Source organism: Dama dama, chromosome 18 (assembly GCF_033118175.1).
Source record: "Dama dama isolate Ldn47 chromosome 18, ASM3311817v1, whole genome shotgun sequence".
Taxonomy (NCBI): domain Eukaryota; kingdom Metazoa; phylum Chordata; class Mammalia; order Artiodactyla; family Cervidae; genus Dama; species Dama dama.
The window spans coordinates 10,652,550-10,724,638 of record NC_083698.1 but is presented as its reverse complement, the minus strand read 5'-3'; the positions used below and the strand labels follow the sequence as shown (position 1 = coordinate 10,724,638).

The window sequence follows — 72,089 nt, the reverse complement described above, 5'->3', positions numbered from 1 at the left end:
TCGCAGCACTGTTTATAATAGCCAGGACATGGAAGCAACCTAGATGCCCATCAGCAGATGAATGGATAAGGAAGCTGTGGTACATATACACCATGGAATATTACTCAGCCAGTAAAAAGAATTCATTTGAACCAGTTCTAATGAGGTGGATGAAACTGGAGCCCATTATACAGAGTGAAGTAAGCCAGAAAGATAAAGAACATTACAGCATACTAACACATATATATGGAATTTAGAAAGATGGTAACGACAACCCTTTATGCAAAACAGATCCACGTCCAGTTCTAACTGTTGATCTAGATACAGATTTCACAGGAGGCAGGTCAGGTGGTCTGGTATTCCCATCTCTTGAAGAATTTTCCACAGTTTATTGTGATCTACACAGTCAAAGGTTTTGGCCTAGTCAATAAAGCAGAAGTAGATGTTTTTCTGGAACTCTCTTGCTTTTTCAATGATCCAACAGATGTGGGCAATTTGATCTCTGGCTCCTCTGCCTTTTCTAAATTCAGCTTGAACGTCTGGAAGTTTGCAGTTCATGTACTGTTGAAGCCTTGCTTGAAGAATTTTGAGCATTAATTTGCTAGTGTGTGAGATGAGTGCAATTGTGTGGTAGTTTGAACATTTTTTGGCATTGTCTTTCTTTGGGATTGGAAAGAAAACTGACCTTTTCCAGTCCTGTGGCCACTGCTGAGTTTTCCAGATTTGCTGGCAAATTGAATGCAGCACTTTCTGTGTACTCTTCCCATCTCTTTTTAATATCTTCTGCTTCTGTTAGGTCCATACCATTTCTGTCTTTTACTGTGCCCATATTTGCATGAAAAATTCCCTTGGTATCTCTAATTTTCTTGACGAGATCTCTAGTCTTTCCCATTCTATTGTTTTCTTCTATTTCTTTGCACTGATCACTGAGGAAGGCTTTCATATATATCCTTGCTATTCTTTGGAACTCTACATTCAAATGCGTATATCTTTCCTTTTCTTCTTTGCTTTTCACTTCTCTTCTTTTCAAAGCTATTTCTAAGGCCTCCTCAGACAACCATTTTGCTTCTTTGCATTTCTTTTTCTTTGGGATGGTCTTGCTCCCTGTCTTCTGTACAATGTCACAAACCTCCATCCATAGTTCTTCAAGCACACTATCAGATTGAATCCCTTGAATCTGTCACTTCCACTGTATAATCATAAGGGATTTGATTTAGGTCATACCTGAATGGCCTAATGGGTTTCCCTACTTTCTTCAATTTAAGTCTGAATTTGGCAGTAAGGAGTTCATTATCTGAGCCACAGTCAGCTCCCGGTCTTGTTTTTGCTGACTGTATAGAGTTTCTCCATCTTTGGCTGCCAAGAATATAATCTATCTGGTTTCAGTATTGACCATCTGGTGATGTCCATGTGTAGAGTCTTCTCTTGTGTTGTTGGAAGAGGGTGTTTACTATGACCAGTGCATTCTCTTGGGAAAATTCTGTTAGCCTTTGCCCTGCTTTATTTTGTACTCCAGGCCAAATTTGCCTGTTACTCCAGGTATCTCTTAACTTCCTACTTTTGCATTCCAGTCCCCTATGATGAAAAGGACATCTTTTTTGGGTGTTAGTTCTAGAAGATCTTGTAGGTCTTCATAGAACTGTTCAACTTCAGCTTCTTAAGCATTACTGGTTGGGGCATAGACTTGGATTACTGTGATATTGAATGGTTTTCATTGGAAACAAACAGGGATCATTCTGTCGTTTTTGAGATTGCATCCAAGTACTGCATTTCCGACTCTTCCGTTGACTGTGATGGCTACTCCATTTCTTCTAAGGGATTCTTGCCCACAGTAGTAGATATAATGGTCATCTGAGTTAAATTCACCCATTCCAGTCCATTTTGGTTCACTGATTCCTAGAATGTCAATGTTTACTCTTGCCATCTCCTGTTTGACCATTTCCAATTTGCCTTGATTCATGGACCTAACTTTCCAGGTTCCTATGCAGTATTGCTCTTTACAGCACTGGACTTTACTTCCATCACCAGTCACATCCATAACTGGGTGTTGTTTTAGCTTTGGCTCTGTCTCTTCATTCTTTCTGGAGTTATTTCTCCACTGATCTCCAGTAGCATGTTGGGCAACTACCAACCCGGGGAGTTCATCTTTCAGTGTCCTATCTTTTTTGCCTTTTCATGCTGCTCATGGGGTTCTCAAGGCAAGAATACTGAAGTGGTTTGCAGTTTCTTTCTTCAGTGGACCACGTTTTGTCAGATACTCCCATTTTTTCCCTGGAATGCTCATTTTCAAGCCCTGAGCTGCCATTTTAAGAGTGTCACTAACCTGAAGCTGCCATTTTTGAGAGATTCTGTGGAAAGACTACCAAAATGGAAAGAAATGCTGGAGGAGCTGCAGCGTTCCTGCCCCAGCTGGCAAGTCTCCACCTCCAACCCCAAGTCCTGTCTTCCAGATGAGGCCTCAGACATATCAGGCCAGGTGTCTACAACCTAGGACCTGTTGGCTACGTCCAGCTGACACCTAATTTTTTTAAAGTAAAGTTTTATTGGAATGCAGCCATCCTCTTTCTTTTACGTATTATCTGTGGCTGTTTCAGTGCTCTAATGGCTGAGTTGAGTTGCTGTGACAGGGACTATTGGATTTGCAAAGCCTAGAATATTTACTGTTAATATTTGCCCCTTTACAGAAAACACTTGCGAATCTCTATTGTAGAGTATACACAAACTTACCTGACTGTGCTGTATCCAAACTTGCAACCCACAAAGTCTATGAGCATAATAAATGCTTGCTTTATACCAGTAAGATTTGGAGTACTTTATCATGCAGTTTCAGATAACTGGCACAGAGTTAGGGCAATATCACTAAGACATTTCTTGGACTATTTTGGTTTTAAATTGTATATAAACTCACTTCATATCACTGATTTTGAAAAAAGAAAAAAAAAAAAAGTTCCCTTCAGCTAGCACCTAATTTCTTGGCTCCCTTCCCTGCAAACTCCTCTGAAGGGTGCATCTGCCATTCTGCTCAGTCCATTCCAACCAGGTCATTGGTTTTTACCCTGATCATTCTTCCAGAACGCTATTATCAAGATCATAAAATAATCTTACTAAAATCAAGGTGTTCAGTTTTCTCAGCCTCTGAAGAGTTTTTTGTTTCTGTTCTTGTTTTCGTTTTTTAATCTTGGTTGACCACTCTCCCATTTCTTCTTTAAGTTTCCAGGATCTCCTCACCAGCATTGAGAATTTTACCTGACATGACTTGGCATGTCTCACCATCTCCTTTTTACTCTTTCTCTTCCAGTAAGTTTCTAGTTGTTTCAGTCCTCCAGGGCTTGCTCCTATATCCTTGTTTTCTCCTTACCTACTTTTATTATCTACTATTTCTATTGGTGACGTCATCCAGCTCTGTGGCCCCAACCTTGAATATCCAAGTGTCTACTGAAATTTCCATTGGGGTATCTTAAGAAGTATGAAATTTCACATGGCCCCAATATAACTACTGAGTCTTGCCCTCTTAAAGTCTTCCTTATTGTATAAAATGGCTTCACTACCTACTCAACTTCTCAGGAAAATTTTCCTCATCCTTGAGATTTCTCTCTCACAGAGATTGCCTGCTCAATCCATCAGTAAGTCTCATGGCACTAATTTAAAAATATGGCCTAACACTCATCATGTCATCTTTAAGTACCACCATTCTCTACCCTCAGATATTATTTAAATTTGTGTTATTTCTTTATGTATGCAATATTTATCTTCATCACACAATATATGTTCCTTGGGAGTCTAGAAGAATGCTTGGAACACAAAATATCTTTAATAAATACTTTTTGACGAGCTAGCTAAATTAGAAAAGGAATTCAGCTAAAAAATTTCCTGAAAAGATAAAAAATGAATGAAGGCCCGAAGATGCTATTAATTCTACAAGTGGCAAATAAGGAGTTTTTGAGGCCTTGGTTATGACATTCTACTTCTTGAATTAAGTGCAAATATTAGTTTATGAAATTATTATTTAAGCTTACAAACATATCTTATAGCCTTTTGTATGTATAATGTTTCATAAAATGAAAGGATGTGTTACAGAAGTTGGAAAACGAAGGCCATGCACCAAATGTAATCTGCAGCCTGCTTTTGTACAGCCTTTCAGCCCAGAAGAGTTTTTATATTTTAAAAGGTTATTAAAAAAGAAGAGGTGACAGAGACAGCATGTAGCCTACAAAGCCTAAAGTATTTACTATCTGGTCCTTTACAGAACATGTTTGCTGCTTTCATGAAAACACAGAGATCGGTAGATGTTTTACTGTATTAGAAACTTTCAAAAATCCCCATATTTTAAGGTGAGGATTTGATGAAGAAGGTGATGAATAAGCAAGTGGCCTGAAGTTCTAAAGACCTGATAAAGACAATTCATAAAAAACTCATAAATAATACAAGTGCGTCTAATTGACACAACTAAGGTCAATTAAATTTAATGCCAAAGGATATTAAGGAGGGATTAATTGCTGAATATTAAAGATTTGAAAGAAGAAACATTTATGATTCAGTGTTCATTTAATATAAAATGTATGGCATATATTTTAGAATAATTTTCCATTTCCTAAGCAGTTTACAGATTTTTAACTTTTTCTTCAGCTTGTATATAAAATTTTGTATCTTAAGCTTAAATTCCTATTCCATCTCTCCAAATTGAAGACTAATTAAAATATTAAGCATTAAAAATATTAAATTGATTACATGAGAGAAAAACTGTTAGGTAAAGTACTTATGGAAAGTGGATTAAAATATATGGGTCTGTATTGAATATTTACTAGCTATCAGATAGCCTTCAATAAATTAACAGGATTGCCAAAGTTTTTATTACTGCTGCTATTAAAAGTGAATGCCAAAATAGCCACTGCATTGGATGAAAATAAATGAACTTTTCAAGCGAACATTATTCCTTTTAATGAGTTTTATCTTGCCGTCTTGGATATTTACATCAAATATTAACTTTCAGATAATTCAATGAACATAGCATGCTAACTTAAGAATTTGGGTAAGCTGGGGGGAGGGGGGTAGAGCTGTATTTTTAAGATGCTTTTAGCTGTTATTCTAAGCCTATGTCATTTTTTTCTTTCACGTTAAATGAACAAATGTAAACGAATAAATTTATTTGTGTTTTTTGTAGTAGCTAAGTTACACTTTTCAGCATCCATTCCTTTTACATGTGTAACAACAAGCAGGCTATTTCAGTCTCAGGGGCAGGAGGGTGGGTGGAGAGGTTGCCCTCGACCCCCACAAATTGTATGCAGCACAGGTGGAACTGTCAATCAAAGTTCCCTGCTCTCTCCCGACAATACGTAAGTTCTTGACCTGAGCCAGACGAGGGGGAGGGACCCCTATCTCTTGAGACGAAGGGCTCACAGATGGAGAAGCGGTTGGCACCCAGGAGAGAGTCAGCCTGCTGAGCAGGATGTCTGAGCTCTTCGTTTCTTGTTCCCTCTTCACCTGTTTCATTCACTTTCTTTAATTCAGTGCCCCACACCCTGCCAATCAATTTCATTTTTTGCCCCTCCCAGCACACATCTGGTTTTGTCTCAAGTGAACCAGGGTCTTTCTTTTGTTTGCTATGCCCCATCTTCACTTAGGTTCGTGTGACACAGAACTAAAGCCTGAGAAGGATAAAGTTATGAACTGCATTTAGAAGACAAAAGCTGTTAAATCTTGACACAAACTATTTCATTGCATTTATATATATATATATATATATATATATATATATAAAATATATATATATATGCCAGGTTTGTTTAATCTAAACTGCAAATGCTTGTGTACCATGAATAGTCTGTTAGCAGCAAGAGATGTTATCCAAATGGTTTCATGTGTATTGATGCTAAGCCAGTGTATTGATGTTAACCCAGCATGAGCTATGTGGTTGGGAAAGGTGCTTTCCAGTCTTCTGATGTTTATTTGAACCATGTGAATTCTTTTAGATAATACTGATTCAGGTAAACAGTGAAACAAGAGTGAACACTAAGCAAACACATCTACTTTATCATAACCAGTGAAACTATGTAGTTTGTTAACAGCCCCTTCTTGTAATACTCAGTATAGGCAAATAAAAATTTTTTCTCTAATTTTCCACTGAAATTTGTCTTTATAACCTATAAAGTTGAGTTGCAGAGGGGGCTAAAAGGTTTGGGAAAAGGATCATCTGTAAGAAATAATCATAGATTCTATTTAGAATGCTTATTATTAACATCATCTAGTCAACCCTCACAGCAACCCAAAGTGCAGGCACGATCTCTGTTACCTGGTGAAAAAACTGAGGCTCAAAGAGGAAAAATTGACTTGCCCGAGGTCACCCCTTATTTATGAAGGAACAGAACTGAAATCTGAACCGAGGAATATCTGTCAGCAAAGCCCAAGCTTTGACCCACTACACTATTTAATTTCTATAACAGATTCTATACTCTGTTCATCAGTCCATGAAAAAATATCTACAGGGTGCAAGAAAAAATTGGATACAATTTGTCACACAAAATGGCTTTTTAAAACCCACTCAGATAAGAGACTTGGGTAGGTTGTACTTGAAAAAAATAAAATGGTGGGATGATATATGTGTATATATCTCACAAATTTCAATCTCTGCTTTCTCACCCTGATTAGAACCCTAGAAATCATAAGTTCAATGCAGAATACGTATGGTTACTAAAGAGACGAGTTCAGAGTTTCCTCTAACAGTAAAATTTACAAGAAAAAAAAAAAAAAACCTGAAGCATTCAAATGTGAGAGAATAGTGCCATAATTTTATCCAGTGCTCTCACAAACCCTGATGTGAAAAATGGGCATTAAAAATAGAAATTTCCAGAAGTCAACTTGTACAATTGGACTTGGTGGAGCATACAGTGGGAATAGAAGACAAGGTTCTAAAGCAAGAATATAAATTCATGCTACATAAGAAAGGCATTTCCTCTAAAAATTGGCTTGAAAGAAAATCCAAACCCAGCATCTGTTAGGTTGCCTTCTATAGGTGTGGTTTTCAGAGTGGACTCAATGTCACCTGGGAACTTGTTAGAAATGAAAATTCTCTGGCAGCATTAGACTTTACTGGATTAGGAACTCTAGGAGAGAAGCCTAGCAACCTTTGTTATAATAAGCTCTCCAGGTGATTCTGATGCATGCTCAAGTTTGTAATCCACTGAACTCGAGGTATTGATACAAACCAGTCCTACATCCTGAATTTCAAGCAGAAGCACGTAGGTCCTTACTGTCTGATGAGACTCAGTGGAGCTTTCTGTGAAGAGAGAAGGAACTCTAAATAGCGAAGCATTTACTTTATGTTTAATCTCCCCATGATGTCATCAAGGGATCTCAAAAACCGTCTGCCTGACATATATAGCAAATATTAATCTTACTCTATAATTGGGCATGTAAGAAACTTTGTATATTTTTTGTGCATCCCACATCTCACCAAGTTGGCAGAGAATCCAACTGGAGGCAATCTTAGGACCTCCTTTCCCCATGGTTTTAGAAGCATCTTTGATTGAACCATGGGTGAGTGTTAACTGTAGAAAACTTGGAAATATCAGGAAGGCATCTTAGGTTGTCGGTCCACACTGGTTACCACTGAAAAATCCACCGTAGAAGCCAGGAGGCCCATTTAGTTCTGGCTGCTCTGCTGTTTTGTGGCAGACCATCACTAAGAACCTTTGTTCAAGGGTCCAGCTCCTCCGGAAACATGCAGACACAACACTGGCGGTCTTGACAGTACCCCTAGGAGACCTCCAGAGGATGAAAGCAAGTTCCTACCACCTTGGCAAACACAGCCTCCATTCCATTTCCATTCTGAAAAAAACTCACTTTTCTGTGTAGATACCCTCAAAAATACTCTCAACTGGACTTCCCTGGGGGTATGGTGGATAAAAATCCACCTGCCATTGCAGGGGACGCAGGTTCAATCCCTGGTCTGGGAAGATCCATATACCATGGAGCAACTAAGCCTGTGTGCCACAACTAGTGAGCCGGTGCTCTGGAGCTTGTGCTTTGCAAAAAGAGAAACCACCGTGATGAGAAGCCTGTGCATAGCAATTAGAGAGTAGCCTCCACTCACCGCAACTAGAGAAAGTCTGTGTGTAGAAAGAAGACCCAACACAACCAAAAATAGATATAAGTAAATTATTTAAAAAAAAGACAAATCCACTCTCCACCAAGGCACCTAGCATATTGTATCATGTTTTCAAAGAAAATTGGAATTTGTGTTTTCTTTAGATACAGCCCCTGCTTCCCCATACCCAAAAGCCTCACCATTTACTGGTTCCATGAAGGAAATTCCTGTATGCTACTCAGTCATACACTAGCCTGACTAGAGCTCATCCTCTGTAATCTCTGCCTGTGATGACTGCCCAGCCATTGGATTAAGCTATTTATCCTCTCTAGGGTATCTGAACATTGCTGATGGGTTGGTCTTAGTAACCAAAGCCATCCTTATCCTGTAGTTGTACTTACTGAGCCCTGGCACTATGGCAGACAGTGCACTAGGAGCTTTCTATACTTTCCCTTGTTTTGTCTGCTGTTGGTGTCCTCAGTCATGTCCGACTCTTTGTGATCCTTTGGACTGTTGCCTGCCAGGCTCCTCTGTCCACGGGACTCTCCAGGCAAGAATACTGGAGTGGGTTGCCATTTCCTTCTCCAGGGGATCTTCCCAACCGAGGGATCAAACCCATGTTTCTTGCATCTCCTGCATTAGCAGGCGGATTCTTTACCACTAATGCCACCAAATAGTCCTATGAGGTATTTCTGGTTGAAGTACTTGAACCAGCTTGTCCCAGACCACAGATGACAGAACTCTTGGGTGAGCAAAGGGATCAGGATTCAGATCCAGCTCTGTCTCGTCTCCCCAGTACCTGACAGAGACTTGGCTCTTTTTCTGCACTACACTGCCTCCTGCTCTGCCCTTCTGAGGACAACCAAACAAGGAACTTACATTTGGATCAACTGTCCAAAAGTGCATCGATGGAGCCAAAGCACCTGCTAGGTGCCCCTTCAGTTCTGTTCAGTCACTCAGTCATGTCTGAGTCTTTGCAACCCCATGGACTGCAGCATGCCAGGCTTCACAGTCCATCCCCAACTTCCGTAGCTTACTCAAACTTATGTTCATTGAGTCTATGCTGCCATCCAACCATCTCAACCTTTGTCATCCCCTTCTCCTGCCTTCAATCTTCCCCAGCATCAGGGTCTTTTCCAAGGAGTCAGTTCTTCACATCGGGTGGCCAAAGTATTGGAGTTTCAGTTTCGGCATCAGTCCTGCCAATGAATGAAAGAAAGTGAGAAGTGAGGTCGATCAGTCGTGACCAACTCTTAGTGACCCCATGGATTGTAGACTTCCAGGCTCCTTTGTCCATGGGATTTTCCAGGCACGGGAACTCAAATGGGCTGCCATTTCCTTCTCCAGGGGATCTTCACAACGTAGGTACTGAACCCAGGTCTCCTGCACTGCAGGCAGATGCTTTATCATCTGAGCCACCAGGGAAGCCCTATGAATATTCAGGACTGATCTCCTTTAGGATGGACTGGTTGAATCTCCTTGCAGTCCTAGGGACTCTCAAGAGTTTTCTCCAACACCACAGTTCAAAAGGATCAATTCTTCAGTGCTCAGCTTTCTTTATAGTCTCACATCCATACATGACCACTGGAAAAACCATAGCTTTAACTAGATGGACCTTTGTCAGCAAAGTAATGTCTGCTTTTTAATATGCTGTCTAGGTTGGTCATAGTTTTTCTTCGAAGGAGCAAGCATCTTTTAATTTTATGGCAGCAATCACCATCTGCAGTGATTTTGGAGCCCAGAAAAATAAAGTCAGCCATTGTTTCCACTGTTTCCCCATCTATTTGCCATGAAGCGATGGGACCAGATGTCATGATCTTAGTTTTCTGAATGTTGAGTTTTAAGCCAACTTTTTCACTCTGCTAAAGCGCACTTTCATCAAGAGGCTCTTTAGCTCTTCTTCACTTTCTACCATAAAGGTGGTGTCATCTGCATATCTGAGGTTATTGATATTTCTCCCGGAAATCTTGGTTCCAGCTTGTGCTTCCTCCAACCCAGCACTTCTCATGATGTACTCTGCATATAAGTTAAATAAGCAGGGTGACAACATACAGCCTTGACGTACTCCTTTTCCTATTTGGAACCAGTCTGTTGTTCCATGTCCAGTTCTAACTGTTGCTTCCTGACCTGCATACAGATTTCTCAAGAGGCAGGTCAGGTGGTCTTGTATTCCCATCTCTTTCAGAATTTTCCACAGTTTATTGTGATACACATAGTCAAAGGCTTTGGCATAGTCAATAAAGCAGAAATAGATGTTTTTTCTGGAACTCTCTTGCTTTTTTGATGATATAGCGGATGCCTCTTGGAAGTCATCAAAATGACTGATTAGTAATATATTGGATTAAAGCTCTCCTTGGTGGTCCTGCCCAGTATCATGAATCAGAATCACATACTGGAGAAATAAGAATATTCTCTCCTGGAACAAATGTTAGAAGTTCAATGTATTTTGCATTTGATCAGTACATCCTAACTCACTGCCTGATGCAAGGGTCCAGACCAAAGAGGCTGTGAATTTTGGAATAACTGTTGGAGAGGGCTTAAAAAGGAAAAACAAGGTTAAGCTAATAAATTTACATTAATAACAATCTTTACTTGGCATTTATAAGTATCAAGCTCTATGCTAAACATTCCAAATAGTATCTCAAAAACTCTATGAAGTTGTTTTCTGTTCCCCAAATACATCATCTGTAAAATAAGATGATATTAGCATCTCCTCCACTGCAGCATCATTGTGAGGACTAAATTAAAGAATACGTGTCAAATGCTCAGGAATGGACCTAGTGCATAATAGACAGTCAATAAGTGTTAGTGATTATTTTCTCCCTTTTACATATGAGAAAACTATGGCTTAGCCATGCTTAACAAAGTTGCCCAAAATAGCCTGGTTAAGTGTGAGAGTGGGTTTGAACCTCTCTGTTTGGACAGCCATGCTGTAAATACCACCACACTCCAGTTTCCCTATGATTTCCTGTGCACCTTTCAAATGTCAGGAAACAAGGCTTCTAGATCCTTCCCACCTCACCCCTAAAAAAGTGCACTTGGTCCTCCTAGACTTGATTACCTCTGCCCACTCCAAAATAGGGTGGTGGTGGTGATCATTTGTGGCTAAGTTGCATCCGACTTTGCGACCCCACGGACTGTAGCCTGCCAGGCTCCAAAATATAAAAAGACCATTAACTGAGAGAGAGAGAGTGCGTGAAGTTTATTATCAAGAGCGTTAACAGGAATCAAGATAAACTTTCAGTGAAAACCCCTGACGCTTTCATTAAGCACTGACCTAACTGCTGAAAAGCCCTCTGATGGATGTCTCTCCGCTGTGGCTCCCGCAGAGGCCACCCAACTGCCTGCGACAGTAATGTAATCAGGTAACCTTTGTCTGTGACAAGCCCGGGGCTGGTGAATGTTAAAACACAACAAAAGGAGATGACTTTTTGATTGACACGTCTGTTGCGTGGATTGGCCTCACTGATAAAATCAGTCAAAACAAATCCGTTTATGCACCAACACATGCTTAGAAAGACTGTGTTTGGAAATTTCCTGCCAGATGTGATCTTTCCTGCATTTGCTTTCAAAGTCCTCGGTGTCATCTGTCTTACGATAAAGGAGGATGTTCAGAAAGAGAGTTCACTATACTTCTCAATTTTTAATTACCTAAGATCACACTGAGAATCTGTTAAACAGCAGCTTCCGGGGCTGTAGGAGCAGAAATTCTGATTCAGTGAGTTTAGAATCAAGTCAAAGATTATATATGAGCTAAGTCACTTCAGACGTGTCCAGCTCTTCGCGACCCCGTGGACTTTGAGACCCAGAGAACCCGCCGGGCTCCTCTGTCCATGGGATTCTCCAGGCAGTGGGTTGTCATGCCCTCCTCCGGGGTATCTTCACAACCCAGGGATCGAACCCAAGTCTCGTATGCCTTCTGCATTGGTAGGCAGGTTCTTTGCCACTAGTGCCACCTGGGAAGCCCCGTGTATATGCACATATAAAATTTTTAAATATATTTTATTTTTTAAAATCCATGCCAGAGGAGTCCCTGGGCTTTTGACAAAGTAGGATATGAAAAAAAAAAAAGGTTGACAATGTTTTTAATAAAACATTAATAAAAGTGAAGGGCAAGTGAAGTGAAAGTTACACAGTCGTGTCCAACTCTGCAACTCCATGGACTATACAGTCCATGGAATTCTCCAGGCCAGAGTACTGGAGTGGGTAGCTGTTCCCTTCTTCAGGGGATCTTCCCAACTCAGGGATCGAATCCAGGTCTTCCACATTGCAGGTGGATTCTTTACCAGCTGAGTAAATTCATTAATAAAGATGTATACAGAGAATATGAATTCCACATGACTTTTTAAAGTGAATGACTTGATATATACAATCTTAGATAGAATGTATATTCCTAGGGGCAAGTACTGATCTTTTCACTTGATATTCCCAGTGCCTGGTATGAGATGAGTGTTAGGTATTGCTGGATGAAGGAAGAATTAAATAAACAGTAATCTGAGGATCTTGTCTCATTTTGGTATCCTTGGTTTTGCTTTGCATTCAGTGAATAACCCTTAATAGAGATTCCATATTTGTAAAAATGGCATAAAACAAAGGTATCATTGAATAGGTTACTCTTAAATAGCCCCCGAACTACAAACTCCCAGCTTGGGGACACCTTTCCACATGAGCCACTCACTGGGGAGGAAGATGGTCCATTTCCACAGCTTAGAGACGGCTTCCCAAGCCAGCACCATTCAGTCCCACTTCACTCAGGTTGCACCTCAGGATCACCTTCCTATTTAACATCGCTCTTAGCTTCACTGAATTGACGAGACAGGGGCTTGTTCTTAGGGTCAGCCTCTTCCCAGCCTGTGTGACGACATCATAAGGAAATAAGCATCGTGAAGGAATTGACTCCTGAGAAGCAAACCTGAGTCCAAATCTGTGACAAAACACTCTGGTCTCCTATTCTTCCTCCTTTCAACTTATACCTAAAAGACTTCCCGTAATTTAGGGGTAAGAACAGAGAGAGGAAAGAAAACATCTAGGTAGGCATGGTTTTCCTTTTGTGGTTATTTAGTCACTCAGCATGTCCAGCTCTTTGTGACCCCTTGGACTGTAGCCCACCAGGCTCCTCTGTGCATGGGATTCTCCAGGCAAGAATACTGGAGTGAGTAGTCCTTCTCCAGGGGATCTTCCTGACCTAGGGATTGAACCCGCATCTCCTACATTGGCAGGCAGATTCTTTACCACTGAGCTCCAGGGGAAGCCCATAGTTTTCCCTATCCCTCTCTAATTTGTGACAACTCTGGAGGAAAATAATAGTGTCTTTTTTAATATGAGTAAATTACATCTCAGAGCCTTTATACAACTTTCCCCAAATGACACCATCAATGAGAAGCTGAGGTGAGTTTGAATCCAAATCTGATAGGAGAGCGCATGCTCTCCATTCCCAAACACTTCCTCCCCAGTGGCGCAGAGAATAACCACAGACACCTGGGGGAAGTTAGGGATACACACAAAGAGATTTCCTTTCTTAGTTCCATGTTTTAAGTTCAAGTATATTTTCCATTTTCACAGTATAGATGTTTGAGAGTGAAGGTAAAAGAAGTGATTATTTCTTCAACATTTCAAGTAAGATAACACTCTAGGAAGATGAACCACACTTTTAATACCTCCAACAGATCGGGGTGGATGTTACCCAAGGGTGAGGCCTGCCTCTAGGGCTGCTGATTTTTCCCTATTATCCCAACCTACAAGTCATCTCCAGTGGGAATGGAAACTTTAGGCCAGTAAGTATCAGGAAGAGTAACTCCACCTCAGTACATCAACATAAAGTCCTCACCTTGACATACTCAGCCTCGAATTCAACAGGTTCATCAGTTCATCCAGTTATCTTTGGATGTGGCTTGTCTACTATTGCACTCAAATGTTATACATTAAGTTACTCCATTCAAAGTTCAATGCAATAAATTATTCTTAGAGAGTAGAACTAATAAAAAAGTTGGTTTTATTAGATATGAACTGTATATATGACAATGCTTCCACCTTTTTATCAGCTCTGGACTTCCTGAAGTCAAAGGTAGAAAGTAGAAGAGGAAAAGATCTAGTTTATAAAATGTTTGGTAAGACATTATATCACAACCGGGGAAGCACATGTTTCCTTTTGCTTATGAATTGTCAGGTCTTAATTTCTAAGGTCAAAAGAACCCTATTTTTAAATAAGGGCATAGTTCTGCATATTGTTTTTCAGCAGCAAACATAGGTATGTAGACTTTTTTTTTTGAATTAGTGTTTTCATTTCCTTTGGATCAATACCCAAAAGAGGAATTTCAGAATCATATACTAATTTTCTTTTTAATTTTTTGGGGAACCTCCACATTGCTTTCCATAGTGGCTTTATCAATTTACATTCCCACCAACAGTACGATAGCGTTGTCTTTTCTGTATATTCTTACCAGCACTTGTTATTTCTTATGTTTTTGATGATGGACATTCTAACAGGTATGAGGAGATATCTTCCTGAGGTTTTGATTTGCATTTGCCTGATAATTAGTGAGGTTGACTAGATATCCATCAGCAGACGAATGGTACATATACACAATGGAATATTACTCAGCTATTAAAAAGAATGCATTTGAATCATTTCTAATGAGGTGGGTGAAACTGGAGCCTATTACACAGACCTAAGTAAGTCAGAAAGAAAAACACCAATACAGTATATTAACGCATATATATGAAATTTAGAAAGATGGTAATGATGACCCTATATGTGAGACAGCAAAAGAGACACAAGTATAAAAAACAGATTTTTGGACTCTGTGGGAGAAGGCAAGGGTGGGATGATTTGAGAGAATAGCATTGAAACATGTATATTAGCATCTGTGAAATAGATCACCAGTCCAGGTTTGATGCATGAGAGAGCGCACTCAAAGCCGGTGCACTGGGATGACCCTGAGGGATGGGGTGGGGAGGGAGGTGGGAGGGGGATTCAGGATGGGGGACACATGTGCACCCGTGGCTGATTCATGTCAGTGTATGGCAAAAACCACCACAATATTGTAAAGTAATTAGCCCCTAATTAAAATATATTTTTAAAAAAGAAAAAAAAATTAGTGAGGTTGAGCACCTTTTCATGTACCTGTTGGCCATATGTGTATCTTCTTTGAAACAAAATATTCAAATCCTCTGCTCACTTTTTTTTTTTTTTTTTTTTTTTTTTCCTCTGCTCACTTTTAATGGGATTGCTTTGGTTTTTGGTATTGAGTTATGTGAGTTGAAGGGCATATATTTTTACAGAATATGCTTTGAATGTACTTGACCTTTTGTCTAATACTCACTGTTTGGGCTCCATTTCCCTACACCACAGTCTAGAAATTGTCTCTAGGGGAAGAGTCTTTATGTATGTGGGACTCACCTGGTGAGGTGAATCAAGGAAGCTCTGCTTTGGCTTTTGTCCTATCACTACAAACAGAGATTTTATAAGATTTCTACAAGCTTTGTACTTTTATAGAATGGGAGCAAAAGTCAGATACCAATTACTCATCATGGTTGAAATCATAAATTTGCTTGGATGGTCTTAGAGCAGCACACACAAAAAACCTGAGCTATTTTTAAACTACATTTATTGCTAGACTTTTGATAGAGGAAAACCTCAGGGGTAACTATAAGCATTTCAAAGATATTTTCTTTTCCAGAGGATTTATCAATTTAATTAAAATCTTATTTGAGAACAGTCAACTGACTTCAATCATCACAGTGAATAATTATAAAATAAAAACTAACAGACCAAAACAAGCCTAGGTGATCATTATTTTCATAAGCTTCCATCTAATTGAGTTCTTAAAAATTGAGTCATTGTCCTATATAAACAATGTTGACCTTAGCAGTTATTTTACCAAAAATTAACTTAGATTTAATAGACCATTTTTAGGATATATAGTTTCTTTGAGTCAGTAATGTCCTATGGGCCAACTGGAAATTAAGAAGTTCCACAAAACATTTCTGATCACTAACCCCCACCCCAAATTAGGGCTTCCTAGGTGGCTCTAGTGGTAAAGAACTCACCTGCCAAGAGAGGAGACTTAAGAGATTCCCATTAAATCCCTGGATTAGGACAATCCCCTGGAAAAGGACATGGCAACCCACTCCAGTATTCTTGCCTGGAGAATCCCATGGACAGAGGAGCCTGGAGGGCTACAGTCCACAGGGTCACAAAGAGTCAGGCATGACTAAAATGACTTAGCATGCACCCTCCAATAAGATTAAATTTCTGGAAGAGAATCCTACTGCCCAATTCCTATGCCTTCCTCTCCACCCATAAACAGAGGAATTAGCCTCTTCACCTTGGTCATGTAAAGAGGAATCAATCCTGTGTGTGTATGTGGGTGTGTGTGTGCATGTGTGTGCATGCGTGCGTGTGTGTGCGTGCGTGTGTTAGTCACTCTGCCATGTCTAACTGTTTGCAATCCCATGGACTGTAGCCCACCAGGGTTCTCTGCCCATGGGATTCTCCAGGCAAGAATACTGGAGTGGGTAGCCACTGCCTTCTCCAGTGGATCTTCCCAGCCTAGGGATCGAACCCAGGTCTCCCATGTTGCAGCAGATTCTCTACCATCTGAGCCACCAGGGAAGCCCCAATATCTTGCTTATGTCCCAAAACAATCTTAGGCATCTTGAAATACAGGCACAAATGCAAGAGAATTATTTACATGTGAACTAGAGAGCAACCACTTTTTAGTAACATAGCCAGTAGAATATATTTGTAAGGAAATATTTGGTGAAATGCTTATTTTACCAAATGACCCTGGCATGTTCTGTTGAAACAGTTGATGAGAAAATTGCTCAGAAATATGATAACAGGTAGCACTTCCATCATGGTGATACTTACTTGGACTTAGGTATTTCAAGAGCCATAAGCTTCAGCTCCCCTATATTCTTTAACCTTACATCCTCCCCAGTAGTATGTGCTTGTGATATGAAAGAATCTTTTACTTTCCTGTTCCTTTCAGGAGGTTTTTCTGTGTGTCTGTATCTATGTAGAAGTGAAGTCGCTCAGTCGTGTCCTACTCTTTGCGACCCCATGGACTGTAGCCTACCAGGCTCCTCCGTCCACAGAATTTTCCAGGCAAGAGTACTGGAGTGGGTTGCCATTTCCTTCTCCAGGGGAATCTTCCTGACCCAGGGATCAAACCCAGGTCTCCCACATTGCAGGCAGAGGCTTTACCTCTGAGCCACCAGGGAAGCCCTCTTCTGCATTGCAGGTGGATTCTTTACCAGCTGAGCCACAAGAGAAGCCCAAGAAAACTGGAGTGGGTAGTCTATCCCTTCTCCAGTGGATCTTCCCAACCCAGGAATCGAACCAGGGTCTCCTGCATTGCAGACAGATTCTTTACCAACTGAGCTATTAGGGAAGCCCTATCTATGTAGATGTAGACATCAAATCTGGATAGTCAGGAGGTCATTTGGAGTGAGGCAGAAGATCATAGCTCCTGGAAGCAAAAACTCACATGTTACACTAACATAATCAGTGCATAACCAATGTCTGTGATCAGAGTTTTATGGTCTCAATGATAAGTGATACAGAAAACCAATTTTCCATTTAAAACTGAATCCCAAATGGTCATGTTGCGTGTCATACCAAAGTAGATTTTAGGCTACTTTAAACTGATATTCAAATCAACACTTCTTTATCATTTTTTTGCAGTATTTCTCGTGGGACTTCCCCCAAAGCACATAACTATCTAAAAGGCAGGCCCAGCCAGGGTTGAGAGTTAAGTTGCAAGGAGAGAGGAAATTCTGGACACAACCCTCACTAACAGAAGTGATTCATTTTTCTTTGTTGACCAGCAACAGTTCTGGTTCTTACTGTCTGCTGCATGGAGAACAATCATCACAGGACACTTGGGTTGGATTTGTTGAAGAGTAAAAGCTAATGGGGTAGGTGAACCACTACTCCATCATGTACTGAGTAGTGAATGACCTTGAGCCACTCACTCAAATACAGGGGCTTGTTTCTTCATGTGCAAATGAGGTCTCTTCTTGGTGGTCCCTTCCAGCTGTAACTTTTCACATTCAGAACTTGAATGTGTATATTCAATATATATATTCTGAGAGGAATTCATTTTTTAGGTATGATGTTAAGGACTAAGTATAATGACCAAGTTTTTTTAAGCATAAATCTCTAAAATTATTTCATACTTGGTCAAATCAGTTCTATCTCCACACTCAACACACAAATATGCACACACACACACAATAAACATCTATATCAGTAATAGTCACCACTAGATTAATATATTAATATTGAGGGGCCCCAAAATATAAGCAGCTTAATTAAAATATGTCTAAGGAAATCAATACACAATAATACAATTAGCATTCTTCAAGTTATATGCTTATCTTTTAAGGGAAAGCTAAAAATTATCAGGGTTTTACATGATTTATAAAGAAATAACCAATTAAAAATTAAAACTGGATGTATACATGTGTTCTTTTTATTAAAATGCAATGAGGTATAGAATTAGGAGTTGGTACTTTTCAGTTTATTTCAATAGAAAACTTTAAACATTTTTTAAACGCTGGAACTCAGCATCTTAATTACATCGATCAATAATAAGGTTTCTGTTCAGAGGCCATTGAAAAGTTAACTGTGTCACAGAATCACATTATATAAAGAACTTGTCACGCTCATATTTGGATAGATGTTAAAGGTTATAGATAAGGCCATAGAGCGGTGAAATTACTTGCAACTGGCAATTATGTTTCATATGCAAAATTATGCTGAGAAATTTAGGATCTCTCTGTTGGAAACATGAACATAAAAAAATTTCAGAGATTTCAATAAAAAATCATATTGCACCATATCGCAAAGTCACTACCATACTTAGCTTAACTAAAATGATGTTTTGGTGTTAACTCAAACAAGAAAATAAATAAATAAATAAAGGTTTAACACACTTTGGGCTGGGTCCTTGGCAAAGTAAAGCGCCTCTCTGTGGGATAGCTTCTCTTTTTTAAAGGAGGCTTAGAGAGGGAGAAGAGACCCATAAGTAATGTTTCAGGCATGTTTCTGGCCTCAGAAGGGCCTTTTACCAAAAGTAAAAAACCCTGTTATTATTAGCAGAGAGCAGAGATGGTGGAAAATTATGCCCACATACATTTGAGTCAATCTAGGAGGGCTATCCAACTCGGACTTTACCGTAAATATGCACTATTTAAGACTGAAGATCTAGGATGCTTTCTCAAACATACCCATCTCTCAGGCTCCTTTGTGCAGTGGGGTCCAGACCAGTTTGGGGACTTGAGGTCAGCTCTGCAGCCATCAAGAGGGGCGCTATTGCCCCAGTCTGTGCAGGAGTTTTAGGCTCTTCATCCTCTCTGGATCTAAGTGTAGACCAGTAGCTGCTTTGGATTGTTGTGTGAATGGCAACAGACTGCCTGAGGTTAATTATGCAATACACCATGACTGAGCATGCATCAGGAGTGACTAATCCCATCTCAAACTTGTGCTGGGAAGTAAGAGGTGAGACTGATGGACTCAGTGTCTTGAAAGTGAGTTAATGTCCTCCAAGAGCTGAGGTCTAAAATGCTACCTCATGGCTGGTGACACGTACAGGGAGAGGCCCTTTGGTGGCCACTTCACTTCATAAACACATTTGCTGGAAGTATAGCATGCATGCAAGGCCTTCTTGTAACTAGAATGAGTGTACAAATGATGTCACACTGCAACAACTTTGGTTATGCTTTTCCTGAACAGTAAGGAACAGCAGGCATCTATTATTAGGCACAATATATGGATGAGGGGATGAGAAACTAACTGCCTCAAACAAGCATCACAAGCCACTTAAAAGGAAACTCACTGAAGAGACGATGAAGTCCCAGAGAGCAGAGGTTCACATAGGTAGCAAGGTGGTGCCTCCAGTTAGAAGTTAAAGGACAATGCAAAGCCAGAGACTTGAAAGTTTATTTTCACAATAATGGAAACTTCTGAGTGCAATTTGAGGAAATTGACATAGTGTTTAAAGGGGTTACTCTTATAGCAAAGAACAAGATTGGGAGAGAGAAATTACTACCTATACAGGTAGTATAAAAACTGGCAGGTAAATACTCTTTGAGCAGTTACTATATTCCAAAACCTCCACTGTGGACTTGGCATGTATTGCCTCCATGTTAGCTAAAAGGGGCTTCCCTGGTGGCTCAGCCATAAATCTGTCTGCCAATGCAGGAGATGCGGGTTCAATCCTTGGGTCGGGAAGATCCCCTGGAAAAGGAAGGAAATCCCCCACTCCAGTGTTCTTGCCTTGATGGACAGAGGAGCCTGGCGGGCTACACAGTTCATTGGGTTGCAAGAGCCAGACATGACTTCATGACTAAACTACCATTATCAAGGTAAAAGGGAAGTGATACTGACTCCATCATATGAATAAAAAAAAGAAAAAAGATTGGTGAAAGGCTTCTCAAGGTCACCTTGACTAAGCAGCAAAGCCTTGGTTTCGATCCACGTCCACAGCTGTCCAGTGGTCACACTCTAGTCTCCATGGGGTATTCTCACAAAGAGGAAGTAAAGTTGTTGAACTTGAGTATAGCAACCACTTTAAATCAAGACACCATCATCATCATTTGTCTGGACTACCGAAGGAACCTTCTAACATTACTTCTGCTTTTACCTCCAACATTATCTATTTCTGTGCTGTGCTGTGCGTAGTTGCTCAGTCATGTCTGACTTTGCGACCCCATGGACTGTAGCCTGCCAGGCTCCTCTGTCCATGGAATTCTCCAGGCAAGGATAACTGGAGTGGGTAGCCATTCCCTTCTCCAGGGGATCTTCCTGACCCAGGAATTAAACCCAGGTCTCCTGCATTGCAGGCAGATTCTTTACCATCTGAGTTACCACGGAAGCTCAAGAATATTGGAGTGGATAGCTGTTCCCTTCTCCACAGGAACTTCCCAACCCAGGAACGGAACCAGGGTCTCCTGCATTGCAGGCGGGTTCTTTAACAGCTGAGCTACCTGGAAGCCCCTATGTGACAAATTGTCCCAATTTTTAGCTGCTCAGAATGACAAACACTATCTCACACAGTTTCTGAGAGTCAGGAATCTGGGCGCCCCTAAGCTGGCTTGTTCTTGCTTTGAGTCATCAGGATGTTGGCAGGGATCATCTAGAATCACCTGAAGGCTTGAGCGTGGCTGGAGGATTTGCTCCCAGCCTTGGTTCCCTCACACGGCTGTGGCAAGAATTCCCAGTTCCTTGCCTCAAGGTCTTCAGGTCCTTACAACATGGCAGCCGGCTTCCATCAGAGCAAATGATTAAAGAGTGTGGAGAAGGCCACATTTTTTTTTTTTCTTGACCTAACCTTAGAAGGGAAGCACTGTCACTCCCATTATGTCCTACTCTTTAGCAGAGAGTCACCAAGCCCATCCACACCCAAGGGAGGGAGAATTAAGCTCCATTTCCAAAAGCAATGGGTATCAAAGAATTTGCAGGCATACTTTAAAAACAGCTTACGGCCATCTTCAATAGATTTCTGTATATTGCCATCACGATCTTTTACTAACAAATTTCTTCCTTATTATTATTAACCTTTCAATGGTATCTCATTGATTTAAAGATAAAAACCCAACATGTATTTGATGTGACCAGTGCCCCACCCTCCAAACCCCTCTAATGTCATCTCCTGTTTTTTCTTCGCTCTCCATTTTCTTGTCACACTCTCTCACTTTGAGCTCCTTCCATATGCCAAATTCCTTTTGATTCAGGGCCTTTGCACATGTTCTTCTTGCAACCCAAAATGGTCACCATTTTGCACTCACTTCTTCATCATTCACTTCTTAGTCCACAGGATCCCTCCTGAGGAGAGCTTCTTTGACTCTTTAGCCTTTATCGGCTACCCAGCTATAGTCCTTGTGATAGCCTGGACTTTTCATCCATGGGGCTGATCACAGTTTATGACTACTCATCCATCTCACTATTTCGCTATGGCTGTGAGAGACGGTAGCTTTGTTCACTATGGAATCCTAGCACTTGGTACAGGGTTTAGCCAGAGATGTGTATGTGTGTGGTGCTCAGTTGCCCAGAAGTGTCTAACTCTCTGCGACCCCATGGACTATAGGCCGCCAGGCTTCCCTGTCCACTATTTGCTCAAACTCGTGTCTATTGAGTCAGGGACACCATCCAATCATCTCATCCTCTATCACTCCCTTCTCCTGCCCTCAATCTTTCCCAGCATCAGGGTCTTTGTGCCCAAAGTATTAATATGTCTTTATCTCTAAACTTAAATAAAGACCAAAAGAAAAGCACACCATAAATGTGCATAGAATGGGATATATCAACCATGGGAACTCCAGCAAGGGAAGTACAATTACAGAAAGATAAGGAAGATAATCAGAATTCTGCTGGCTAAGCCATTAAAGAGATATAGCCCTAATCTTAATCACACTAAGATTAGGAACAGCTTTGGTTCTGAAATTTTAGCATATATATGTACACTTCAAGGTGATTCTACAGGTAAGAGACTCATTATCCTTAGAAGTTTTATTCTGATGTTTTTCCCCATCATCTACTTGCAACTCCATCACCCACAAACTGATCTTAAAAGATACACCTATGGCAGTGGTCTCTGAACTGTAAGCTGTGGACAAGAACAGAGCCTAAAAAGCATCACTTCCCCAGTCTCATCCTCTCTGTGAATGTGACAAAGGTGAGATTACTGGATTAGAACTATTCCAAGTTTGGGAGTGTCTTTTGCAAGAGACTTCACTTCATCTAGGTGAGAAGAGGCATCCACTGCTACTCACTGTGTTGTCAAACCCTTTGCACTCCTGGGGACTAGGGTGCTTGCATTTCAGAGATCCATTCACAGAGCCTTGCAAGTGAGGAACAAAACCGGCTTGCTGGGAGATGAGTTCCGTCCCAGCAGCGCAGCTCTGAGCCTTCAGGGAGGACGAACAAAGCTGCTGCGAAGAATGAAAGCAAGTTCAGTGTCTCTCTTGTTATGGTTTATCTTGCCCCAGCCTCTTCAGATCTCTTCTATTGTGTCCAGGCCTAAAAACCTCCAGTGATCTGACTGAGCCTCTCTAATTGGGTCCTTGCAGTTTGTCTTATTTTTTATTAAAAAAAATAAGCTCATCAGCACTGTAGCCTCAGGGGTCCACATAGAACATGTTTATAAAGAGGTTTGTGTGTTTATTAGCATTACACAAAGCCCATTACACAAAAGCCTCAGAAACGCACCAGACTCGGCAAGCTTCCAAACATGAACACTTGGTGTGACAAGCCCTAAGTCATTACTAGTGATGGGCACCTGGGGCCCTGAGAAGGCTCTCCTCTCCCTCAGCCCAGGTGACTTGAGTCAAGTGACTTGGAAGGGGACATCTCTCCTTCATTTTGGGTAGAGGCTGTAGGAAACACATTTCCTTCAAAGCAAAACTTACGGGGCACCTACTATGTGTCTGGCATGCTGAGTGATGTGAACATGCTGGCATGTGGATGCTCCCTGAACATCAAAATAATTTATGTAGTAGACGGAGTTTCTGGTCTCACAAAGTCATGCTCATGCTCAGTCACTCAGTTGAGCCTGATTCTTTACAACCCCATGGACTGTAGCCTACCAGGCTCCTTCGTTCATGGGATTTCCAAGCAACAATACTGGAGTGGGTTGCCATTTCCTTCTCCAGGGGATCTTCCCAACCCAGGGATTGAACCCGCATCTCCTGCATTGGCAGGTGGAGTCTTTACCACTGAGCCACCTAGGAAGCCCTTACAAAGTCACTAAGGTACAAAAAGGTGAATGACTTGTTCCAGGTCCTACAAATAAGAGGAGCCAAAATTAAACAATATGCAAAACCAGCCCTATTAAATCACAGAGTCTCTCTTTCTCCTACCAGAATATATAGCCTCTTAATAGAAATCACTACTTGCCCAACAGCCCCTTGGAGGGTCTCATCCCAAACTAGGGTAGAGTCGTAAGAGGAGACCAAGGAGCCTGCAGACCGAGATTTGGTTCACTATCTGCCAGATCGCCTGCCGGACCACCCTGCTGGGTTGTTTCTTCACTGGGATCAGGTTGGCTGTCCCCTGAAAGAAGACTTTGAGCACAAGTGGGCTCCCCGGGGGTTCAGATGGTAAAGAATCTGCCTGCAGTGCAGGAGACCTGGGTTCAATTCCTGGGTCTGGAAGATCCCCTGGAGCAGAAAATGGCAACCCACTGCAGTATTCTTGCCTGGAGAAGTCCACAGACAGAGAAGCCTGGCCAGATATGACTGAGTGACTCACACACACACACACACACACACACACACACACTGCATCAAGTACCCAATATGTCAAGAACTAAGAAGATATAAGGTTCCACAAGGATAAGCACAGCAGGAAGAAAGCCAAATTAATTTCAACTGTTGCCAGGGGTGTGCGGGGCAGGGGCGGGGCTAGGGGCGGGCGGAGACATCTCAGCAATTGATATCAAATGCCAACTATTATGAGACAGAGCACAAGAGCAAGTGACTTCTGGTTCAACCTGATCAGATTGATTCATAGAAGCCATCAAGTAATTGTCTACTAATAGCAGCCGCCTGAAAGGCAGTGGAATGCTTGTAAAGAAGTCCAAGCACTTTCCAACACCAGAAAGGAAAGAACAGATTTTGTGACTATGCTAAATCTATGTAATTCCCATTTTTAATTATGGCACACAAGGGTGGTTGATTTACATGTGCTTCTTGGTCTTTTCCTCCTCCTCCTCCTCCCACTAAGGCATGTAATAAATGTTGAAGCAAGGGAAGGATGAAATGCAAATAAGCAAAGACTGTATGACAGGGTCATGGTGTCCCTCTTCCTAAGGCCAACTGAACCCATTTCACTAAGATAGGAAAGAAACATTTTTACCAGTAAGGTGTAAGTGTGTTAGTTTCACAATTATGTCTGACTCTTGGCAACCCCATGGACTGTAGCTCACCAGGTTCCTCTGTCCATGGAATTCTCCAGGCAAGAATACTGGAGTGAGTAGCCATTCCCTTCTCCAGGGAATCTTCCAGACCCAGGGATCAAACCCAAGTCTCTTGCATTGCAGGCAGACTCTTTACTATTTAAGCCACCAGAAAACAAGACATAAATGGGAGCCTGATTAACCTAATGTTCACCAAAAATATGCTAAGGTATAAACCCATTTCTCAAATATTTCTTGCTAAATTGAGATTCGATTTTTTGTACTGCTTCTGCATAAATGAAATAAACATTTTTGAGTCAGCCACTACCATTCGTCATCTGTTTGTAATCAAAATAATTGGTACAGAGTCAAAATAGAGTTTTTCTTCATATTCCATATGCTAGTTGTACGTTAGCAAAAGCATTAGTCATTCAGTCGTGTCTGACTCTTCGTGATCCCATAGACTGTAGCCTGCCAGGCTCCTCTGTCCATGGGATTCTCCAGGCAAGAATACTGGAGTCAGTTGCCATTCCCTTTTTAGGGTATCTTCCCCACCCAGGGATCGAACCCAGGTCTCCGACATTGCAGGCAGATTCTTTACCCTCTGAACCACCAGGGAGGCCCATATGTTAGGAGACCATCTGCAAATTAAGATCCTGGCAGCAGTCAATGCAGAGCAAAGCAGCAAGGTATCATCAGCATAGGTGTTATTTTAAGGAGTCTAAATTCACTTGTTTGTTTCAAATGTGGGTTTGTGTTGGGAAAGACCCAAGGCATATTTTATTTTAAACCAAGATGGCAAAGTATAGCCCAAGGACCAAATAGAGCCCCCTTCACCTATTTTTATAAATAACATTTTATTGGGACAACAAGTAATACTCATTTGTTTTTGTAATATTATTATCTGTCTGCTTTCAAGCTATGAGAGCAGACTTGAAAAGTATTGAGAGAGATATGCAATGCTGATTGTATTTACTACCTACTGCTTCATGAAAATGTTTGTTTACTCCTAATCTAAACTATGCCCAATTCTGCTTCACATTCTACATCATACACCCAAACAAATCAAAAAAGCTTACTGTTGTTGTTCAGTCAATTAGTTGTGTCAGACTCTGCAACTCCATGGACTGCAGCATGCCAGGCTTCCCTGTCCTTCACCATCTCCTGGAGCTTGCTCAAACTCATAGCCATTGAGTCGGTGATACTATCCAACCATCTCATCCTCTGTTGTCCCCTTCTCCTTCGGCCTTCAATCTTTCCCAGCATCAGGGTCTTTTTTAATGAGTCAGCTCTTCGCATCAGGTGGCCAAAGTATTGGAACTTCACTTTCAGCATCAGTCCTTCCAGTGAATATTCAGGGTTGATTTCCTTTGGGATGGACTGGTTGGATCTCCTTGCAGTCCAAGGGACTCTCAAGAGTCTTTTCCAACACCACAGTTCAAAAGCATCAATTCTCTGGTGCTCAGCTTTCTTTATGGTACAACTCTCACATCCAAACATGACTACTGGAAAAAACACAGTTTTGACTATATGATCCTCTTATTGGCAAACTGATATGTTCACCTCTCACTGAGTCATGTTAGGTAGAATCTTCCCTGGTAACACCTTCTAACCAAGTAGAAATTACGAGGCTGGCTGCTTGCATAGCAGTTCCGGCGTCATGGCCAACACCACCATCTTTCATGCAGCAAATATGGACTCACGGCCCCTCTCCTATGGTTATCTTCTCAGTGTTTTGGGCAATATATGATATATGAGGCCCAGTTCACATTACGACACAACTGACATTCTGCCTGGACAAAACAGACTCATAAGAAACTAGCACCTACAAGAGTTAAATTTTGGGATTAGCTGTGCCAACAACCTATTCAGACTTAAAAGTGTCTTAGGCTTAAAAAAAAAAAGAAATTATTTTGACTTGGCAGGCACTCTTTGCTTACAGTTACATGAAGACATTCCTACTTAAATGCTTTTGATATGGCAGGTTATTAATATATAAAATATATAAACAACTATTAGTATGTAACATCAACAGAATATTCAAACATGTTTAGTCTATCTATAAATTTTCCAGAGTTGAGAGGAAAAGATGACAAACAAACAAAACCAGGTACTTTGAGATCCCAGACTGTCCGCTGGGCATAATCTGTTCTAATGCACTGTACATGTCAGAATTTAGAGACCCAGAATGATCGCTTTTAGAAAAAATTATTTTGTATTAGGGTATAGCTGATTAGGAGAAGGCAATGGCACCCCATTCCAGTACTCTTGCCTGGAAAATCCCATAGACGGAGGAGCCTGGTAGGCTGCAGTCCATGGGGTCGCGAAAAGTCAGACACGACTGAGCGACTTCACTTTCACTTTTCACTTTCATGCATTGGAGAAGGAAATGGCAACCCACTCCAGTGTTCTTGCCTGGAGAATCCCAGGGACGGGGGAGCCTGGTGGGCTGCCGTCTACGGGGTCGCACAGAGTCAGACACGACTGAAGTGACTCAGCAGCAGCAGAGCTGATTAGGGCTTCCCTGGTGGCTCAGGGGTAAAAATTCCACCTGCAATATAGGAGATGCGTGTTCGATGCCAGGGTTGGGGAGACTCCTGGAGAAGGAAATGGCAACCCACTCCAGTGTTCCTGCATGGGAAACCCTATGGACAGAGGAGACTGGGGAGCTACAATCCACCGGGTCGCAAAGCGTCAGACATGACTTGGTGACTAAGCACACACGCAGAGCTGATTATCAAGGCTGTGCTAGTTTTAGGTGGACAGCAACGGGGCCTCAGCCGTACGTACACGTGTCCATTCCACCCCAAACTCCCCTCCGTTCTGGCTGCCACGCAGCACTGATCAGAGTTCCATGTGCCAGTTAGTAGGACCTTATTGGTTACCTATTTTAAACATAGCAGTGTGTACATGTCCATTTCAAACTCCCAAGCTATCCCTTCCCCTCAATCCTTACTCCCATTCTCTAAGTCTCTGAGTTTCTTTCTGCTTTGTAAGTTCATTTTTCTCATTTATTCTTAGATTCTACATAGAAAGGATGTCACACAATAGTTCTCTGTCTGACTCACTTCACTCAGTGTCATAATCTCTAGGCATCCTTGTTGCTACAAATGGCATTATGTCTGGAATGACTGCATTTTGAATGAATGATACCTTCATTACTAGGAAACTGCTTACAACTAAGCAGGATATGACCCATTGCTTCATACAATATTTTGACTTCTCTATAATCTTCTGATTGCACATTCATAAGAAGATAAGGGCTCTTGTTCTTTCAGAAAAAAAGAAACACGTTTAAAACTTGGCATGTTTCTGGCAGTAAGTATTCTACAAGGGTTCATGACATTTCCATGAAGCTGTCTATAAAGCATCACCTATAAACCTCTTTGACACTATCTACACAGAAACATCCCAAAGACAGTCAGTGGTGAAGGCTCTGGAGTCTAATTAACCTGACAGGTTTTCAAGTTCTCTCCAGCCTGAATATCCTAGGAAATTTCATGTGTTCATTAATTCAACAAATATTTATAACATTTAAGGCAATGTTATGGATACAGAAATGGCTAGGAACAGGTCCTTGCCTCCAAAGCACCTCAAAATCTATTTGTTTCATAAGGACTAGTTTGAACTGTGGGTTGAAACATTCAGAACTTTTCTGTAGTACATCAAATTGAACTGATCAGAAAATCATTTCCTAGGTGAAAAGGATTTTTCTAGATGTAAAGAGATTTTATGCTGTTTTGAAAAGGTTGTAGTTTGTTTTTTAACCAATCTTCCTGAGATATGCAAGTTAAAAATTTTTCATAATAAATTTCTTATTGATTTCAAACAGTTTAGCCTAATGCAACAATTTAATACTACTTTTCTTAAATGATAGGAAGATATTAATAGCTGTTGATAACTGTGAAAGATCAAAGCTTCCAATAGTAATGTTGTGTTATTTAAAGACAAAGAGGGAAAAGCAAAAATTCATAGCACCTAAATGCAAGTGGATCCCGGAATAGAAAAAGGTCATTAGTGAATTAACTAGGGAAATCTGAATGAAGTCTGTAGTTTAATTTCTTATGTTAATTTCTTAGTTTTGATAAATATACCATGATTATGTAAAATGTTGGCATTAGGGGAAACTAGGTGATATAGTACATGTGTTAGTCGCTTAGTCATGCCTGACTCTTTGCGACTCCATGGACTGCAGCCCACCAGGATCCTCTGTCCATGGGATTCTCCAGACAAGGAAACTAGAGTGGTTTGCCCTTTCCTTCTCCAAGAGTATATGGGAACTGTTCTATTTTTGCAACTCCTAGGTAAATCTGAAATTATTTTAAAACAAAACTACTGAAGAATAGTGTCAAGTTGTTGTTCAAAGTTATTTAGATTTTCTCATATCTTAGAATAGATGTGACAGAACTTTAACAGGAGTACCTAAAATTGGCCAGAAAGATAAGGCATGATCTGGACTTAAAGGAAGCGTATGGAAGTATAGGTTTCCAGGGCTCCTTCAGATGTAGAATATACCACTCTTCTATGAGATTTAGAGACAAAAGCATAAAATTCTCTATGAGGGTAAAACTAGAGGCATCCTTTGGTTTATTCCAGTGGTACTCAATTTATCCATCAATACATTCCTTATGGCCAGAGAGTTCACATGCACCTCAGAGGGTATGGAGGTTGCCAGAAATGACACACCTCCAGACAGAAACTGTCTTCGCCCACCTCGGGTTTGACTTTAAAAATTCATGCAACACATTATATTTTTTATTATTTACTTATTTAACTGTTCTCTTGAAGTTCTTATAAAACTGATGCTCCAAAAAGCCAAAACAAAAAGTTGATTCTCTTATGTATATTAAAAAAAAAAAGCTGATTCTATCATGTTGATCCAATGATATCATTTAATCTTTGCTTTACATGAAATTTGGTGAGGGCCGAGAGTGGGAAGAGGGGTGGACTACAGTTTCAAAAACCTAGAGTTCCTGGCCTAATTGTGTTCATGCAATTTGCTCAAAACCTCCATCACATGAATGAAGACCAGCTATGGTTTGTGCATGTGGCTGTGCATGTGGATCTTGGCCCTGGAATGCCACACTCACTTTTCTAGTCACAGGATCCTTCAGGAAGCTTCCATCCCAGATGGCACCTCAGGAACTTTCCCTTTTTATGTCCCCTGCCCTTTTTGTCATCACTATTATTTTCCCCACAGGGGAAAGGGGAGGGCCTTTTTCAATAGATCAGATTCAGTCAATTGAGCAGTCCAGGGGACTGGATTGCATTTATAAAACGCTTTTCTTTCATCTTGTTTCACTGATAAGACCATTGTTATGGGATCTGAAACACTGAATTAAAATAGGTGCCCTCCAGAGTCCCACTTCTGTTGGGTCTGTATGGAGCAAGGGGAAGTGAATTCAACTGGATGACTTCAGGCAGTAATGATTTGAGTGCAGGATGTCCCTGCTCGTTCGGTGGTTAAGGATCCCCCTGTCAAAGCAGGGGACATGGGTTCAATCCCTGGTCCGGGAAGATCCCACATGCCATGGGGGCAGCTAAGCCGGAGCGCCACAACTGCTGAAGCTTGTACACCTAGAGCTCGTGCTCCGCGACAAGAGGAGCCACCACAGTGAGAAGCCAGCACACCGCAACTAGGGAAGAGTCCCTGCCCGCCGCAACTAGAGAGGAGTCCCTGCCCGCCGCGACTAGAGAGGAGTCCCTGCCCGCCGCGACTAGAGAGGAGTCCCTGCCCGCTGCGACTAGAGAAAGCCTGTGTGCAGCAACGAAGACCTAGTGCAACCAAAAATAAAAACTAAAAAATAATAAGATTAGAGTGAAACTTTGATTTGAGAAAATCAGTCCCTAAATTCCATTTATATAATTAAAGGCAAGCCAGCTTGAATTATTTAGATAGTCCCCCAATTCATGGATTGGATTGGCTTAATCACTTGATCTGAGATTTATTTCTCAGAGACCATTTCCATAATCACTCAGGAAGTACAAGGTTTGCTGGTTTTTCTCTTCAATTTTGGTTGATGCCTGAAATTAGTATAAGAACTATTCTACCTAGTACTCTATCAATTAATTAGAACTGCAATACCATGTACATGGATACACACTGCAATTAACCTGAAGAACAAAGCATCTTAAATTGTACATCTATGTTCTAAAAAGTACAACAGGAAATCTAACACCCTGTTTTCTGGTATATGGTTAATTTTGTAACCACAGTTCCAAAAAGTATGTTTTATTTTTCTTTTCTCATTAGGGAGAACCAAAACAAACAAACAAAAAAAACCCAACAAATCAGCCCATGTGGAAAGATCAAATCAGTCAACTCCACCTGTTCCCATATAATTATACAAGTGATACCAAATCCGATCCTCAGATCAAACTTACAAGAAACTTTATACAGACACATTCAGGAGGGGCATGTTAATAAAAGTCATGAAAGAGGTATTGGTTATATGGCACTGCACCATTTTAGAAGTGTCATTTATTTCCTATTTTGTCACAAAGTAAGAGTGTTTCTATTTTTCCACTGATGCCTTTCTGAATTCATTTTTAAACATCTTTTAGAAATTGGAAAATGTATTTGCCAAGTTTACAATTTAATCATTTTCATGGGTTGTAAGTTTAAACCAGAACTGTCTTTTCTACATGATATTATTCTAATCCTAGCACATAGTTCAAAGGAAATTGCTAGATTTACCTATCCCCAGTATTCATGGAATATTAATGCATTGGATTTGTCCTCTGTGGTTTTTCTTAGGTTTGTAGGAAAAGCAATGTGAATTTTAATTGGATTACATCATGTAGGAGATATGAAAAATTTTTAACATTTCATGCTATTCGGTAGAGTTTATTCTTGTTTTGCTGGTGATAATATCTAAAATTGCATTTGGAAGCATAAATGCAAAATAAAAACCTCTCACTTAATTTTTAAAAGTCACCCTACAAAAGACTACAGTTTATCTTCTGGAATCTGAAGATGTGGAAAAATGTCCCCCCAAATTGAAGCTAAACCATAACACATAAAACTTGATTTTGTAGTCCAGATATTCCTTCTCCCCTTTGCCACATACATATCCCTAATTGTATTAGCTGAGGATTTCCAAAAATACAAGTAATAATTATATATATACTAAGTCGCTTTAGTCGTGTCTGACTCTTCGTGACCCTCTGGACTGTAGCCCACCAGGCTCTTCTGTCCATGGGATTCTCCATGCAAGAATACTGGAGTGGGTTGCTGTGCCCTCCTCCATGGGATCTTCCTGACCCAGGGATTGAACCTGCATCTCTTATGTCTCTTGTATTGGTAGGCAGGTTTTTTGCCACTAGTGCCAACTGGGAAGCCTATATATACACTACACATATACATAGAGGGTAGGGTGGTGCTCATGGGATTATGGAGTCTAAGGAGTCCCAAGATCTGCAGCTGGCAGTCTGGAGACCTAGGAGATCCAATGAACCCAGAAGCACTGAAGGCTGAAGTAGATGTCCCGGTTGAAAGACAGTCAAGCAGAGAGTGAATCTTTTCTCATTCTGCTTTTTGTTCTATCCCAGCCTTCAGCAGGTTGGATGAGGCCCAGTGACACTGGGAAGGGCAATCTGCCTTCATTAAGTGAACGTGTTTAGGCCAACATCTGTGCACCCTATGGCCCAGTCAAGTTGACATTTCAAATTAACCATTCTACTGATCAAATCACGCTAGGATATTGTTGTCAGAGAGCTTGCAAGCTACCTTGATATCTAGTCTCAGAAGAGCTCTAAAGAGAGACAACTCATGCAAAAAACTACAGCATCTATCATTTCCATCGTTTAGCATACTTACCTCCTCCTGTCCTCTGATTCCTTGGAAAATACTTCCTGCACTCTATCCGCTTCTGATGGGATATGAGTTATGCTGTAGTAATGGTCAGTACCAGTATTCCATTCCCCTGGGCACACCGTGTATAAACATCAGCCTATTTTGCAAACAGGACCAAGGAGAGTCTTGCCTGGGATGACACACACCTATAGAGAAAAATGTTGCTTTCTTTCTACTGGCTCTCAAACTAGGATGGTGTGGCGCTGTGGTTGCAAGTGGCCATCTTCCCTGGTCACATGGAAGAAACTGTAACGAAAAGTAAAGAGACTATCATGCAGAGATAAGAAGAGACAAACAGAAACATGACATGGAGGGGAAGACAAACTAGTCTGTCTGCCGTCCCCTCTTCTTCAAAGAGGAGATTCGAAACTCTGAGTACACTCGGGCCTCCTGAAGGCATCATTCCTGGACTTTTTTGTTAAGTGAGCTAATAATCTTTTTTGTTTAAGTTCATTTGAATTGTGATCAAGGGAACCCTGATGAATACAAACAGTGCTCCTACGCTTCTATAAAAATTCTTTATACTGATGCTGATACCTACATCCTGAGGAGCGTCTGTCATCTGGTAGACGGCCCTTGTTAACCCAGCATACAGCTCTGGGTAGTGAGAACTGAGAGGACTATGATACTCAATCTCCCAGCTGACCTGGTCTTGGAGAACAGTAGGATGGCAGTGCGGCAACCCAGTTACCCCTCCCAATAATAAGTCAACAAGCAACAAGACCGTAGGAAGGTTGCCTGTAACTAACACGATTTGAACTGCAGACATTTAAAAGCTGTAAGTCAATGGATACACCATTCATACTTCAGGAGGAATGATACTCAATCATTCCATATGCAGCGGCAGTTTTAGGACATAAACACTAACTAGATTTCCAGTAAGACTCCTCCCTACAAGAGGTCTAAAAGAGCATCAGAGAGCCTCTGCAAAGTGTGATTAAGATAAAATGCAAGAGGTGATTAGAGGCAAACAAACTTGAAGGCACTGTTGAGATCCTTTACGAACTTAGACCTCCACCAACATCTGAGGAATAAATCAACATCCGATTTCATAGCTATACACTATTTGAGGGCTGAGACTACATGTTTTGTAAGCAAAGCTATTACAATAGCACTTTTGCTAATTAAAATGATTTTGCTAAAAAAAGGTTTCAAAAGGCACAGGATGTCATCTGGGTCCCACGGATGGGTCACCGTCTCCTGCCTTCTGTCCCCTTCCCCCATACCCTGCATCACAGCATAGCCTTTCATTAGAGCACAAATTTCTCAGTGTCCTAATTATAACATCAGCCACACAACACAGTGTTCTGCAAATGGTGGGCTGGTTGGATTGTGTTGTCAGCAATTTAATATGATAAAAGACATAGAAGTGGCTGTATAATCTGGAGGAGGGAGTCATTCTCTTTTGTTATAGTATAAAAACTGAAAAAATATTCTCAAGATAGATATTAAAAATAAAGGAAAATGAGGAAACTCACTTCTTGGAATGACCACCTTCCCATTACAGATTTTGCTCTCTTATCCTTTTCAAACTTATTCCATATCTTTGCCCAAAAGGTCCCTGTGTAGCCAGACTAAGGAAGTCAAAGTTTTTCCATCTTCTAGAGAATCCTAGTCAGTATAATATACTGACATTAAAAAAGAGACATCATTAAAAGTCAGATTTGGGTCAACATTTTTTTTCCCCCATGACTCATATTTTCTGAGATGCTCCGGATCCACAGAATAACCCCAAATACTACATCTCTCAGTCATGTCGTTTGAATGGTACTAGCACAATGAACAATCACCAACCCACGCTCGATTCATTCATTACAGCTGAACCCCCGTATACAGATAGACGTCATGCCGAACAATGGCTTCACGTATTCCATCAGCTCTTCCACAGCACAGAGCTCTGGCAATTCACTCCCTACAATGAGGTCCTCAGCGCAACCCAGGTAGTCTACCAGACTAGGACTCTGAAGGAATGCTTCCTTACGAATTCACTGCAAGTGATTTTAGAAGAGGTTCCTTCTGAAAATGGGAAGATAGAGCTCCAAAAGAGTTCACTTCCCTTTCTGCAAACCTCGGGATTTTCATGTGGAAATAATCCATACAGATTTAATGTTCTCAGCATTTATTCATGTTTGTGGATTTCCTTCCAACTCCCACACACATTTCCCACATCCTGCTTCTCTGGAAAAGTAGAATATTCCAGGTCTGCTCAGAGTGGAGCACAATGGAATAACTGTTTCACGGTTCCCATAAACCCTGCTTTCCAGTGGGCCCTCCGGACTCTGTCCGCCCACCAAGCGGAGCCTTGCGGTCCCCTGTGGTCCAGCTGGACTCAGGTTCTTCCCCCCTTCCTCTCACGTGGCTGGGTGCCTAGACCCTGACCCCTGCCATTCTGGTTCCTCTTTCTCTTGTCTTATGTGGACATGTCCCATTGTTCCTGATGCTGTGTGTCCTTTTTAACTTTTATTTACTGTGCTTCTTGACTGTGCTGGGGCATCGTTCCTGCACGGGCTTTTCTGCAGCTGCAGTGAGTGGGGACTACTCTCTAGGTGCCGTGTGTGGGCTTCCCATTGCCGTAGCTTCTCTTGTTGTGGAGCATGGGCTCCAGGGCACACAGGCTTCCGTAGTTGTGGCTGCCAGGCCCTAGAATACAGGCCTCAGCGGTTGTGGCACACAAGCCTAGTTGCTCCTCGGCATGCGGAATCTTCCAGAACCAGGAATCGAATCCATGACTCCTGTATTGGCAGGCAGATTCTTTACCATTGAGCCACCAAGGAAGCCCCTGTTTTGGTCATCTGCCAGTTCATCACATATGGTTGAACTCTAATCCTCTCCAGAGTTAAACTAATGAAAGTGTTCTCTCTTTTGCCACGGAAGATAACTTATTTTTGCCTTGACATCAAATGCCGTAAATAGCTACTTCAGAAACCCAGTAAGCCAAGAAAACCCACCAAAACCACTCCCCGCCAAAACAACCCAGAAACACCGCTACAGATAGCAATGCAAGGGTCAAAATGTTGTTTCTCTCCTACTGAAACTTATTTTTCTATTTTCTCATATATTTGAATCTGATTTTTTTTCCCCCTCAAGAGGTGGAAGAGCTTTCCACACTTGGAATTTACTTCTAAAGTATTAAAGTAAACACTACCAAACATTTTAAGGCTTGCTTTATAGTTTATAAACATTATTGGATTTAGTATATACATGTGATTCAAAAGTACTTAAGTAGACTGAGATAAATATTCATTTATTCAACAAAACATGTCCTTATACCAGAGGAAGGAATAGTGACAAAAGGCCAACAATTTTTGAATACTCTATGGAAAATGGATGCTATGGTGCAAGAAGCGATATGTATAAAATAGAAAGCTGGAATGGTATTAAGTGTGGAGTGGCATGGTCTAGATAGTAATGGTGGAGGACAAGAGGAGAGGGATTTGAGAGTGGGTGTAAAATCAACAGCCTATGTTGATGGACAGGATCTTGGGTTTGGCCAGGATATAATTTCTAAAGTGTGAGGTGTCAAGGAACTGGAAGTTTCTGGATGTGCTAAATGGATGGTTAAGGTACTGTTCCTGAAATTAGGAAAGGGTGGAAGAGAGCATTTAGGGGAAGTAGGTTAGGAGTTTGGTTTTAGACAGGTTGAGTTTGAGATATGCCTGAATTCATCCCAAAGGAGATATCAGACAGGCAGTTGGATGGATGTACAAGTCTGGAAGTCAGATGAGTGGTCTGTGCTGGAAATACAAACGTGGAAGTTGCCACTGTGTGGTTGTTAACACCATGAAAACAGGTGTGGCCATCTGGCGTGAAGCTGTAGAATGACAAGAGCCCCTGGGAAAGTGCTTCTAGAAGGAGAAACTATCAAAAGGAATGAAGAAGCTAGGGCCACACAGCTAGAAGGTAGTGGGGGAGACTGCAATAAGACAGATAATAAAACAGATGCTCTAAATAAAGAAGCAATGAAAATATGGCTAATGATACTACAAAGTCACATAAAAGCTCTTTGTACTTATGGACATGGACTTAAAAGCTGTTTCTGTGCCTAGGTGATTTAAGTTACAGGAAACTGGAAGGGAGGGATGGGGAGCAGAGTGGCTGACATCATCCTAGCGCTTTACGGGCCTAACTGTATTTAACCCTCACAGTAACTCTAATAAATGAGGATGCTAACATTCAGGGAGGTTAGACAAGAGGACTCGTCCAAGTTCACACAGTGCTGGGAGGCAGCAAGAGCTAGAACTCAACATCCAAGGTTAAAGAGAACTGATTGACTTTTGTTGTCGATGATCTTTTTCTTAAAAATGAATGACGGAAATACTTTCTAAAAGTGATCTCAGAATAAATTTGCAAGTCACCTCCGAAATAATCAAAATAAAGAAATAAAACATGATCATCTTCAGTTAAAGACATATTTTATTGATGTACGAACTATTTCTGAAGGGTCCTTAAAAAACACCTACACCCTGCCATGTGGTCACCCTGTTTCCAATCTGCAGAGCCATCACTTTGAACACTTTCAGCTGTATGATTGCTCTTGGTTATGCTGTTGTATTTATTTTCATATTTCTAAATGATGTGTGGGTGGATACAGCCCAATTACAGATGCTCATTCCCCCCTCTTTTCCTAGCCAATACAATTATATCATGGTTTTATAGAAAATCATGTTATATATCAGCATAACTTGGTATTTACTGTTCATTAGAGACAGATGAAACATATTTGTATTTTCTCTTTAGTTAACAACTGCTTCATTTAACTTGCATGCTTTTTAAGAAACCAATTCCTTTTTTAAGTCTTCTTTGGGTTTGTTACAGTATTGCTTCCATCTTTATGTTTCGGTGTTTTGGCCCCAAGACACGTGGGATCATAGTTTCCAGACCAGGGATTAAACTTGCACCCCCTGAATTGGAAGGCAAGCTCTCAACCACTGGACTGTCAGGGAAGTCCCTTAATAAACCCATGCTTAATTTCCCAGCCTAATTACCTCCTTAGTGTTGCTGTAAGCCAATGACTCGTTGTTTCAAAACACTGAAGCTTTTCAGCTAAGTCCTGTTTCCCAGCACTTTCATGCCTAGTTATGTTGTTATTCTCTATTTACCTCCTGTCTCCCAGGTTTTCCTGGAGGGGTGCTCTTCTCTTAGGCTCTCACTGCATCCTCTTTCAAATGGAATCTATTATCAGAGGATGGAAAGCAATCTGATACCTGTCCAGAGTCACTGACACTTTGAGCACTGGTTCCCTCAACTGTGAAATATAAGACTTGTTTCCTGTAGCAGGCAGGTGGATAAAGGACAGAGGGATCCTATTTGCACCTTGAAATCAGTCTAAGAGGCCATCGTGTGTCACCATGGGTGCTGGAGTATTGCCTTGTCACTCTCATAAGCACTGGCATGTTGATTTAAGACAATAACTTTCCATAAGGACCTTCCCTCCAAAAGATGGGTACCATAGCCATTCCTAGCTGCCGAAACATTCAAGTGAAAACTGACTTCAAAACCATCTGTAAACTCTATATATTATTAATCTTTCATTAAACGAAATCATTCCTTAAAATGTAATTTATGTTCAGTAAGTTGTTTTTCCTAGTTGTTTAAAGCACATTATTAAATATTTTATAAGCGACTGCTGTCACTATGTCAGAAATATAACATCAGGGGATTTTACATTCATCCTCAGGAAAATCATTATGCAGTAAGTTTTAGAGCCAAGCAAACTGGTTTACAGTCACTATTCATTCATCTTTGAAAGGATTATTGTGACTTTAGAAAAATCAAACAATTTTAACTATGTACAACTGAAAACAAGATATGTTTAGACAGTTCAATTGGATTGTTCAATCTAATTGTCAATCACTCAAATAGAGATCTAGGCTGGACTTTATAAGGGATCACATTATCTTGATCACATTATCTAAAGACAGTGACAATCTCTGGCTAAGGATGGCACACAGACCACAAAGCAGTAGGTGGGTAAAGACTAAGTTGTCAAAAAAAAAAAAAAGACTAAGTTGTCAAATCTTTTCTGATCAAATTCTATTGACAGAAGTTCCATGGCCTGCCCGTAGGCTAGGTCAGTTATTTTTACACTGAGTTCCCAGCCCTGGCAGCATCAGAATCTCTTAAGAATTTGGTGGGAAAGTTCTGAGGCCCCACTGGAGATCTCCTAAGTCAGAAATTCTGTGAGCAGGGCCTAGAGCCTTAGTTCTCAAATTTTAGTACATGGCGTCATCTGGACACCCGTTTCAGGGGTCAACCCTAATGCAATAGTTCCAAGGAGACACTGGAGCTGCTTGGTCTGGGGACCACACGTTTTGAACTGATGTCCTAGACAAAAGAAATACCATATGAATTAAATGGGTTACTAAATGCAAGGTGACTCTCTTTGTCCCGTGAGTTTGTCGGGGGAACTTATCTGATTTCCTTTGGATGTATGCACACTTAGGGAAGAAAAGGGGAGAGTCAGTCCTCGAACACATGCTTATATGACACCCACTCTGTGGCAAGCACGAGACAAGGACCACATCCTGGAGTTCACACACTAGCAGGGGACAACGAATATATATATATACACACACACACACACACACAAACAATAAAATACTTTTTTCTTTACTTTTTATTTTACATTGGAGTACAGCTGATTAACAATGTTGTGACAGTTTCAGATGAACAGTGAAGGGACTCAGTCACACCTATACATGTATCCATTCTCCCCCAAACTCCCCTCCCATCCAGGCTGCCACTAACGTTGAGCAAAGTTCCCTGTGCTATAGAGTAGGTCCTTACTGGTTATCCAGTTAAAATACAGCAGTGTGTATGTACATGGCCATCCCAAACTCCCTAACTATCCCTTCTCCCCATTGTTTCCCCCATGGCAACCATAAGTTTGTAAAACAATGCATTTTAGTTATGGCTATTTTACAAGCTTTAAAGTGTCAAAATGAGTATGTGCTGGGCTAATGCAGGGTCTAAGAGGGGAACCTGACTATCTGGGAGAACAGACTTATAAACATGACTGTGGTGGGGAGGAAGGAGAGGGTGGGAAGTATGGAGACAGTAACATGGAAACACACATTATCATGTGTCAAACAGAGAGCAAGTGGGAATTTGCTCTGTGACTCAGGAAACTCAAACAGGAGCTCAGCAGCAACCTAGAGGGGTAAGATGGGCAGGGAGGTCGGAGGGTAGACTACGACTGATTCATGTTAATGTGCGGTAGAAACCATCACATAATGTTTTATTGTACAGTTTCTTAGGATAGAATTCCCACATGGATCTCATGAGAAAAAAAATCAAAGCATTAGCAGAACTCGACTCTTTTCTGGAGGCTCTAAGAGAATCTGTGCCCTCACCCTTTCCAGCTCCCAAAGGCTGCACTCATCCTTGACTCCTGGTTCCCTCCCTCTGTAGTCAACACCAACAACACTGTATCTCTATGCATGTGCCTTTCTTTAGGGCGTCACTGTCCTCTGACTCTCCTCCTTCTCCTCCTTCACCTACGCTTAAGGACCCTTCAGATGACACTGGGCCCACGTGGATAATCCAGCCTAATTAAGGTCAATTGATTAGCAACTGTATTCTATCTGCACTTATACCCCTAAGTGCACACGAGTGCATGCACACACACACACACACACACACACACACACACACACACACACACACAAGTTCTGGGAGTCAAGAATGGTGCCTTTAGTTGCTAAGTCATGTCGCACTCTTGCAGCTCCATGGACTGTAGCCTGCCAGGCTCCTCTGTCATTGGGATTCTCCAGGCAAGAACACTGGAGTGGGTTGCCATTTCCTTCTCCAGGGGATCTTCCTGACCCAGGGATTGAACCCGTATCTCCTGCATCATCAGGTAGATTCTTTACCGGGGAAGCCTGGAAGTTAGGATTCTGTCATTTTTAACGAATGACATTTTGCTTACTACAGATGGTATGAACTTAGCAGAGGTAAAAGAACAGAAAGAACACTCTGAACACGTTTTGTTCCATAAACATATGCAGGTAGAGACCCAGGGCATGCAGGAGCATGACATTTAAAAAGGTGAGCAAACTACAGTGGGATCTGAGTAAGAAAGTGAAGGAGAATATGGTGAAAGAAGAGGATGGCATTCAGGAGACAGGGTCTCCAGAAGACACACATTTGTAAACAAATTAATTAAAATTGTAATTTTGACAGAGGAGATGAATGAAAACAAAACAAAGTCACCAACATATGCTGGAATCATATTAAAGTGAAAATCTTCCAAAACTTTTAAACAGGTAATGAGCAGACATATCCCACTCTTAAAGTGCCCATTTCAGTTCCTAATAATGATTTATCTATTGCTGGGAATACTTAAAGTTAGACTGAGGTTTCCAAGATTTCTGCCAGAACTATCAGCAGAAGAAAGGTCACTGTTCTTGAAAGCTACATGATAGATGAAGAGCTTTTAGTAGGAGAAAGGAAAGTTTCCGTGTTATTTTTCTTACCCAGACAAACTACTTTTTATCTATTTGATATGATAATAATTTTCAAAGGATAATTTATCATTATGAGCAAACATTAAGCAGAAATTGCAATGCAGAAATACTTCCTCTCTGGCATCTAAAATGTTCTGAAAGACACCCAGGGAGATCACTGGTACATAAGATAACTTGCCTAGTTTGCCCTTGGGAAGACTCTAGAAGGGACTACCGTTTTGGGTTTAAATGCAGTTCTCTGAGCTAGTGCAGAGGTTCTTAGGCAGCCTGAAATTCCTGACATTACCTGAAAAGTTAATGTCCATGTAGGACCATTTTCCAGGCCCATTGTTTTGAGGGAAGGAGATTGTGGCTTTAATCAAAGAATTCTCACTTTAAAAAGCATAAGCTTTTTAGGGCAGTAAAACTGTATGATAGTGAGTTAATTCCAAGGCAGACTGATAAGAAGTCCGGGGTCCCCAAGGAGGAGAAAGGGGTCTGGGGCTCTCGAAGTGGAGATAGGAGTCTGGGGTTCTCAAGGAGGAGGAAAGGACAAACTTTAAAAAAATTTTTTTCCCTCTACATTCCTTAGTCCTAGTCACATAAAATGTTTTTTTCTTTAAACCCAGAACTGATGATTACACAACAAACAACTCAGTTTAAACTCTGCACTAGGGATTATATAAAAACAATGTATCCTGCTTGAGGACAGTTTCTCCTTCCTGAAAACCTTCTGACTAATCCTGATATCTTAAAATGTATATTAAGGGAGTGGGCCTGGTAAAATTTTCACAAACTTGAGACATTCTTTTGATTTATTGTAATATTTAATCAAAAAGTATATAACTCCCTGGCTAATACTAGCAAGGGGGGCAGTCTCCATCCCTCTTCTGATGTCTGTGTCAGAAGCTTTCTCTGTCCCCTTTTATACTTTAATTAAACTCTGCTACACAAAAGCTCCTAAGTGATCAAGCCTGGGCCCTGGTCCCAAAGCTAAATCTTCTTCAGAGATCACCAAACCGACATCGTACATCGTAAGCTATCAATGGCATAGTGGCGGATCCATGTCATTATTCATTTGTCCAAGCCTACAGACTGTACAACATCAAGAGTGAACTCTAGTGCATGTTATAGACTTTGGGTGATAATGATGTGTTGCTGGAAGTTCAAAGAGGTACAACCATGAAAGCAGGAACACCATCACAACTGAGAATCACCATACACTTTTTGGTAAATATCTTTCAGATTCTTACATCTCTCTTTCTATCTCTATACACACTCACATGTACACACACACACACACGTTGCTGTTGTTGTTCAGTTGCTCAGTCGTGTCTGACTCTTTGCGACCCCATGGACTGCAGCACACCAGGCTTCCCTGTCCTTTACCATTTCCTGGAGCTTGCTCAAACTCATGTCCATTGAGTCGGTGATGCCATCCAACCATCTCATCCTCTTCGCCCCCTTCTCCTCCTGCCTTCAATCTTTTCCAGCATCGGGGTCTTTTCCAATGAGTCAGCTCTTTGCATTACATGGCCAGAGTGTTGGAGCTCAAGTTTCAGCATCAGTCCTTCCAATGAATATTTACAGTTGCTTTCCTTTAGGATTGACTGGTTTGATCTCTTTGCAGTCCAAGGGACTCTCAAGAGTCGTCTCCAGCACCAATTCACAAGCATAAATTCTTTGGTGCTCAGCCTTCTTTATGGTCCAACTTTCACATCCATACAGGTTAAATGTATATATTTACAAAAGGATAACTTTTCATAGAAAGAATACTCAAAATACATTATAAATAAAATTTCATGATACTGGCACGATTTATATATGGTTGGTCTCTCTAATGTTATTTTCTGTTGGTATGTTTTTTTAAAATGATAAAATGAACATTATAGTGGCTATATCATTTTACAGTCTTTTTCTCCTTTGGAAAAAATGTCAGGATGTTATTTCTGCTTCAATGTATAAAATCACAGGGACTTCCTTGGTTGTCTAGTGGTTAAGACTCCTCTCCCCCAATGCAGGGGGACCAGGTCAGATCCCTCGTCAGGGAACTAGATCACCTATGTCATAACTAAGAGCCCAAGTAATGCAACTAAGACCTGGTGCAGCCAAATAAAAAAGAAAATAGAAGTATAAAATCATTAATCAACATCATATATCAACATCAATAGCATATTTCTGTTGGATATTTAACCACTGGACACTTGCTTTAAAAATTTTTTTTCTAATCTCATAGGTTATATACCAGACCCTGTTGTTAATACATGATATTAATCTCAGTAGTTAGTTTGAACATCATCATTAACTTAAAAATACCTTCTTTTGATAAGTGCCTCTATTCTAATCTTTATTGAAATATTTCTTTTATTAACTGAATTTCAAGACTCATTTCAAATTATAGCAAGTTATATATTTTGACAACATATATTTTCCATTTATAACTTTATAGTTTAGCTAGCATAGACTAAATCATTATAACAACTAGATCTCTAAATTTATAATGGCTCTTCAATGAAGTGATTTTGGGACCTAGATACTTAGATCCTGTGACTTTACTGTCAGAAAAAGGTCCAAGCATCTGTGACATCCGCCTTACCATCATCTATCTCCAGCTGAGGTGGGAAGAGAGCATGGGAGAAGTACTCTGGCCTTTCATGATTCTTGGCCCAGAAATCAGCATGCATTGATTTCACTTATATTTCACTGACCACACTGAGTGGCAAATGTGATGGGGAAATTTAGTCCCTGATTGGGCTGTTACATTCCACATACAACTGTATACTATGGAAATGATGAATAAAATTTAGGAAAACAGATACGATTTCTTTTTTAAATTTTTATTTATGTATTTACATTTCTAAATTTGTGGCCACACTGGGTCCTTGTTGCTTTGAGCGGACTTTCTCTAGTTGCAGCAAGCAGGGGTTGCTCTCTAGTCGCAGGGAGCAAGCTTCTTATTGAGCTTCTCATGGGCTTCTCTTACTGTGGAAGATGCGCTCTAGGCACAAATGCTTCAGTAGCGGCAACGCACAGACTCAGCAGTTCGGGTGTGCACACTCTAGGGCTCAAGGGCTCAGTAGCTGTGGAACACAGACATGTGGAATCTTCCCGGACCAGGAATCAAACTCGTGTGCCCTGCGTTGGCAGACAGATTCTTATCCACTGCGCCACCAGGGAAGTTCCACAGATACAATTTCTGATATAACTCATTTGAAATATTTTGGCAAGCAGAAGTTTTAAAGTTTTATGAAGTTAAATTGATCACTCTTTTTCTTCGCAAATTATTTTCAGATTCACTGCATGGGGGCAGGGAGACTGAGCAGAAAGTGGTAACCTAGAACTGGCAACAGTCTTCTCTCTCATTGGGCTGGGGAGAGGGTAATTGGAGTTCAGAGCCTTCAGGGCAATCAGGACTTGAAAGATCGAGATCCCAGGACAAAAGGGAACCTACAGAAAAGGAAGCCCACCCTTCTTTAGATATCCTGCCCTCAGTGCAGTTTACTGACCCCTTAACCAGCGAAAACATGGTGAGAGGCTCTGAGAAACCAAGCAGAAAGCAGCTTCTTAAAGGCTAATCCTTTAAGCAAAGAACACAGTGATTAGATGGTTCCAGGAAGATGGGATTTTGACTTCACCAGGGAGCAATGGCCCAGGTCCAGAAGGAATGAGAGCCTGAAGGGGCTACCTCTAGAAGTAACAGCAGATCAAAAACAGAAGAGCTTAACCAGCTATAACTGCCTACCAGAATAAAATTAAATTTCTTAAAATTAATATCTGGTAATTCCATGGAAAGCTCTCCATATCTATTTATGACTAGAGTGGTAAACTGGTTACAGGGAACCAGGAATGATTCAATACTTTCCTTGCTCCTTTCGTCATTTTTTGCTTTTACTTGGAACACTGAAAGAATGCTGGCTAACTGCCTTGAAAATGTAAGGTTATTTGTTTTTGCTTATTTTTTTTTTTATTTTCCAGAGAACATGATTTGCTTGTCCTGCGGTGAGTCAAGCAGCCTGTGTGTGTTGCACACACTCCCTCCCCGCCCCCCTAAAAAAGGGTTCTTTCTTCATTTTCACCTTTGTGGGCCACAGAGACCCTACAGTTCTGGGACAGTTGGTAGTTCACATTTGATTTGGTTCTGGTTATAAGCTGGAATTTTTACAAATAAAGAATTTATTACTGCCATTTAAAAACAAATTGTAAAACAATTGTTTAGGTATTTGCAACTGGTTTAGGTATTTGATATGAAAATGTAGTCCCCTACCTTTATTTTAATGCTACTATACAACCGGGGGCAAAAATGCATTCTCCTCAACTCTACATGTTCCATACTTGTCATTAACACTAAATGTGCTAACTTTCTTGTTTTTAAATCACATTTTTAGTTTAAAAAACTTATTTTTGTTACATTCTACAAATGCCTTCCATTTACATTTTTTAGAAAAAAATCTGAAGAAGGAAAAAGCCATGGAAGCTGAAACCTTTTCTACTTCTAACAAGTAAGCAGGGAATAAGTCTGCTTGTCGAAGGTGTTTTTGAAAAAAAAATTAATTTCTAATTACACTTCAGTAAATCAACTTTATTTCTTCAGCAAAATGGGATTTTAAGAAATATAATAATGTGAGATTCTGGAAATGGAAGGCACGACAAAAAGAGTACAGGCCCTTTCTACTATTATATTGCCATCCTATTGTATTTCAGTTTGTGTACAGCGTATTATAATTACATTGTATGAATGTTATACAAAAAGTAACAGTCAATTTAAAATTTAAGGTCATTAGTGGCATCAAAACAAATTGTCTGGTCTGAAATAGAGTCCTCCATCTTCTCCAACACATACAGAAATTAAATGCATGTCAAATACAATTGAAAATAGCTGGACATTTTGATAAACATAAAAACTGTGTCCTATAAAAGTGAACTAAATCCTATGGGGCCTGTGGGGGACAAAATAACTACTTTTGAACTATACTTTTGTCTTAAGGATTTTCATGAAAGAGGTTTTTTAAATTTTGTATTTATTGGAAACATTTTATAATTTGTTCTTAACAGAACTGTTTGACTCACCATAAAGTAGAGAAAATAAATACATTTTTAAGGTGGGGATTTCTGTTCTATTTAGATTTTAAAAGCTTAAGGAAAGATTGCTAATTTCACCCCATTCTTTTTGTAACAGAACCAATTGAGAAATTTGTGGTGGATCAGTTTGAGAATTATTTTATTTTACTAGTACAGATTTCAATTTTATGGGTATTTCACTTTTCAAATGTATAATAGATATGCTCTGTCTTTATACTAACTCATTCCATTTTAATTTTTACTGAGATTCTCATCTGTTTATCTAAATCTTTGATGCTTCAGGCCCATGCATATTTCCGAAGCAGAATTCATTTTGTGCTTTAAAAGCATTGAACAAACCAGAAAATGCATCACACAATATACTGAGATGAAAAAGGCTGAATTTGTGTGATTTTTTTCCAGTAAAAATATTTAAAATTTTATTAAGTGACATTACATATATTCTACAATTCAATTAAGAATTAATAGATATGCTAACAAACAAGACCTGTGACTAAAAACAAAGAGAAAAAAGGGAAAATAAACAGACCCACAGATGATTCAGATATTGAACCCATGCATTAGTAATCCATAATAAATATTTTCAAGAAAACAGGTGAAAAATCACCAGGTCTTAATGATTTCACAATGAACTCTTCCAAATATGTGAGGAATTAGGCTAGCTTTAACAATAAAACCTGACAAGTCATAACTAGAATGGAAAATTACAGGCAAATTTTTCTCATAAAGATATATAAATTTTTAACAAATATTGTCAAAGCAAATAGTATATGAAAAAATAATACTGTATCATGATCAAATTGGTTTTATTCTGGGAATACAGAGTTGGTTTAACATTTAAAAATTAATTTATTTCACCATATTAAAAGAAGTACTCAAAAGCTGATCATCTCAAAAAATTCAGAAAAAGAATATAATAAAATCCTACAGCCATTAATGATCTTAAAAAAATCGTAGGTAATAGGAAAATAAAATTCTTGAATCTGACAAAGCATTTATAAAACGTATCTAAGAAAATATTTATATGCAAAGTTATAATATTGAAAGTTATCACCTTGACTTCGGACAGAAGTTCAACAGTGTACTGAAGATCCCAACCAATGCAAAAAAGAAAAAATAGGGAAAGAAAAAGGATTAGGGATTGTAAATAAGCAAATAAAATAATCTACTTTTTATAGACGATTTCATTGTCTGAAACAGTGGGTAATCTATCAGAATACTTTTATTGCCTTTCTATACACTAGCAACAATTAGAAATGAAATTCTTAAGAAAGACAGCATTCGTAATAACATCAAAAATATCAATACATAGGGATATATCTAGCAAAAATTTTTCAAAATGTCTACAGAAAACTATAGAACATTATTGTTTAAAATTGAGGAAACTCACTATTATTAGAAAAACACATTGCGTTTAAGAACTGAAAAACTCAATGTTCACAATATCATTGTTCCCCCACTGCAGTGCAAGCTCAGTTAAAATACCAAAAGGATTTTTTAAAATGAAACTTGACAAGTTGTTTCTAAAAGTTATATGGAAATGCAAAGGGGTCTTAGTTAAAACATTCTCGATGAAGAAGAACATCGCAGGAGGACTTATTTTTACTGACTACTAAGTCTTATTATAAAGCTGTTTAAGAGAGTGTGTTCTCGCTCCCAGGGCAGAGGGCCTGGGTTCTATCCTGATCAGGGGATTAGGTCCCAAAGACAATGACTAAAGATCCAGCATGCTGCCACAGAGACTGAAGATCCCACAGGCCACAGCTAAAACCCAGCACAGCCACATAAAGAAACAAATAAACACATATTTCTAAAAAAAGAGAGAGTGTGTGCTGAAGCAAGGATAAAAGAATAGATCAAGGGAATAAAGAGATAGCTTATAAAAAGGCTACAGGAAAAAAAAGGCTACAGGTATGGGGTGTTTGGTTTAAGAGAAGGAACTGGGAGAGATGGGAAAAGAACAGTATTTGTAATAATCATGATAATGGAAAAATCAGGTATCCATACAGGGAAAAAACGAACTTGATTACTATCTCATACCATACACAAAACTAGTTACAGTTAAAGTAGAGATATGTGAATAACAAAACACTAATAATTTACAATGCTAGGAAGATTCAGGTGTCTATTACATTGTTCCTCAAAACTGTGACTATGAAGACCATACAGAGCCACCACTTTCCGGGGATCTTCAGGTGACTTCAGGGAAACTCAAACATAACTCTCCACTGCCCCCGCTAATAAATCCTGCAGAGTTCATCAACTGCCATTACACAGTGGTAAGCCAGGAATTCCATGGCAGTCCAGTGGTTAGGACTCTGAGCTTTCACTGCAGGGGGCCCAGGTTCCATCCCTGGTTTGGGAACTAAGAATCCACAAACCACCCAGTTCAGACAAAAACAAAACAAAACAAAACAAAACAAAACAGTGATAAGACAAAATCAGGGTTCAGGACATTTTAGTCTGATGTGTTTGAAGGGAGTGGACATGAAAGCAAGGAAATGAAGAAGCCCTAGCAAGATTCGAGGTATTTGAAACTTTAAATAATGTTGTTAGTTTTGAAATGGACAGAAAGGTACAAATCAAAAAGACATTGCAAGAGGACTTGGCCATTGGGTTGATAGTGTTGGCAAAGTGGGGAAAAGTCACAGTGACTCAGAGGTTCTGAGGCTTAATGATGTCATTAACAAGGGCAGAAAATCAGAAAGGCAAGCTGCTGTGGGGCAGTTAGTGATTGAGTCTGAGTTGACGGTGGGATATCCAAAGAGAAATGCTCAAAAGGATGGTAGAAATAAGTTACTGGAAGTGAAGAAAGGGGCCAGGTCTAGCGTGATAGAGTAGGGTGTCAGTAATGTCTGCGGATAAATGACACATGGCTGGCTACTCACTGTCTGTCCCAATTCTCTCCCATCCATTCAGAGTGATGACTGTGGTGTCATCTGCGTATGACCAGCTGGTTTTGGGAAGGAAGGGAAAGCTAGTGCTGGTAAAAACGGAGACAGACAATCCTTCAGAAGGCTGCCTGTGAGTAACTCTTAAGTCCCACAGATACTGAGCAAAATTTTGAATTGACCTTGTCTTAAGGCCTCCCAGATAAAAAGACGTATTAATAGACTCTGGCAGACTACTCCTTTATTCCACTAGCATTAGCATCTGTCACGCGCTTTCTTTCAACAGTTAAACTAACCCTCACCCAGCAGAATATTAATGGGTGAAGGTTTACCTGTGTTTCCCAGGTGGTGCCGGGGTAAAGAACCTGCCTGCCAACGCAGGAAATGCAAGTGACCCGGGTTCAATCCCTGGGTCAGAAGGATCCCCTGTAGGAGGAAATAGCAACCCACTCCAGTCTTCTTCCCTGGGAAATCCCATGGACACTGGAGCCTGGTGGGTTTCAGTCCATGGGGTCTCAGAGAGTTGGACACAACTGAGCATGCATCTTTTACCTTCATGAAGGCTTACCTGAAGATGGGTCCACCTGGTTTCTTCAGCTGAGCTGGTCATCTGGTGTGGGGGAAAAGCTTCTTTGTAACTCCTCTTTTCCTATCCTCTCTGGTACAGGTATAAGGCACTAGATAAATATTCATGGCCATGCATAATGGATGTCACTGGTCACTAGCTAATGGATGGCACCTGTAGCAAAAAAAAAAAAAAGTCATTATTTAATGGAAAGAAAGTTCTAAATGGTCCAGATATCAGAGGACTGCATAATCATGAATATTTATGTAACATATTATCATTTAAAAACACTTTTTAAAATCTCTCAAACCTTTCTAATTGAGCTAGAAAAATTCACTAGCCTAGAATTAGACATCCAGGCTAAAGGCCCAGAAGTGCCATATTCACACTTTAATAGAGTTTGAGGTGTTGGGGCTGTGAAGGCAAATTCTCTTTCCCTTGTTTCTACGAAATCAATTTTTCTAATTTTCTCTGTAAAACTTGTTATTTCCACATAATTCCTTGCTGATAGCTATTGCTCAGATTATGTTTTTGACCTTGAGGCCCTATTTATAGAGAATTTTAAAGGAGGCGGTGGAGGGAGGACTTTGGCAAGAGAAAAAATCAAATTCTTAGCATCTCCCATAAAGATGTGCTTCAAACAAGATCAGGTCTTTATCCTTGCCTCCCAAGAGAAGTTGGGCTTCTAATTGCAATAAAGAAAATTCAACAACATAAGATAAACAGGAGTGAAAGCATGTGGCAAAACACGTCTGGGTTCAGAACACAAATCATTGCCCTAACTAACAAACCATAACTTTCATGGCCAGTTTATGATAGTGATAAAGGCCTCAGTGATGTGAGTGAGCACCTTGCCCTAAGCTATTCTACGAAACCTGTTTATTACTCAGAACAGATATCAATAGCTTTTATGCAAGTGCTCAAACCACACACGTGCTTTAATGTACTAAGAAATAACCCTTCCCCTACCCCTGCTTGCACTTGGAGAATCTGCTCTGCCCCAAATACTGGAATCCCTAACACTCAGCATCAGCTGCTTGGACCAACCAGGGAGGGACCCCTTATCCATGGCTGACCAATCAGATTTTCTCTTCCAGAAAACTGGGACTGAGAATACTGTGGTACAGGGATCAAACTGGACCATCAAAGAGACACGATGCAGAGGCTTTTGTTCTGTAACAGTTAAAGGAATCCAATGTTCAAAGAGAAGAGTAAAGTAGGTGAGAAATACAGATAGGAGGCACCACATAGCCCCAGAGGGACAAAATCAGCAGCATCTGGACTTTCCACAAAGAAATTAGGTTGTACTTTGTGCAGCTGGATTCCAAAATGTCCACCTTGAAATTCTGTCTTCCTACCTGTCCCCAAATGCAAAAACCAAAAAGCCCCACAAAAATATAACATCATGCCAACTTTATTCACTATTAACTTTCAGTTCAGTTCAGTTCAGTCGCTCAGTCGTGTCCGACTCTTTGCGACCCCATGAATCGCAGCACTCCAGGCCTCCCTGTCCATCACCAACTCCCAGAGTTTACTCAAACTCATGCCCATCGAGTCGGTGATGCCATCTAGCCATCTCATCCTCTGTCGTCCCCTTCTCCTGCCCCCAATTCCTCCTAGCATCAGGGTCTTTTCCAACGAGTCAACTCTTCGCATGAGGTGGCCAAAGTACTGGAGTTTCAGCTTCAGTATCAGTCCTCCCAATGAACACCCAGGACTGATCTCCTTTAGGATGGACTGGTTGGATCTCCTTGCAGTCCAAGGGACTCTTAAGAGTCTTCTCCAACACCACAGTTCAAAAGCATCAATTCTTCGGTGTTCAGCTTTCTTCACAGTCCAACTCTCACATCCATACATGACCACTGGAAAAACCGTAGCCTTGACCAGACGGACCTTTGTTGACAAAGTAATGTCTCTGCTTTTTAATATGCTATCTAGGTTGGTCATAACTTTCCTTCCAAGGAGTAAGCGTCTTTTAATTTCATGGCTGCAATCACCATCTGCAGTGATTTTGGAGCCCCCAAAAATAAAGTCAGCCACTGTTTCCACTGTTTCCCCATCTATTTCCCATGAGGTGATGGGACCAGATGCCATGATCTTAGTTTTCTGAATGTTAAGCTTTAAGCCAAGTTTTTCACTCTCCTCTTTCACTTTCATCAAGAGGCTTTTTAGTTCCTCTTCACTTTCTGCCATAAAGGTGGTGTCATCTGCATATCTAAGGTTATTGATATTTCTCCCAGCAATCTCGATTCCAGCTTGTGCTTCTTCCAACCCAGAGTTTCTCATGATGTACCCTGCATATAAGTTAACTTTAGTGGCCATTAAAGAAATATTACCTTATAAGGAATCGGGTGGAGAGGGAGGTGGGAGGGGGGATCGGGATTGGGAATACATGTAAATCCATGGCTGATTCATATCAATGTATGACAAAACCCACTGGAAAAAAAAAAATAATAATAAATAAAATAAAATAAAATAAAATGTAACATCTTAATAAAAATAATGTTTTACTTTAAAAAAAAATATTACCTTATAAAGCAATCTGTAAGTTAGATACTCTGGTTTCTAACTTTGAGACATAATGCAGAGTCTTTTGAAACATACATTAATATTTTCTAAGCAATGGAAATTAAATCTATCATCTTTAACCTAAAGCACTGTTTTATAAATGTTAAGAATGTCTCTAAAATTGGACTATCATAACAGCAGCCTATGCAAAGTGCCATTTGAAATTTAGCTTTGCTGTGGGCCCAGATATTCAGGAAAAAAAAAAAATCAAAGCTACTGATTCACTGACATTAAGGAAGGAGTTCCCAGAATGAGGTCTTAGTAATGTATCAGAATTGCTGGAAGATTGAAATATCTCGGAGTGAAACACAAGAAAAAGCCTTATCTTTGCAATCACACTCTATCTAGTTTTCAGGTTCTCTGATATCATGCCCACCATGATAAAAAATTTTTCTACTGCCTATACCCACCAAGTCACATGAAATTCACTCACCTACGGTTCATTAACCACTTACTAAGACAGAAGCCAACCTGGCGGGTGGTTTGGGAAAATGGTGCAACTTACAACGCCTTCCATTCCTTTGTTCCTTTTGCTTGGGGCATCACATACTCTATTTTTTTGTTTCCCTGAAAATTTCACTTCTCAGTTATGTCACCTTGATCAGTATTTGTAATGGAAACACAAAAGACCCTGAATAGCCAAAGCAATCTTGAGAAAGAAAAATGGAGCTGGAGGAATCAACCTTCCTGACTTCAGACTATACTACAAAGCTACAGTCATCAAGACAGTGTGGTACTAGAACAAAAACAGAAATACAGATGGAGCAAGATAGAAAGCCCACATATAAACCTATGCATCTTTGGGCACCTTATCTTTGGCATAAGATACAATGGAGAAGACAGCTTCTTCAATAAGTGGTGATGGGGAAACTGAACAGCTACATGTAAAAGAATGAAATTAGAACACCTCTTAACATCATATACAAAAATAGTCTCTGTATGTGTATGTATGTCTTCTATATTCCCTCACTCTCTTCCTTTTTATCTACCAGTTGTGTCCCCATTACCTTGGAAGATTTATCTCTGCAGACAAGGGCCAGTGCAATACACATGTTTATCATTCCTTGACATCTCATTCCATGTAACATATGTGGTACCCCATGAGCACAGAATGCCAGTGGACCCGTAACACATGAAAGTTCAGCAAAACTCACCTTAAAGTGAGTACAAGTGTGTTAAGTCCATGACTGAATATGTGTGGGTCCTGACAACCCTGAAAGAGCACATGAACCAGAACTTCTCTTGCAGAAAGGAGAAAGTGACCATTTGGATTTTCAGGTCACCAGCTCAATAAAAGCCAGCTTTGCCTGCCTGGCATTATATTCTTAGTACCTTTCATTATTTTATTTTTTCTCCCTTTTACATTTTATTATTACATATCCCTATCAGGTAGGGGTAGGGGGGCTTCCCTGGTAGCTCAGTTGGTAAAGAATCTGCCTGCAATGCAGGAAAACCCTGGTTCAATTTCTGAGTCAAAAAGTTATCCTGGAGAAGGGATAGGCTACCCACTCCAGTATTCTTGTGCTTCCCTGGTGGCGCAGATGGTAAAAAATTTGCCTGCAATGAGGGAGAGTTGGGCTGGATCCCTGTGTTGGGACAATCCCCTGGAGGAGGGCATGGTAACCCACTCCAGTATTCTTGCCTGGAGAATCCCATGGACAGAGGAGTCTGGCAGGGTATAGTCCATGGGGTTGCAAAGAGTTGGACACAATTGAGTGACTAAGCACAGCACAGTACCATGTAGGGGAAGCAGTTTTTAAGAGAATAAGTACTTCTGTAATTTAAACAGTCTGCTTTGGTAAACTTAACGTTCAACTTAAAAAATTACATTAGTATGAGAAAGGTTTCTAAGTAAGATGATTTTTCTGACATGTTTTGATTATAGAACACATGTACTTCTTACAAAAGAAGGAACTGTCACAGATTGTAAGATAAAATGCCATCATTTCTCTTATTGAAACTTCAGTGTTTATTTGGAATAACTATTTCTGATAAAATCTTCACTTAATTCTCATGTTTTTAGAAAATGGTGGTATATCTTTATGAAGAATGTTTTCCTCTCAAAACATTATTGGATTAAGCTTATTTCCCAGGTTAATAACTTTTATTAAAAATTGGCTTTCTTGACATGTACACAGTTTAAATCCATATATTTAAAATGGATAACCAACAAGGACCCACCATATATCACTGGGAATTCTGCTCAACATGTGGCAGGCTGAATGGGAGGGGAGTTTGGGGGAGAATAGATACAAGTATATGTATGGCCGAGTCACTTTGCTGTGCACCTCAACTATCACAACATTGTTAATCAGCTGTATTTCAATATAAAATAAAGTATTAAAAAATGATTTTGTGTGTGTTTTACAAAAACAACCTTAGGGCAGAGACTCACTCTGCCACTACTATAGTCAATGTTCCTATTGAGAAACTATAAGGGAAGACATGGAACAGCAGACTGGTTCCAAATAGGAGAAGGAGGATATCAAGGCTGTCTATTGTCACCCTGCTTATTTAACTTATATGCAGAGTACATCATGAGAAACGCTGGGCTGGAGCAAGCACAAGCTGGAACCAAGATTGCTGAGAGAAATATCAATAACCTCAGATATGCAGATAACACCACCCTTATGGCAGAGAGTGAAGAGGAACTAAAGAGCCTCTTGATGAAAGTGAAAGAGGAGAGTGAAAAAGTTGGCTTAAAGCTCAACATTCAGAAAACTAAGATCATGGCATCTGGTCCCATCACTTCATGGCAAATAGATGGGGAAACAGTGGCTGACTTTATTTTGGGGGGCTCCAAAATCACTACAGATGGTGATTGCAGCCATGAAATTAAGAGACACTTGCTCCTTGGAAGGAAAGTTATGACCAACCTAGATAGCATATCAAAAAGCAGAGACATTACTTTGTCAACAAAGGTCCGTCTAGTCAAGGCTATGGTTTTTCCAGTGGTCATGTATGGATGTGAGAGTTGGACTGTGAAGAAAGCTGAGCACGGAAAAATTTATGCTTTGAACAGTGGTGTTGGAGAAGACTCTTAAAGAGTCCCTTGGACTGCAGGGAGATCCAACCAGCCCATCCTAAAGGAGATCAGTCCTGGGTGTTCACTGGAAGGACTGATATTGAAGCTGAAACTCCAGTACTTTGGCCACCTGATGTGAAGAGCTGACTCATTTGAAAAGACCCTGATGCTGGGAAAGATTGAGGGCAGGAGGAGAAGGGGACGACAGAGGATGAGATGGTTGGATGGCATCACCGACTCAATGGACATAGGTTTCGGTGGCCTCCGGGAGCTGGTGATGGACAGGGAGGCCTGGAGTGCTGCGATTCATGGGGTCACAGAGTCCTACACGACCGAGCAACTGAACTGAACTGATTGAAGTGACCAGAGATTGCCTTCTCAGAAATCTCTAGTATAGAGATTATCTAAGTGTCATACAGCAGCAAGGACGAAACTGCAATGATCCAATGGCTTTTGTTCATCTACTGTGTATCAGATTCTTTTTTTAATTCCTCATTCAATCCTCACCATAATCCTATGAGGTACAATGAAATTCTAGGAATAACCACCATTCCAGTACTACTATAACTCCACCAACAAGCTTATAAACTCTTTAAATTGGCACCTTACCATGTGTAAACAGTATTTTGGTATGCTTTGTGTAAGTTTAAAAGATCTAAGTAGGGGGAAGTTTAGAGGTCCTTCGGTTCTTTAACTAATAGCTGTGCGTCTTTCTAGAAATGCAACCAGCTCGGTAACTGAAATGAAGTCTCCACTGCCTCTGAGGAGACCCAGTTATTTTGATCGACTAGTTCAATGGAGCAGGATCCTAGTACTAGGGGCTTGGTTTTACTCTACACCACCGGGTGACCCGGGCACCAACTGGCTACCCCTCTTCCGTCCCTTCAATGGGTCTCAGATTACTTATGTGTGAGACCAGAAACTTGGATAAAGTTTTCTTTGACTTTACCTGAACTAACTCCTGGTGACTGGCAGTGAGGGGCGGAATCGGGAAAGAGAAGTTAACCATCCTCTTACGGTCTGGGGAGGACAGATGTACTGATTTAAATTCGGGGTCCGGCAGCTGAGAGAAAGAGCCAGTCCAGGAGCGGAGATCCAGCGTCCCAGGTCCGGAGTCTGAGTCCCAGGTCCTGAGTGGCAGCTGAAGCAGCACGCGCCCCTTTGCCGGAAGCCCCGTCCACTTCTTCACCCGGGTTCACCCCAAGTCCCGGCCTCACGCTCCGCCTCGGCGGCGAACTATATTTCCCAGAATGCCATTCAAGCCGCTTCGCAGGGCGCCAGTAAGCGCCTTGGGTAACGTCATCAGTCAGCGCGGTGTTTAGACTCTACTGATGTCGTGGCGCTCTGGAGGAAGAAGTTGCTGTTTCTCCGGGCCCTGGTCCTGAGGACGCGGTCCAGGTGGCCCCTGGCCTCTTCCTACCCACCCCTCCGCCCGCCTTTCCCCCCACTTCTCTGGCAGGATGAGGCGTGCAGGCCTGGGTAAGAAGAGGGCTGAGTTTCGAAGTTCCGGGACCCTAGAACTGGCGGTGCTGGGCGCAGGGGCGCGGGGGGAAACCGGACTGGCCTTTTGTCTCTGGAATCTGAGACAGAGAGCAGGGTGTATGGAGGGGTCTTTGGAGGTGGTGTCAAGTGGAAACACCACCATTTGTACCAGATCCTAGTGGATCTCTTAAGTTTGGTTCTGTCTCAAGTTATGGATGGTAGGTTTAGATGAAATAGTGGAGAACTAGGGGTGAGGTATGTACAGGTGCCAACGCAGTGAGGAGTTTTTTTGTAGTGTTATTGACTGTCTGAGCGCGGTTATGGCAGTTGCTGAGTTTCCAGAGTTGCTGAAGTCTGCCTTCGACTTCTCTCTACTGGACCTAATGTTAGTTTCTTCAGAAGTGAAGTTTGAAGAGTGTTGCATGCAAAGCACACTGATAATAATCGTATTAGCCTAGTAACAGTGAGTTACACAGGTAAACACACATGTCATTTTTGTTAAAGGCCGTGATGTGGATCTTCGGAGTCAAAGGCCATTTTACCCAGAACATTTCTTATCTGACCCTTGTTCCACTGGTAAGACGGTAGAGTGTAGTAACACCTGGTGACTTAGCATTTGTTCTTGACTTTTGGCCTAGGAAGTAGTTTCAGTAAGCAGCAGAACAAATTAGTCACAAGAATTTACAGTGGGCTGTTACAGCACAAAGCCGATAAAACAGATTTTCTGGTTCTGGAACTATTAAGAGATGACTGGGAAAAAAGAAAAGAAGAAACCTGCCATATTAATATACGGTATACCTGAGAAAATATATGAAATACTTGAAAAAGGACAATGTTTGTTACCTTTTTCAGTTCTTATAATTCAATGGAAAAAAAGTTTTCAAAAGTCTCAGGTATTTAAAGTTAGTGAAAGTTGCCAGTAACTCTAGGCATGTACATCGATTAGTAAATGGTAGTATGAGGAAAAGCTCTTGAAAAATGTAGTTTTTGTGAATACTTGGGTCATAAAAGGAAAATTGGCTGGGTAAATTGTAGAGAAAAAAGATAACTCGTTTTGAACAAGTTTAGTTTTATATGCCTAAATGAGTTTCCTTTTTATCATTAATGACAGCAGGCATTTATTGTGCATTTGAGTAAGCTCTAGGTATACAGTCCTTTGTGGCTTCCCTGTGGCTTAGTGGTAGAGAATCCACCTGCCAATGCTGGAGGTGCACAAGAGATGTGGGTTCAATCCCTGGTGGAAGATCCCCTGGAAAAAGAACCCACTCCAGTATTCTTGCCTGGAGAATCCCATGGACAGAGGGGCCTGGCGGACTACAGTCCACGGGGTTATAAAGAGTCAGTCAGGACTGAGCACTCACACGCGTCCTGTGTAGCTCTCTTCATGCTCCCCAAAGCTTCTAATCTAGTTGAGGAGTAGAAATATGCACAAAGATAAATTATAGTACAAGGTGGTAGCTATGCAACCAAATGAGTTCTACAGGCTGTGAATGTCCCAGGGATTTCACAGAGAGCGCTTGGTAATTTGTGTGGACACAGAATCCTCAACTGCAGCTTAAATAGCAAAGTGTAGGAGAGTTTGTTTCCAGTTGGAAGTGTGATCCTCTCCTTGCTCCAAAACACTTGTAGGACTAGAATCTAGAATTATGAATGATGTGTTTAAGGGATTATGATTAAACCAATTCGGATGAAGTAGGAGACGTAGAACCAGAGCCAACCACACTGTGGAGACCTTTGAGTACCAGGTCAAAGAATGTGGATCTCATCAGTAGGTCTTTGGGCCTTTTTGAAAGTTTTGTGAAGCAGTGTGCTGTGAAATTGCAGAGAGAGGAACTTGAGAGATGGTGGTTCTGAGCCCTGACTGTACACTAGAATCACCTAGAGGGCTTTTAAGGCTTGAATACCTGGACCCCAGCCCAGACCAACTAAGTTAGAATCTCTAGGATAGAGTTGGTTTTTTCATTTGTTTAGTTTGTTTTTAAAGTTCCCTGTAGTTGAGAGGAGGAAAGGTGATTCCTTAGGTGTCTGTTGTTGTAAATTACATTGGTATGATGTGACAAGAGCTTCTTTTTTTTCAAGTATCTGTGTATTGGGGAATGAATCAGATGAATATTCCTGGAAAGAACGCCCCCCCCCCCCCCCCCCCCACTTCATGTGCATGCTTGGTGCCTTAGTCGTGCCTAACTCTTTGTGACCCCAAGACCTGTAGCCCACCAGGCTCCTCTGTCCAGGGAATTTTCCAGGCAAGGATACTGGACTGGGTTGTGGGTTTCCAGGCCCACAGTTCACATGACTGTCTAAGTGACTTGGTTCATTTATGATAGAAACTATCCAGAAGTAGCATTTGTTTATAGACACAGTCTGAGGATTATCTTTGACACCCATTAGGTTTCCTACAAATTTTCATGCTAGTAAGTCACACAAAAGAAGTGGCTAAACTTGGAATAACAGCTCCTAACTTTTGATTTTTTTTTTTTAAATATTGGGGATAGATGATGGTGTGAGAGAAGATTAACTCTAATAGGAGAAGGTGCTTTGAAAGATTTCGGTACAATAAATAAAATGGGAATTTCATTTTTAATAAATGGAGCAGTGCAGAAGAACTCTAAAAATAAAAATAAGATATGCAAAAATAATAAAGAAGGAAGTAGAAACAAATAGCCACTAATTTAGAGCTGAATTCCTTGGGGAAGTTGTCAAGTGGTTAATTCAACCAGTCAGTAATGACTTACTGGATGAACATTATATATGTAGCATATTAATCATATAAAATATGAAGATATTTTTATTTCCTTTAAGGATTTTGGTCTTTATTAAAGTAGAATTTGTATAGCAAAGCATTGATGAATAGGGTCAGAATGCATGTTTTAGATGATTCTTTTAATTGTTGAGTAGAGGGAAATACTATGTCTAGTCACTTGTCCTTACATTGTACAATGGCACATTACAGAACTCTGTAGATAATGGATCAGCAACTGAGGGAAATTTGAGGAAGGCAACTCTCTCCTCAGTAATATACTTGTTTAACATTTTGTTGTGGTTTTTGTGGTGGTGGAGATTGTGTGTCTACTGCTTGAAGTACTTGTTAGATACAGGGATACAAAAAAAGGATGAGAGACCACTTTTGTCCTCAAAGAAGCTTATGACCCCACTGTTGACAAAGGCAAACACATTCAAAGCTGAATAACTGAATTCAGATTCTGTTCATTAGTTAGTTCATTTACAAGTTATTTACTGGCTATGCCTTACTGTGTATATATGTTTTGGGGGGGATCTATAGCCATGAGCAGAACAAATTTAGTCTCTGCCCTTGGAGTGCAGTCCGGAGCATGATATTAGTGTTATGTATAGTCAGAGCTGTAAGAATTCAAAAGAGAGTTTTGCTTTTTAGAGAAAGTGAGAGTTTTACTATGCCTGGAAAGAGCTTTCTGTTCACTTTCCCACCCTTCCTCAGTCACCAGTGTTGCCTGCTGCTTTCGTACTGTCGGTGCCACTTCATCGGCTCTTCATAGGCGGAGAGCTCTGGTCTCTGTGCTATCCCTTTCCTCCATGGTGTCAGGCTCCCACTGACAGTACAGTCCTTGTCCAGTCTAGCCCCCAGAATCCATGTATATCACCTACTCTTTGGACAAGGAATCTCAACGTCTTGGGGCCCTGTTCAGCAGCCCTAACGCTGCACTCCAGCTCCTGTTCCATCTAGCCCTGCAGGTGCTCATGGGCTGACATAGGCTGATCAGTTTTTCTGCAGAAAAATCACACATCCAGGTGAAAAATCACACTACAGTATAACTGCCTCAGCCACAATTGCTTTATCCCTGTAGTAATCCTGTACAACCCCAGTTATTTTCCTCCATTATTCTCTACTGTTTTTTCCCCCAAAAGATCACCATTCTTCAAAGACAGGCTTTTCTCTTATATCACTGAGAAAATTGTCAACAGTTTTTTTTTTTCTTTTAAATGCAGTTAGATAATACTCTCAACTATGCTTTCCTCTCTCAGTCCTCCAACGTGTTAGTATATGTATTCACTGTTCAAGGCTCACTCCACCTGTTGGAGTGCCTGATGAATATCGAGTTATATTGGGCAGTGCCTGGGACTGTTGTCCTGTATCCCAATGCTCTTCCCTAGAAGATGAGCTCTGAAAAGTCTTGATAGCACCTGGAAAGAACAAGGGATCTGATGCATGATAGTTTTTCAAGTATTTGTTGAAGAATGAATGAGCCTCCCTCCTAAATCTCAGTTATTATTCTCCATAAGTTATTCTAACTCTCTTCTGTTTAAAAGAGATGCCCATAAAGGACCTTCCCTCTGCCATAAACTCCATCCTGTTGTATTATCCTGTCTCTGCCTTTGCCTTCACAGCCAAGCTTCTCCCATAGGTAGTTGATGGTACTAATTTTAGGGGTGTGTGTGTGTGTGTGTGTATGTTTTAATGGTATATTTCTAGAGAGCAGGAAATAAGTCCAGAATACCAGTGTCTATTTATATATTTATATATGAGTGTCTATTTCAGAGTCTTGTGGGCAATCAGTAAGCAGTCAACAAATGTGTATTGAGCTGAATTCAGTATCCTTTGCTTAAGAGAGGTTATTAGAGTTGTTCTGATCTCTATTTGGTTATTAATTCTTAAAGTTCATTTGGAGTGTGAGTATTACAGACATACCTGGTCTGTCTGTTAGCACCCTCCAGGGGTCTTTTTCGGTTCTCTCTAGTCAGGGTTTCAGAAGGGACTTGTTTTTGCTACAACTCTGCTTGGGACTGATCCTTGCAGGTGAAGGAGTACCCCCTGGCAACTATGGGAACTATGGCTATCCCAATAGTGGGTACAGTGCCTGTGAAGAGGAGAACGAGAGACTCACTGAAAGTCTGAGAAACAAAGTAACTGCTATAAAATCTGTAAGTATATAACGTATACTTTTTAGTTTGTGCATTTATATACATATATGTTTTTCTCATGGGAGGAAGGGGTAGTTAGGGGGTTTGGGACAGACATGTACACACTGCTCTATTTAAAATGGATAGCCAACAAGGACCGACTGTAGAGCACAGGGAACTCTGCTGGAGGTTATGTGGCAGCCTGGATGGGAGGGGAGTCTGGGGGAGAGTGGACACGTGTGTATCCATTAAGTCCCTTCGCAGTTCACCTGCAACTGTCACAACATTGTGAGTTGGCTATACTCCAGTACAAAATTAAAAAGTTGAAAAATGTATACTTTTATTGGCATAGGGGATTTAGTCCCACAAACTGTATAGTTCAGTGATATGAGCTTTCCCCCTAGATTTAACAATTCAGAGATAATAAAGCACCTAGGTAGCCCAAATCACCTTAGTTCAGTTCAGTCGCTCAGTCGTGTCCGACTCTTTGTGACCCCGTGAGCCGCAGCACAGCAGGCCTCCCTGTCCATCTCCAACTCCCGGAGATGACCCAAACTCATGTCCATCGAGTCAGTGATGCCATCCAACCATCTAATCCTTTGTCGTCCCCTTCTCCTCCCGCCCTCAATCTTTCCCAGCATCAGGGTCTTTTCAAATGAGTCAGCTCTTCACATCAGGTGGCCAAAGTATTGGAGCTTCAGCTTCAACATCACTCCTTCCAATGAACACCTAGGACTGATCTCCTTTAGGATGGACTGGTTGGATCTCCTTGCAGTCCAAGGGACTCTCAAGAGTCTTTTCCAACACCACAGTTCAAAAACATCAATTCTTCGGCGCTCAGCTTTCTTCACAGTCCAACTCTCTCATCCATATATGACCACTGGAAAAACCATAGCCTTGACTAGACGGACCTTTGTTGGCAAAGTAATGTCTTTGCTTTTTAATATGCTGTCTAGGTTGGTCATAACTTTCCTTCCAAAAAGTAAGCATCTTTTAATTTCATGGCTGCAGTCACCATCTGTAGTGATTTTGGAGCCCCCAAAAATAAAGTCAGCCACTGTTTCCACTGTTTCCGCATCTATTTGCCACGAAGTGATGGGACTGGAGGCCATGATCTTAGTTTTCTGAATGTTGAGCTTTAAGCCAACTTTTTCACTTTCCTCTTTCACTTTCAGCAAGAGACCTTTTAGTTCCTCTCCACTTTCTGCCATAAGGGTGGTGTCATCTGCATATCTGAGGTTATTGATATTTCTCCCGGCAATCTTGATTGCAGCTTGTGCTTCTTCCAGCCCAGCGTTTCTCATGATGTACTCTGCATATAAGTTAAATAAGCAGAGTGACAATATACAGCCTTGACGTACTCCTTCTCCTATTTGGAACCAGTCTGTTGCTCCATGTCCAGTTCTAACTGTTGCTTCCTGACCTGCATACAGATTTCTCAAGAGGCAGGTCAGGTGGTCTGGTATTCCCATCTCTTTCAGAATTTTCCACAGTTTATTGTGATCCACAGAGTCAAAGGTTTTGGCATAGTCAATAAAGCAGAAATAGATGTTTTTCTGGAACTCTCTTACTTTTTTGATGATCCAACGGATGTTGGCAATTTGATCTCTGATTCCTCTGCCTTTTATAAATCCAGCTTGAACATCTGGGAGTTCACAATTCACGTATTACTGAAGCCTAGCTTGGAGATTTTGAGCATTATTACTTGGCTAGCGTGTGAATTGTACAGTAGTTTGAGCATTCTTTGGCATTGCCTTTCTTTGGGATTGGAATGAAAACTGACCTTTTCCAGTCCTGTGGCCACTGCTGAGTTTTCCAGATTTACTGACATATTGAGTGCAGCACTTTCACAGCATCATCTTTCAGGATTTGAAATAGCTCAACTGGAATTCCATCACCTCCACTAGCTTTGTTCGTAGTGATGCTTCCTGAGGCCCACTTGATGTCACATTCCAGGATGTCTGACTCTAGGTGAGTGATCACATCATCGTGATTATCTGGGTTGTGAAGATCTTTTTTGTATAATTCTTCTGTGTATTCTTGCCACCTCTTCTTAATATCTTCTGCTTCTGTTAGGTCCATACCATTTCTGTCCTTTATGGAGCCCATCTTTGCATGAAATGTTCCCTTGGGATCTCTACTTTTCTTGAAGAGATCTCTAGTCTTTCCTATTCTATTATTTTCCTCTATTTCTTTGCACCGATCGCTGAGGAAGGCTTTCTTATCTCTCCTTGCTATTCTTTGGAACTCTGCATTCAAATGGGTATATTTTTCCTTTTCTTCTTTGCTTTTGGCTTCTTTTCTTTTCACAGCTATTTGTAAGGCCTCCTCAGACAGCCATTTTGCATTTTTGCACTTCTTTTTCTTGGGGATGGTTTTGCTCCCTGTCTTCTGTACAGTGTCACAAACCTCCGTCCATAGTTCATCAGGCTCTCTGTCTGTCAGATCTAATCCCATGAATCTATTTGTCGCTTCTACTGTATAATTGGAAGGGATTTGATTTAGGTCATACCTGAATGGTCTAGTGGTTTTCCCTACTTTTTTCAATTTAAGTCTGAATTTGGCAATAAGGAGTTCATGATCTGAGCCACAGTCAGCTCCTGGTCTTGTTTTTGCTGACTGTATAGAGCTTCTCCATTTTCAGCTGCAAAGAATATAATTAATCTTGATTTCAGTTTTGATCATCTGGTGATGTCCATGTGTAGAGTCTTCTCTTGTGTTGTTGGAAGAGGGTGCTTGTTATGACCAGTGCGTTCTCTTAGCAAAACTCTATTAGCCTTTCCCCTGCTTCATTCTGTACTCCAAGGCCAAATTTGTCTGTTACTCCAGGTGTTTCTGGACTTCCTACTTTTACATTCCAGTGCCCTGTAATGAAAAGGACATCTTTTTTGGTTGTTAGTTCTAAAAGGTTTTGCAGGTCTTCATAGAACTGTTCAACTTCAGCTTCTTCAGTGTTACTGGTTGGGGCATAGACTTGGATTACTGTGATATTGAATGGTTTGCCTTGGAAACAAACAGATCATTCTGTCGTTTTTGTGATTGCATCCAAGTACTGTACTTTCTTTAATACAACTGTCATTTATTCCAGGGCAAGAGATTTCCATGAGAAAAAAGCTTTCTTTGAATAAGGAACCTAAATTATCAATATTGGAATTGAAACTCAAGTAATTCTTAATTTCCTTCAAATGTTGTATTTTCTAAATTATTAACATTATATGATATTGCTTAGTTTAATAATGAATTCCTATTGATTTATTAAGACCTTGAAAATAATACTCATTTCAGAATGTAACAGTCACCAGGCTGAATAGACTTCTACTTCCCAAAAACTAATGAAATATCAGTTAAGTTTTAGCAACGTGACTCAAAATTTAAACACGATCTGAGTACAGGTTAGAAAATACGGTCAGTCAAAACTTACTATATATATATATATATGTATTTATTTTAACTTCAGCTTTTTTGGTAGTTAAATCTGAAACACTGCTTGTAGTATTTTACACTACTACAATATAGTTACAGTGCAGTAATATCTCAGAGCATTCCACCTTCCACCCCCAGGCAGCTCATCTTCTGACTTTTCTTCTAGTCCCAAAAGCTATGAATCTCAGTCTTTTGTGTTTCTGCCTTTGAACCTCATGTCAGTCACCAAGTCCTGTCTTCTTTCTCTCTGTTCTTCCTATTTGACCTTCCTGTTTCTAATACTGTGCCCCGGTTTTCTTCAGTGGACTAGTGGGAAGGCCTTTTAACCGATCTGTTTCCCATTTTTCATACGTTTTGGTCTGAGTTACCCGCAATAGTCATCACAGTCATCGTTTTGGTTTTTAGAGTATTTTTTAAATTGCATTCTACACTCCCAAAGTCTTCAGTGGCCTCCATGATGTAAGAAATGAAGTTCACACTTTGTAGCTTGATCAGACAGTTCTGCAGAGAGTGTCCCAGCTTTTTAGACCGTACCTCCCACACCTTCAGAATGTGTGCATGCTTTCTGCCAGACGGATTGGAGTATCCCTTGTGTCCTATGTGTCCTGTCAGCCTCCCACTCCTGTCTTTGGTCATGCAGTCCCCTTGGCTAAGGCCTCCTCTCCCTCCTGACCTTGGCTGAAGTCTTGCCCGTCTGAAAGGCTCCATCTCTTTTCACCTTCTCTCCTCCAGGCTTCACCTGCTCACCACATAAACCTAACCTTTTCCTTATGAACAGAAGATCATTTGTACCATTTCTGTAGCACTTACTGCATAGCGATCTGCATTGGAATTATTTGTATGTAAAAGAAATTTATCAGAATACAGGGTTTTCTGTTGTACTTAGTTTTACATTCTACATAGCACTTAGCGTACTTCCTTATAGTGTATTGCGTAATATGTATTAAATAAAGGAGTTACCAAAAGATAGTTTTGATTATACATTAAAGTAAACATGTGTGGTACACTTACAGAGCATTCATTGGAAGCTTATGTTGCCAAAACTTAATTGATAGTTCATTAGTCTTTGGAAAATAGAAGTGTATTTCAGCCTAGAGACTGTTCTTCCCTGAAAGTATTGTTTTCAAGGTCATGTTAAATCAAAAGGAGTTGATCTATGAACTAAGCAATATTGTATAATGTTAATAATTTAGAAAATACAACATTTTGGAGGAAATTAAGAATTAAATGTTTTTTTTTAGTTCCAATATTGATAATTTAGGCTCCTTGTTAGAAGAAAGCCTTTTTCTCGTGGTTATTTCTCTCTTTGGCATGAGTGACAGTTGTAAAGTAGCTAGGCCATTTGGGCTGTCTAGTTTCAAGTTGCTTTGTTATTTCTGAATTGTTAAATTTTGGGGAAAAGCTTATATTCTGATCTATAGACTCCTAGAATGGTTTTGTGTTAATATGACCACAGATACTTTCCACACAAAATAAGTTGAGGACAATATTTGCAGTGGCTTACTATGATTTTTAGTAGTTTCCAAGGTTTAGTAATAGTGTATTTATTCAGCTATTTTAGAAGTGAAGTCTTTGATGAATTTGTCATATGAAGTATTAGATAAGTTTTGATTTGAATAGCAGCTGTAGTCACTTATGATATTTCATTTAGACTCAGTCTCTTCTGCATAGCTTCATGATGTGGATAACACTAACTTGTAAATTTTTTCCAATTTATTATCAAATTTTGAAGAAAAAATACCTTTAGGATCTAAAGAAATAATTAATTTAGGCATATATTCAAAGTAATATCACATTCATTAGGAAAATATTACTTATATCTGAACTTGATAATATGGGAGCCTAGATAACATTTTAAAAGTGTAAATGAAGAAATATACAAACAAATGCTATTGTGTGAATGACATAAAGAGAGAAAAAAGAATTCTAGGATAAGAGGACAGGAAAGAAACATGTACCTAAATTAAAAGATAGAATTGAATATTAAAATTAAATCAAAATGAAGAACAGGGAGACAATGTCTATAGTTGATAAGGAATAGAGATTCTAAATTAATTTTCTTTTTATTATGAAACTGTGGTAACTTTATCCGAGACTTGGAAAATACAGAATGAAATAATATTTCCACTATATATTACAATTAATTTTTTAAGTAGATTAAGATTTTTAGTTGAAGTTTCAATATCAAACTTTCAAAAATGAATAGAATGAGTAGACAGAAAAGTAGAATGATATAGTGGACTTGAAAACACTGTGAGCCAATTCAATATAATTAAGATTTATACAGTTTTTACACAACATCAGGATACAGATTCTATCAAGTTCCCACAGACTATAAACTAGGAGACCCTGAAGCATATCCAGAGACAGAAGACCAAGTGCAAAAATTTGATGGCCTAAAGGTATTGAGATCATACAGTGTCTGTTCTCTTACCACTGTGGAATTATGTTAGAGATCAGTATCAAAACATATTTGAAAATAACCCACATATCTTCAAGTGCAATGTGACCTTTCCTAAGAGAGATCTTTGACTTGGCCATTGAAAGCCTCAGTAAAGTTAAAAGACTGAAAACACAGAGGGTGATTGCAGAGAAGAAAGCTTTTAAATGTGAAGTTAATATCAAACTGAGAACTTAATATCAAAGATACCGTAAAAACCCCATATATACTATGTTGTTAAAAAAAAAAGGAAATTAACATATGATACAGTATTAGTAACTAAAATGCAGCTTTTATCCAAATTCACAAAATTTTATGCTAGTGTTCATTGTTTGTTTTCATCCCTTATTCAAGATTCCCTATTGTATTTAGTTGCATTGGGCAGATTCAGTTTCATGCAACAAATTCTGATAAATGCTCTTCACTTTTATTCTGCTACAAATATTTTCTAATTTTCTTTGTTATGGCTTCTTAGATACACACATCATTTACAAGTGGACATTTAATTTCTAAATTAGTTTTTATTAATTTCAGTGGGAAAAATAACCAAAGAATAAAGTGTATTTTATATTTTTAAGAATGCAGATTTATTTGAGAAAACATTTATGCTTAGAATGACATTATTGTTTTTACTTTATAACACTTAAAAACATTTCGGTGAGTAGTAATGTTTATGCTTTTTTCTTTGTAGCTTTCCATTGAAATAGGCCATGAAGTTAAAAATCAAAATAAATTATTAGCTGAAATGGTAAGTGGTTATGATTTTAACTTTAAGAAGCTTGGTTGGATATTCTCAAACTTGGCTTGGAATAACTCTTAAGAGTTGTTTTTGCCCTATTTTTACATTTTTCATCTTGCCCAACCCATATCAGTAGGAGGGGGAGGTAGGAGTGAGTGTATATTTTATCTTGTATTTAGAAACACTGTTTAAGACTCAGGACAAATGACTATTTCAAGCTGTCTTTAAGATCTCAGTGGATATAGACTGCCAAGTAAATGCTTTATATCCAGTCAACCAAATGTCTTTCACTTAATGTAAACCTGTCTTCTGCGTGATCTAAGGATCACTGTGAACAAGTCAATAAAATTGAATATAGTAACATCTCCAAGCCTTTCATCTCTAAACAAGCTCAGTAAGGTATACCTTTTCTTGATAGAGGCTCTTTTCATTCCTTACTCTTTATTTTGGACATCAAAACTCCTCTGGCCCTTCCCTAGTTTCTTCAAATGCTTTTAAAATTGTACTATTTAAAAATGAATATTGCACTGAAAATTTTCTAGTGAAAGTTGTACATTAAAATAACTTGAGGAACTTTGAAAATATCCATGCCTGGTTCTCTCTTGAAATACTCTGATTCAGAATTTTAGGGAGGGGGCGTCGCTCGGTATATGTATTTTGAAAGACTTTTACATCCCAGGTGATTTTGTTGCATAGCCCTAGTGAAGAACTATAAATGTAAAGTGCTTAAGCTACCTAGAACCTGAGCTGTACAAGGCTATCATTATGTCAGGACCTTACATCTCAGGTTATTGAGATTTCTAAGAAAGTGCAGTCTTTCCAAATCATACATAGTTCTCGCACCTTCAGGACTTTACCAGCTGCGTTTTAACGTGGCAGTTTTTCTCCATCTATGTTTGAAGTCTTTACCACAGTTTACTACCTCTGCATGATAGTCTCTTAACTTTTAATAGTCTCTTAACTTTCTGCTGACCTTCAAAGTCAGCTTCCTAAACAAAAGGATCTTAAAAGTAAAGGTACATTTAACTGCTAACCATATTCAGTGGATAAATTGCTGTACTGGGAAGCAGCCAACCATTTAACCTTGGAGAGTGATACCTCCAACAAAATGTGGGGGAAACCTGTGTGATGCTAGATGAACCTCTTACTTTTATTGTTAATGTTTTTTAATCCACATAATTGGAATAAGACCTAAATATTTGGGGGTTTTGAATTACTCTGGAGCTGAAAGAATGTTTGTTGGATAATGAAAGAGCTTTTTATTTATTGAGAAAATTATTTTGCATGGAGTAATCAGGTTGATTATCCAAGTTATACACAGGCTCCAGAAAATGTCATTAAATGTGTATTCTAATAACAGTATATTAAATTACTCAAATATGCATATGTAGAATGTTAGAACCCAACTATTGTGTTTTCCTTTTTCCCTCATAGGATTCACAGTTTGATTCTACAACTGGATTTCTAGGTAAAACTATGGGAAAACTGAAGATTTTATCCCGAGGGAGCCAAACGAAGTTGCTGTGCTATATGATGCTATTCTCATTGTTTGTCTTTTTTGTCATTTACTGGATTATTAAACTGAGGTGATGCAAGTCAGTGTGACTTTGGAATTTGTTCCAACTTAACAGCTTGGAGTACCACATCAGTAAAAAAAAAAATCGGCATCAAAACATTCCTGAATTTCAGCTACTGTGGCTCCTCCCATCAAAGAGGACTGAGTCTTACCTGTTTTGTAAATCACACCAGATAACACAGTGCTCTTTGGGTACTGCTTCTTAATGATTCACTTTCTGCCCCTATTTTCAGGGGCACTGAGATGTTCTGAGGTTCACTCTGGCCCTAACAGTTCTTTCCTGTTTTTTGCTGTGAGATTAAAGGGCAGTTATAAAATTCTGTTGTTACCATAGATACAGGTTTATGTTCCACATAAAGAAACTTAGTGGGAGAATAGCAATGCCTAAGGAGCCTGGTGCGATGCTCTTGAGGCGGTGAGCAAGTCTGTGATGGATGGAGAGCGTGTTTTCCTGAATTGTCATCGCCCCAATGTTGTACCCTTCTTTCCTTCTTTATTTTGTTTAAATTGTAGGCTGATTTTTTTTTTACCTACAGTTTTCCTAATAATTTTTGATGATATGACTCTTCTTCCCCCCCCCCCCCCAAGGACCTCAGTCTTTACTAAAACTTGTTATTTTGGCATATTTCTAGTAGGATCCAAAACAAGTGTGTACCAGTATAGTTGTCACTTTATATTAACTTTATATATATATAACATTGACTTGGCTTATAATAGTTTTATGATTTTAGCCACTTAGGCCATTTGGTTATCATTTATGACAGAATAATGTGAAGCTAAAGTAATTCCTAAGCCCTGAATGGAAATAAAATGTTCAGGACAAGTAATTGCCTCTGCTTTATTATGTGCTCAAAATAAGTATTGGAAATACTCAGGCATTGAACTTGGGGTTAAGGGCACTGTTGTTTTAATCTAGTGTATTTGTTTATAGGAAACAATGCAAAAATGGACTGCTAAGTAGATGCCAAAATGTGACATTGTCTGTATTGCTACTGTTTTGGAATTTGTTCATTTATAGGCTTCAAAAATAAAATTTTTAATAAAATATATTAATTGACTTTGCTGCTTCTTTGTTCGAGTCTTTTTTTTTTTTTCTTTCCATAAACCAAGAAGTGGTTCTTAAAACTCACAACAAACTCAGGGAAGCTTAATGTATTATTTCACTACTTGCTTCAAGCAAATGAGATAAATCATGCCAACAATTTCAAAAATCTATTTAATTCTTTCTTCCTTCTGCTTGGGGACCCCTAGGAAAAAGTACTTCCAGAAATAAAATTTTGGGAAAACATCAAATATGAAAAAGTTCTAATGTTTTTATAATCCTTTACAAACTGATTGCTAAATCTGAAAAGGACTTTGTTGCTGTTGGTGTCTGGGATAATAATTGATAATAACTGAATAAACAAAATACTCATTATTTTTATTCAAACGTAAGACTTGTAGGTGTTTGCCTGGTGGGTGGCACACTGTGAATCCTGTGTTAAATCATAAAAGAAGCCTCAGAAAAATCAGAAATATCTAGTTATATCACTAGAAGTTGGTCCAAATGGTAGAAGGTTTAATATACCTGCTCCATCCCCTACGGATACCAGGCATGAAAGTGAAGTCAGTCAGTCATGTCTGACTCTTGGCAGCCCCATGGACTGTAACCCTCCAGGCTCCTCCGTCCATGGGATTTTCCAGGCAAGAATACTGGAGTGGCTTGCCATTTCCTTCTCCAGGGGCTCTTCCCTGACCCAGGGATCAAATTTGCAGGCAGACTCTTTACCGTCGGAGCCACCAGCGAAACCCTTATACCAGGCATAGCTTTCCACAATGACGAAAGAGAATTATACATAATACTGATAAACTTGAAGTTAACGTGCAAATTAATTCTTGGATACTACTTAAGCAGAGAAGAGTTGTTAAATCTCAAATAGGCAACATTTTAAGCATCAGAATTCTGGAGCAGAAAACTGTAACACCTGCACCCATGAAACCCATCTATTTTCATCAACCCAGTTTCCCTGATTTTTCAGTGCTCTTAAATTTCTAATTTTATGTATTGAGTTTGCATCCTTGTAGAAAAAGTGGGAAAAGTGCTCGATAATTTGGGTTCATTCAGTCAGTAAATAACTTTTTCAGGCCATGTTGATGAATAAACTTTGACTCAGTGTTTACTGGG

The 72,089-nt window shown here is 40.1% G+C and overlaps 1 protein-coding gene and 2 long non-coding RNA genes across 4 annotated transcripts in view; 1 reads left to right on the top strand and 2 right to left on the bottom strand.

Moving 5' to 3' along the window:
- Window positions 1–9,255, bottom strand: part of LOC133072070 (uncharacterized) — a 13,932-nt gene extending 4,677 nt beyond the window's left edge. Inside the window, exons 1-2 of the long non-coding RNA XR_009696619.1 lie at window positions 8,942–9,255; window positions 7,182–7,252 (exon numbers count right to left, since the gene is read on the bottom strand). This is a non-coding gene — a long non-coding RNA (uncharacterized LOC133072070). The remainder of the gene's footprint in view (window positions 1–7,181; window positions 7,253–8,941) is intronic.
- Window positions 9,256–32,788: 23,533 nt separating this feature from the next.
- On the bottom strand, window positions 32,789–56,606 carry LOC133072069 (uncharacterized). Of its 2 annotated transcripts, none has more exons than XR_009696618.1 (3): window positions 56,340–56,606; window positions 49,801–49,971; window positions 32,789–33,064 (listed from the first exon to the last, which is right to left on the bottom strand). It is a non-coding gene; the product is annotated as an uncharacterized LOC133072069 (long non-coding RNA). The 2 variants fall into 2 exon arrangements; XR_009696617.1 differs by lacking the exon at window positions 32,789–33,064 and adding an exon at window positions 46,835–47,425.
- Window positions 56,607–56,695: 89 nt separating this feature from the next.
- On the top strand, window positions 56,696–70,982 carry BET1 (Bet1 golgi vesicular membrane trafficking protein). The gene is made up of 4 exons (XM_061164914.1): window positions 56,696–56,869; window positions 61,644–61,768; window positions 68,302–68,358; window positions 69,784–70,982. Exons 1-4 carry the CDS (start codon window positions 56,851–56,853, stop codon window positions 69,937–69,939), a joined length of 357 nt encoding a protein of 118 aa, XP_061020897.1. The 5' UTR covers window positions 56,696–56,850; the 3' UTR covers window positions 69,940–70,982.
- The last annotated feature ends 1,107 nt before the right edge of the window (window positions 70,983–72,089 follow it).

Bases quoted from the DNA above. Each gene is read 5' to 3' on its own strand.
- BET1 (XM_061164914.1), top strand. The intron at 61,769-68,301 runs GTAAGTATATAA...TTTTCTTTGTAG, and splicing joins AAGTAACTGCTATAAAATCT to CTTTCCATTGAAATAGGCCA. The intron at 68,359-69,783 runs GTAAGTGGTTAT...TTTCCCTCATAG, and splicing joins ATAAATTATTAGCTGAAATG to GATTCACAGTTTGATTCTAC.